Source organism: Lathyrus oleraceus, chromosome 1 (assembly GCF_024323335.1).
Source record: "Lathyrus oleraceus cultivar Zhongwan6 chromosome 1, CAAS_Psat_ZW6_1.0, whole genome shotgun sequence".
Lineage (NCBI taxonomy): Eukaryota > Viridiplantae > Streptophyta > Magnoliopsida > Fabales > Fabaceae > Lathyrus > Lathyrus oleraceus.
In genome coordinates, this window is record NC_066579.1 from 116990455 (window position 1) to 117062543 (window position 72089).

Consider the following 72089-nt stretch of genomic DNA (forward strand, 5'->3'; position numbering starts at 1 on the left):
AAAGTAAATAAAAATGAACAATAAAATAAATTGTAAGGAATTAAAGTGTAATAATATAAATGTTAGTAGTTATTAGTTAGTAACAATAAGCAAATGGATTAGCAAGTTAATGTAAAGACATGGTTTCATCTATGTATCAAATGACTTAAATATGGTTGAAATAGAGGCAATATATCAATGCCTCAAAGTATCATGAATGATCTATTGATCAACCATTAATAGGTTTGAAACATTGAAGATTTAATCAACTCTAAGCAACCATGGCCATGATATAATAGAACTCATCAACCAAATAAATGTAACAACAAGTCAACAATAAATATTAAATGATAACAAAAAAAAGCAACACTAAAGAAGGTGAACAAAAAGGTAGTAAGAGTAAGAAATCTAAAAAAAAAGTGTGTAAACCAAAGTTAATCATTTTTTACAAGCTTGAGTCTAAACCCTCTCAAAAGATCAACCAAGAACAAACAACCATTTTCAACACAAAAACAGAACCAAAAAATTAACAAAGTTTAAGCTAAAATCATTATCCAAAAATGTTGAAAAAGGGTATGTTAAAATGGTGTTGAGCTTGGATATGAAGCAAGGGGTTTGGGATGAAAGTGTTTATGGTGGAAGTTTAGTGAAAGGGCTGAGTTATGAGTGTTAGAGAATGAGAAGTTTTGAAAAAAAAAATGTGAAAGAGGACAAAAAAGTTGGTGGGGTGACTTTTTTGAGTGAGAAAGATTTTTTGTTTTGACCTAGGTTTGGAGAGGAAAGTGAATGGTACTTGGACACAACTTTTGGGAGCTAGGAAGCATGAAAAATGAGGGGAAATAGTACCTCTATTTATAGGGAAAGTAACTGGAAAAGGGGGTGAACCAAAAATGGCCTGGAAGCCTGATTTTTGCCCAATAGTCGATTATCCTGATTGGTGTAATCGATTATAGGAACCAAAATTGGCATGGAACCCTGATTATTGCCCAGTAATCGATTACCAAGGTTGGTGTAATCGATTACACTGTCCAAAAAATTGAATTTTTGCTGTTTTGGTGGTGTTTTCTCAAGTATGAACGCCATGCCTTGAACCCGTGCAACATGTCTTTGGTTTTGGATGCTAATGCAAGTATGGTGATGAAATGATGAATGTATGTATGGGTAATAGGGACACGGATCACCTGAAGGTTGTATGGGAGTAGGGTGATGGATCGAAAGAAAGTTGTATGGGGGTATGGTGAATTTTGGGGTATGACAATGTTTAATTAAAATAAAATAGAAAGAGGTAAAATTAGGAATAATTAAAATGAGAAAACCCTAATGTGAGGGTATAAATTGGAGCCAATTGGGACTAGAAGAAAAGGCAACCGCTACTCACTTCTCATTCTCATCACTTTGTTTTCACAAAAATCAAAAAAAGAAAATAGAGAGAGAGAGAGAGAGAGAGAGAGAGAGAGAGAGAGATCTTCTTGGTGATCTCACCTTGAACAACTCCCAATCTCAAAAAATATGAAAAAATAAAAGAAATAAACGAAAAAAAGAAGAAAAGTAATCTTCTTCTTCTCCGACTCACTTCATCGCATCGTCACCTCACCCTCCCTTTTCACTGTCTTCTTCACTGGCTCACTTCACCAATAATCGTAAGAATACCACTCCTTCTCACCCCTAAAACGAGCTCACAAACACCACCACATTTCCCAACCCCACTCTCCTTTCTCTAACCACCAACCATACACATCGACACTACCGCCAGATCCGATTTCTCCACCCTTATCACTTCATTTTCTTCCACCAATCAACAACAACACTGGTAAACCAATAATTTATTACTACTCATGCTCCCTCTCTTTCACCAGATCAATACCTTAAAACACCACAACCACTCACTTCCACTTCTTCTTCGTCGCCATCTCAAATCACCATCTTCAACACCTTACCCCTTCTTCACAACAACAACATGACCATCACCATTACACTCGACATGCATTTCCTTCAAATTTGCTGCTATCAAAGCCACACAAGAAAGCTTAAAGGATGAGTTCGTGAACTATTGCTCGACAAGGTGAATATTCCATTTTTTTAGTGTTTAGTAATGATACAACACAAACTTTCTTTTGCACTTTTTGTATATATGTTGTTTGTACTTTGACTCGAACATCCTCCCAGCCTTGGTTTTTTCTCTGTTCGCGTTTATAATCTATGCGACATGTATATTTTCTGTTGATTTATTAAATGCATGTGTGTTACACATTGTTTATATTTTGATTCGGTTATGACAAATTCATCGTTCATCAGTGTTGGATTATTTTTTTATTATTTAATAATGCTGTAATATTGTAAACATTTGCGTTGTATTGTGTTGCTAATTTTGGTTTCTTAATTTTAAAATCATGTTGTCTGTTGTTTGATTCGATTGTTATGAGCATATTTAGCATTCGCAGTTTGCTATTGATTTTTAGTTTGCGTGTAACATTATGATTCTGTTGTCGTCATGTTTAACTTAGATATGTATTTACATTATTAGTAGTTCGACATAATGTCAATTCGAGTTTGCTTTCGCTACTTTATGTTTCATCACCTGACATTACTTACATTATGATACAATACATTGCGTTTGATTTGACTGTGATGATCGCACTTCGTGCTAACAGCTTCTTGTTTGATTCGTGTTGGCATGCAACATTTCGATTTCATTGCATTTAAATCGAATTTAAATTTTGCGTTGCCAGCTTTGCATTGCATATCCTCGCGTTACAAGGACTCAATTCGTGTCCTCATGTTACGTTGATTTTACATGTGCACGTTACATGTTTGTTTACTTTTCGATTCCATTGTAATAAATGTGTGTTGTTTGTGATTATTGTATGCACGTTGTTTCTCTTGTCATTTTGTTGCATCTTGGTGTGCGACATTGCGTTTAGTACGATGTGTGGCTTTAAGTTACACCCCCGTGTTAGAATTCACATCCTCACGTTAGAATTCACACCTGCACATTACAGTTCGCTCCCTTGCGTTAGAATTTTCCCCCTCACATCAGAATGTGCACCCTCACACTAGAAAATGTGCCCTCGTGTTTCAGTTCGTGACCTTGCATTACAATTCGCGTCTTCATGTTTACCTTTGCGTACGTTAACCCATTTAGTGCATTACGTTACTTTTCGATGAATTTGCGTGACATTTCATCAAGCCTATTTTCATATTTTGTCAAAATATTTCTTAATAAAATAGATGAAAAAGGACTAGTTTGGCGTATGCTTATCTTTTCCCCAAATATTTGGATACAAGCCATATAGCTTGACCATTCAAATATTCGTCACCGGCTCAAAACTTAATAACTCAACCAGTTCAACTTGTCTCCTTCACAAGTGAAAAATGACTAATTGGGCGTATGCCTTTATTTCCCCCGGATATTCAGATACAAGTCGTATAGCTTGACCATTCGAGTGCTCGTCACCTTTGAGGAATCCTGACCCTATTCATATCAAACCTCTTTCACAATAAAAATCTTCAAAAATTTTATTTCACAAATAAATTGAATGAAAAAAGGATTAATTGGATGTATGCCTCTTTCTTTCATGATTATTTGGATAAAAGTCGTATAGCTTGACCATTCTGATGTTTGTCTTTCCATTCAAAATATAATAATTAACCAAATTTAGCTCACTCTTTGGTGGTTGAAAAAAACTAATTGGGTGTATGCTTTTTTTTCCCCAAGTACTCAGATACAAGTTGTATAGCTTGAGCATTCAGATGCTTGTCTCCCGTTAAGGAATTGTGACATAATTCTTCTTACAATTTTTATAATAAAATTAGATGAAAAACGATTAATTGGGCATATGCCTCTTTCCTCCCCAAGTATTTGGATACAAGTCGTATAACTTGACCATTTGGATACTTGTCATCCACCTAAAAACAATCCAACCAATCAAATTATCTTTTTCCACCTTAGCACAACCTATAAATTTTTTCATAAACAAAAGATGTTTCGTCCATTCTGAGACGATGCAAACAACGCTTCATTCCTACCATATGCTAGTAGTAAGGAACGTTTTCTGCTTGAATGCGATGAGAACATAAATATGTGAGAGTTCAGAATATGTTGTCCATTCTGACGCGACGTAGATGTTCACTTCTCCGTTTTTGGGTAGAAAGCAATATTTTTTGCTCAAATCCGACTAAATACCCTTCGCTAAAATCGACCTGCACATAAAAATTTGCTATCCAAAACTACGTAGAATTCCTCATCGCGCAAGAGGATACGTAGGAGCAAATTCAACGTCTCGTCAAGCACAATAATAAAAAAATCGAAAAATATATTTTTCTTGCTAAGAATTACATAACTTTGAATTCCTCATGTAACTTGGGCATACGTAGGAGCAAGAGTCGCAATCTTGTCAAGCACCCTAATAAAAAACTTGTTTTTATTTCTTTTCTTTTTCCTTTCAAATTTTTAATAACTAGAAGAAAACAAATAAACGAAAGCTAAAATTCATATTCTCAAAGCTAATTAAATAGTTTCCATTGGATACAACGGATGCGAGTGGTTTTATCGATATTTTGGTTGTGACGACCATTTTCTTTCTTTGATAGTTTTATCGATATTTTCACTTTCTTTTTGGAATAAATATACTTCGATGGACACTCTGTTATTATTTTGAGCTGCGAATGTCCGTGGTAGTTTTTGCGTTGTGAAACACCCCATTGTTTCATTCTTTTTGCTTTAATTACCATTTACTGCATTTTTGTTTAATGTCATTTATTGCATTTTTCATTTATTACATTGATTCATGTTTTTCCACTATTAAAGTTTGTGTGGACTTTGTCTTCTTAGAGACATTCGTATTCAATTCACACACACTTTATTTTGTACATTTGTTTTGCACATATTACTTCTGAGATTTTTCGAGTTAATTTTATAAGTGAACTAAATTCGTGATTCTTTGCTAAAAATACATGTGAACAACAATCAAATAATCACTTAAATATTTTTTGTGATTTATAAAAACATAGAGGCTTCAACAAGATTTTTGTGTTTATGTGTGTGTCAGATTTTCCTTAGAGCATCTCCAACTGTGAACCCATTTTTGGGTTTCTTGTGGGACCTATTAAGCCACGTCAGCTTGAAGCAACTCATTTAGTTTTTCACTCCAATGATGCAACTGTGAAGAACTCATATTGGGTCCCACAATTTTACTTTATATATTAATATATTATTCATATTAAATTTTATATTAATTAAAATAATAATTTTAATTATTTAAATTAAAATTGATATAAAATAAACAAAATTCAAATTAAACTTATAATCTAAAATGATAATTAAAATTAATCTCAAATACATGATATATAATTAAAAACAATAAAAATAAATAGCATCTCATAATTTGTGTTGGTGAAATTTTAGATATAAACTATATTTATAAAAAAATAAATTAAAAAAAAAGAAGCAACTAGCCGTTGAACGGCTAATTTTCATTAAAAAAAATGCATGGTTTCCGTTGCTCTCTCTTCACCGTTTGTCATACTGGCTGCAACATGTGATGTGCCAGACTGACGATCCAAGGGAAGAACGCCACAAAATCCAGCGCTAAAGCTGGTGTCTTAGTATCACAAGAGATACTATTATAGTTTTACAATACATTGATTGCTTAAACATTAATTTTACAAGTACAAAGTCACCTTTATAAACCAGTGACATGTCAACTCTCTTGTACCAACAACCCGATAGTTCTTTTAAGCATCTCAAAAATAGTTTTCAATAATAAAAAGAAAACAGAAGTATGGTGACATAAATCACACACATATAATAGAAAAGATTCGAAGACAAAATTTGAGAGAACAAACTTTTATGGAGATTATCCCCCTAATATAATTTTGTATATTTCTACTAATTAAATCCTTTAAAATAAGAGATATTATTAGTCCATTCATAAAAAAAAACTATTAACTTTTGAAAAATGTTATTTATACACCAAATTTTATATAAAATACTTACATCAAACACTGTTCATCAAAACGGTGAATAATATTTTTATTCTTTTAATAAATAAAAAATAATAGTTAAAAAAAATATTTTTATTTTTAGAATTATTTTATAATATAAATATAAAGTTTGTGATTAACCAATATTATTATTATATTAATCACAAAAATATAGAGTATTAACCATATATTTTACTTATAATTTCTTAACCAAATTTACTATTTCATTAACCAATAAAATATAGTATTAACCAAATTCTGACATTAAAATATGAAATGTAGAATTTGGTTAAAAATTAATTATTATATTTTATATTTTAATGTCAGAATTTGATTAATATTACGTATTTTATTGGTTAATGAAGTAGTAAATTTGATTAATAAATTATAAGTAAAATATGTGATTAATCACCTACATTTTTGTGATTAATACATTAATAAAATTGATTAATAACAAATTTTATATTTATATTATAAAAATAATCATAAAAATAAAAATATTTTTTTATTATTTTTTTTTATTTTTTTATTAAAAAATAAAAATACTATTCACCATTTAAATATAATGAATAGTATATGTATGAATAGCAATGCTCTTAACTTTTCTATAAATATGAGAAATTAAAGAATGATTAGTTAGGCTAAACAATACTTAAAATAGTGTGCACTCAAGTCAAAGATTAAAACATCTTTTATCATAAACAATCTCAATATTCTTTCTTCTCTTTGATTGACATGTTTATAGTTGTTGAGACGTCTCTTTGATTGGCTTTTTTCTATTGTTGTTAAGAAGTCTCTTTGTTTAGCTATTTATACTTGTCACAAACATTTTTGAAATCATCACTACCGCCCTCTTTCTCTAACTTCTTACTTTTCCTTCATAGTAAAACATAAATAGAAAACTTGAATATTAAAAATGACTATTGGAAGTGATAGGAAGAACAAGGCAATGATTGATGAGAATGCACCTTTGTTACCTAAGACTCAAGAAAGTGTTGCTAAGTTTGATGATTTTAATGGAGCTTCATTTTCTAGTGCTGTTTTCAATTTGTCAACAACAATTATTGGTGCTGGAATCATGAGTTTGCCTGCTTGTGTTAAAAAATTGGGAATGATACCTGGTCTTACTGCCGTAATCCTTTCATCATTATTTACAGAAAAATCAATTGATTTCATGATCAGATTTTCAAGAGCAGGGAATGTTTCTTCCTATGGAAGTCTCATGGGGGATAGCTTTGGAAAATATGGAAAAGCTTTGGTCCAGATGTGTATTACAGTCAATAATATTGGTTTTATGATTATTTACATGATTATTATTGGTAAGGAACATTTTTCTTATACTCGGTACTTAAAAATTTTCTTATAACTTTATTTAAATTTTTTTATTTCATATTTTAGGTGATATAATTTCTGGAACATCTTCAAGTGGAGGACACCATTATGGTGTCCTCGAAGGATGGTTCGGGGTTCATTGGTGGACCGGGCGTACATTTGTTCTTGTTATTACAACAGTTACCGTAGTTGTACCTTTGACAAGTTTTAAAAGAATTGGTACTTATTTTTAAAATAAAAATTAAGATTTAAATACAGTTTTGATCATTCTATTTTATTTGATTAACGTAATTGATTTTACAGATTCTTTGAGATACACATCTGCATTATCAATTGGACTGGCAGGTGTTTTTCTTGTCGTTGTTGCCGGAATCTCAATTGTCAAGATCATAAATGGAGACACAACAATTCCAAGACTATTTCCAATCATTACTGATGCAGCATCAGTTTTTGAATTGTTCACCACATTTCCTGTACTTCTAAGCGCCTATATTTGCCACACTGTTGGTATGAAATATTTTCAAGTCTCATAAATATTTTCTTTGGTCTCAAATATAAATAAAAGTTTGAGTACAATTTTTTTTTAATTTATTAAATAATTGACGTATCTGATATATTTGCAGTTCACAGTATAAATAATGAATTAAAGGATTCGAAACAGATGCAAGGAGTTGTGAGAGCTTCCATTGTTCTATGCTCCTCGGTGTACATACTCACAAGCTTCTTCGGATTCCTTCTATTTGGTGAAGAAATATTCGACGATGTTCTTGCCAATTTCGATACCGATCTTGGAATACCGTTCAGTCTTATTCTCAATGACGTTGTTCGGGCTAGCTATGCCGCGCATCTCGCGCTTATATTTCCAGTAATCTTCTACGCAGTTCGGGTCAACATCGATGGACTCTTGTTTTCTTCTTCATCAAGGCTTTTGGTAGATGATAACTTCAGATTTTTCTCTATTACTTTTTCTCTTGTTGGCATTATGTTCTTGGGAGCAAACTTCATACCTAGCATTTGGGATATTTTCCAATTCATTGGAGCAACTACTGCTCTTTGTGTAGGATTTATATTTCCAGCTGCAATCGCTCTCAGGTGAGTTTCATCATTAAGATATTATATTTATTTAAAAAAATTGTTGTTTTATTATTGTGTTGATAATTAATTAACTCAATATAATTTTTTTTATTGCAGTGATAAACACAATATAGCAACTAAATCAGACAAGATTCTATCAGTTTCTATGATCATCCTTTCAGTATTATCAAGCGTTGTGGCTATATACAGTAATGCTTATGCCTTGATCAACAAGAATAAAGTTTAATGATATAATCACAGGGTCATGGCCAAATGTATAAAAATAAAATCATGTTTTTCTTTCTTTCTTGCGGATTATGATATGTTTATAATAATATAAACATAGCTATAGCATGTATATAAATCATCAATTACTATTTAATCAAAAATTACGAGTCATCATTATGATAGAATTAAGTATTATTGTGTTATAAAATGCATAATAACTACAATAATTCATTGTCTCCATCTTTTTCTTCTAGTTTTAAGTATTAATCTTATCTATTATTATCGACAACTTATCAAGAAAGTGTATTGATGGATAAGATGGAAACGAAAGACAACAAGGTGAGAAGGTCAGCTTCAAATTTCACTATTCTCTTTTGGCTACATCCCTTGCACAAATGAATTTAGAAATTTCTCTTAACAGGGACTTAAAAAATAATATATATATATATATATATATATATATATATATATATATATATATATATATATATATATATATATATATATATATATATATATATATATATTATATTATATATATATATATATATATATATATATATATATTAACTAAGTATATAAATAAAACAAGATATCAATTTGTCCTTAGGAGATAATCTTAACACAATAAATATTATAAATTAGTTTAATATAAAAATGATTTAATTATATGTGTTATTATAAGTGATTAACTAATTTTGTAGGCAACTTGTTAAATAAGATCGTTTGACTTGTTTTGATATATTACGACTCTGGTTACAAAGTTTGATTCAGTTTTAGTTTATCTAGATTTTCACAAAAAATGGATTTTTAATTCGAATTAAATTGAATATGATTTTATTAAATCATATATCTAAATTAAGAATACTTTTATTTGATATGATTTAATCAAAAGATTTGAGTTAAGTTATTAAAGAAGATTTAATTTTCCATTTTCGAGTTAACTCGTTTTAGATTAAATTATATTGGACTTTTCTACTCGCTTTTGTTATTTAAGGAGATGCTTCTCCTTTTTTTTTAAGACTCTCTTGTTTTGAAGAATTACTATTTTAGCATTGCAATTTATATTTTTATTACTATAAAGTAGACCTTTTTTAAGACGTATTTTACAACGGCCTTCTTGTTAACTGTGATAATAATTCTTTTTGGGGTATTTTTTTATTTACTAAAATATGTTTCACTACGGTCATAGTTAACAACTATAGTAATACATACCTGGAGTGAAAGGGTTCGAATCCCAACACCAACAATTTTTCATTTATCATGACATAATGTATTTGACCTTGTATATCACAATGATTCTTATAATTAATCATGGTGTAAGGTGCAATCATTTCATCACGAATCGTATTATCAACCGTGATGAAAGATGTTACTTATTTATATATAAGCAAAATTATCTCCCGCTTCAGTATATAACAATTGTCTATCTCAAAACAAAGCCCTAACATCTCTTTCACTCATCTTTCTCAAAACAAAACTCTAACATCTCTGTCACTCATCTCTCTCATATAGGAACAAGTCATTATCCCCAATGTCTGAACCCATTACTCGCCTTTTTCACAACAATGACAACATATGATGCATGACATATAACAATACAATGAATACAACACAACATTGAATACATCCTCACATCTGATTATAAGCAATCATGTGATGACAACAACATAACAATGAATACAACCCCACATCTGACTATAAGCAATCATGTATCCAATACATCACCAGTAGTTCTCACTTTGAACTACTCATCTCATCAATTCCTCAACAAGTATGTAATAGTTCACATATTTAAACTTGCATTTCACCATGTATATTCACACATCGAACATACACCCATACATCATTCAAACATATCGGTCTATCACATAGAACACAACCAATAGTTGCTGGAATCAGAAAACAGACTGACAAATCGACATAAAAACAACAATATTGTGTTGTCATTCTCACCAGGTGAGCACAATAGCTCGTTGGGCGAAGCTTGCCGGGGCAACCCGTCTAGACCTGCAAAACCAAAAATGCAATTTTGCCACCGCAACAACTCTAAATTCCATTCCAAAAACATCCATATAACACAATATTGATACACACATATTCATCATATATTAGTATGTTATTTCCCATCAGTTTAACATCTTATTTCATCAATTAATCATCAAAAATCATATTTATGATTACACACAGATCCTTCAATTTCAACATAAATACTCAATTCATCAGCAATTTAACATGACCAATAAACTACACAATATCAATCACGCATTTCAATCAATTCATTGCATAAAAACATAATCATATTATTAACATTTATCATATTAACATCAATAATATAGAATATAGACACCTATTGGAGGTTAAGAGAAACCTCTCTACCCTTTTATGATTAAGACATCCTTAGATGAATTGTCCCCATATCTTGTAAATTCAGCAATAGCACAAGCAATCAATCTCTATGGGGTCTCCTTCCTCAAGCCCTAGCTCCATTCCAAAGCTCTCCAACTCTTCTCTTTTCACGTTAACATCAAAACTCCCCAAAACTCTTACTTTTCTATTTCTTTTAAAATATATAGTAACTTAATTAAATTTCTCATAAGTCAATTAAGACTCAACAAAAACATAAGCTTTCTCCACTAACTCACTACATTCCTATAATTACACTTTTTACCCCATCTCTTACTAACCTTCCAATTTCAAATTAATTAATTACTTAAATCCCACTAAAAACTAATTAATTAGCACAATTCCCTGAAAATTGCCACTAACTAGCCAAACCACCCCAAAATCACATGAAATAATAATTAAATGAAAAAATTAAATAAACTGAGAATAAATAATATAAACGACTAATTAAATCGAGACATACATTCATGGGATGTTTCCATCCTCTTATCACAGCTTTACATGCTTTGTTGGCCATGGATTTGAGAAATACCACCATCATTGCCTTCCAATGATCATAATTGGTGTCATTTAAGACAGATGGTTTGTTGACTAATCCTCCATCTTTCGTCGTCTTTATTTGAGCATAACTTAACTTCCTTAGAGCTCACCCAACGGGCTAGGGTGTCTGCTTTAATGTCAATTGAAATTTTATTCTTAGGGGACATATGTAGAACACGATGCTTTGACAACATGTTCACTAAGATTTACCAGAACCAACACAGTTATCACAATATGAGTTGAACAAGTTGATGGAGCTGAAAAAATAAAAACATAAATAACTAGTCCCCCAGTTCGGTGAAACCACGCCTACGTCTGGAAAATTCAATATTAGTAGCTTAGCATAATTAGTCTTACAAGATACAACAAGCACATGTTGTTCAATGCATTTTCCTAACACTACAAACGACTTTCTATTTAGAGCATCCCCATAAATATGAGAACCTACTCACTTTCTTCTATATCACACAACATGTGATAGCGGATAACAATCACTAAACCCTAGTGACCAACTTCAATCAACAATATGAATAATGTTAAATTTTACAACTTAACTAGACAAGCCTTATATGCCAATTTAATAAAACATAGAGGTGTACATAAAGACTCTACACTAATCCTATTTGGCATTAGCATGTAATACAAGACACAAACCTAGCACTCTAAAATATTCAATGAGAATTCATAAAGTCCAATGAGGTCTTGATCTCCTTATATAACATAATGATTCAGGGCTTTTCTCCTTAGATAATATCTTTAAATTTTTCCATAATTAATGCAGAATATGTTGAATATTTTATTTATTCCTTGAATATCTCCAACAAGATACGATTTTTTTCAATATAAACTTAAATTTAAATCTTCATTTAAATATGAATAATCTTCATCCAACTGTCTTACAAATCACCTAATCATATTGCTAAGTGAATTAGCAATAAAATAGAACTGAATCTTCTCTAAAGATTCATTCAAAATGCAATAATCTAGCACCTGCTGAGCAAGGCTCATATGTCGTAGAAACATGTTGGATCATCAAGTCCAACATGTGTCTTTTTACAACTTAAGTAAGATAGATCCATCTTGAGCACTCTGACACTTCAACATGTTTTTATTTTGCTAAATGCAGCCAATCCAAAGAGTCAATCCCCTAAGAACTACACATAATACATCAGTGGTTCAAAAATTTCTTCCGTGTTATTATTTTCAATTTCTTCTTATTCCTCATGTCCCTCTTCCTTGGTCGTAATTTTGTCAATAGAGGAAACCTTGCTTCTGCGCAATTAATTAATAATTTAGGGTGAAATATTCACACATTTTCCTCTATCATACACCTTTCTAAAATCCTTAACCAACTTTTCATAGAAGGTACCAACATCAAGAGCTTATTTTCCTAGCTCATACCATATGTAGTCCTTCTTAGATAAACATATTTCCACTTTTGAACTCTTGTTTCAAAATTGGATGACACATTATCCATGTGAGTAGAGCAGACATACACAAGAATTCTCTTCCTACCAAACTATCTCCTCATGGTGGCCACAATGTTTTGTACATTTTCTTCAACACAAGATTCACTTGTTTGAACAAGCTTTTAATTCACTATAGGTTTAACAAGGGAAACTTATTCATCCTTATTATGAGTTGGAAAATCAGTCACCAACATGTCATACATGTTGTCTGGAAGATCCTGGTTGACATCTTCATTCCCGAATTTGATGACATCTTTGAGAATTTGGTTACTCCATAACAGTTGAGTGCAACTACTTCCAGCATGTATACCTTGTGAATCAAAGGTGTAGTCCTTCATTTTCTCAACTTGAAAATCATGAAAGTATGTAACATCTCCTATCATGCTCAACTGCATTTGATGAATAACATGTTCCACCATCTTGTCTATCATGTCATCAACATACATGTTAACTCTTATAAGATTCTCATTGTCTTTCACAATGACATCCTCTAGAAACTGAACAACCTCTTCACATGTCAAATCTTCTTTTGATACAAATATTTTCGCTTCAACACACTTTCTTCATAATGGAAAGACAAGTTTTATAAGGAAGCAATACAAACATTTATGAGAATCTTATTTCCATCAACTATTTTATATGACTTCTTGTCAGACCTTTTACAAAGACATGCATCTTTACTAACACCTTCATTAACTAGTTTAGATACATCATGAACTTCATTACTCATAGGGATAGAACCCTCATAAGTACTGCCAAAATCATTAAAAACATCATCAATGTTGTCACTCACATTATTCACAACATGATTATTTTCTTGAGTAACCTTGTCATGAGACTTGGTTAAATTCTCCATGATTTCCTTCATCCTATTTGTAAAAGGAAAATCTTCAACTTTCACACTCAAGTACCTATTGAGATAGGCGCATTTCATATCCATCTGATAAAGTGTGAGCTTCATAATATATGAAAATCTTAGTAACTATATGATGTCTCCAAGATAAGAAAAAGCTTTAGAAGTATATAAACTTCCATCTTCTTCAACAGACAACAATATATTTTCTTTTTTGCCATCAAGACCAATGAGATCAAGATATTCATCTTCATGGGGAGTCACTCCAGTTTGAACATCGTTTAGAGAATGTGTGCTCTTGGAAGACAATTTATACATTTTTCTATAAATATCACAACACATAAATATGCTTTCATGCACATCTTCACTCAATGTGTAAACATTTTTCTCCATGTCTTCTACTGCATGATCCTTCTTTCCTTTTGAGGCATATTTTCTTTTATCATCATGGTTATTAACAACCCCAACATGTGTTACAACAATATTAACCTTAACATCTTCATGGACATGATTATCATCACTCACATGATTTTTCTCAAGGGTCACATCATCATTCTCCCTGTGAATTTGAGACTATATCAACATGTCAGACAGAATGTCTGGCACATCTTATCAACATCTGGATTTTCCAGATTGGTTTCCCAGGTCTCCTCATCAAAATACTTTTGAATGAGATGATGATTTCTCATAGGCCCATACATGAGTGCGACATCAATCACATTTCCACCAGAAGCTAGATCACGCTTATCCACATGTGAAATATTGTAGAAAGCAATATCTAGAACATATATCTTATGACAAAGGTTCAACCGACTCAGAGGAACACCAATATCAACTTCACCAAACACAATATCATGTTTTTGATTAATCGAAACTCAAGAAATATGAGATGAAACTTCAATAGGAAGAATTTTTCTATAATCACTGTTCTTCTATAGGTTCTGCTTCTGAACCACTATTGGTTGTTCGAAGTTAAGAGCACCTCCAGCCTGACCACCAGTCTTCCCTTCAATGACAACTCCTTGCTTTAGTTTCATAAAGTCCATAAGTGGTAATTCAGAAGCAAGAGAAGATGTTGAAGCATCTTTTATGACACCTTGGTTTGCTTCTCAAGATGAAAAACTTCATAACTATTTCCTTCTTCAATTTTGAGATCAATACATATATGACAACTTTTTTTGCAACAATCTCGAAGCTTTTTGTACCATAGCTTAGTTTCAGTTTCTAACATGTCTTCCATAATGTCTGAAACACGATATTCAACATTCTGCTCTACAGACGAAACTACCATCATTATCTTTACAATTATCTTTCTCTTGTGGTTATCACAAGGTATATCAAACTTTCTTTCTCATATCAATTGTCTAATGTAACTACTTTCAAGATACCAATCTTCACAAGACACAATCTCGTGGGAGTAACAAGCAATATAAACAAGAATGCTAAGCTTGTCAAGCCAAACTTGTTAATGATGCCTTTGAAAAAAGGATTTGTTTAGGTAGTTCCCCAATCGACCTCGCTATGGGTACATGTAAGACCCTAATTTTGACCCTAAGATCCCTCATGGCATCATATCATTGCTCATTGCATTTGCCTCAAGGATCATATCATCTTGGCTCCTTAACCCTAGGGTTGGGACTTGTGTGAGTTGGTTTGAGACCACCAAGCATGATTGAATTGTATATTATTTATTTTCTTATTTTGTTTACTAACCAAAAGCACAAAAATATGTCACTAACATCTTTTATTTTGAAGCTTAAGCATTCATGTGATCCAAGGCTCCTAGAAGGCCCCTATGCTCAATGAAGTGGCCAAATGAAGATGAAAGCAAGCATGAAAATGGTTACCAAAGCTCTAAATCATCATATATGTCTCCCAAGTATCTCAATTTGTCAATTTGATCAAGATAAACCAAAGGGCTTGAGGATTGTTTCCCAAGGAAACCCTAATTCAACTATGCATTGACTGTGCCTTGCTCATGAAGCAACCTCAACCTATGATCAAATTCAATCAAGTTAAGTTCTTTAATTCATCATTTTATACATATATGAGCCTATGTGAGTATTCTCAATCATTCATTCATCAAGATTTGAAGTTTGGCTTTGAAAAGTTTATCAGTCAAATCATCTGACTATTTTGAAATCCACTGAGACCTAACTTTTGATGTGTTTGTTAAATGAATATGACCTCAAGAGGAACAACGTTCTTAAGAACCATATGAACAACTTTCATGTTCACCAAAATTTCATTTAAAACTTGGAAGGTCATCATTCATTTCAAAACATTATAGGTCATTTTGACTGAAACCCTAATTTTGGGTCAACTTCCCAAGGACCTAACTCCTTCATTTTTTATGATTTTGAGGTGATACCAAGTGCATTGGAAATTTTAAGATGTCTAATTAAAATGTTATGTTGGACAAATTTTCATAATCCTAAAATAAACACATCTGATAATACAAAACATTATAGGTCACTTTGGACCAAATCCATTGAAATGTGAAAAAGTCCAACTTCAAGTGCCCATAACTTTCTCATCAAAAATAAAAATGATGCACAATTTAAGTCCAAATTGATTGTCTTGAAAATATCTACAACGTTTATGTTTGAGGTTTTTCCATTTAAGGCTTGTATCATTGAAACAAAAGGGCTTGAAGTTGGTCCTTTTTGGCAAATTTTTCACATACATATTTTGTACCTTGAACTTCATGACCAATTTTCATAAATTTCCAAACTCCAAATGGATTTTTGTTCAACATAACTTTTGTTCCTTATGTCAAGACCTTTCCAACCATTACCCACATGCTTATATTTGGATTTTCCAAATGGGATTTTTGAAGAGGAGAACAATTATGATCAATTATGCATTTCATGTTAAATCTTCATGCACAATCCATTGCCTTGCCATCTGCACGTCCAAACTTGCTTCATTTGAGTTCAGCATGCAAAACCAATTGATTTTGGGCCTCACATGCGCCTGTACAAGCCCATGCATGGAGGACCCAATTCACATGCACACGAGTTTTCCACCTCTTTGCATCAGTTGTCGCTATAAATAGAAGGCATTACCTCACTTGAATCTCAACCTGAAGGCGCCTGAATCTCTGCTGAATTGATTCCCCAACCTCTCATCAAAGGAATTTGCATTTTCACTTTTCATTTTCAAGTGTGATTTTCAACAACATCAGTTGATTATCATCACTAATTCCCAAGCCTAACTCTCATACCAAGCATCCAGATCAAGCTGCAAGCAAAGGATTGGTTGACTTGTGCTCTTGAAATCTGCTCTACAAAGGTTTATACCATAACTGTTTTGCTTCGAATCTCTCTGAATATTATGCATTGCTTGTGTTGGTTTGCATTTCTGAAGTCCTCATGTGAGAGGCAAGCCAATGGTGGCTTTAATTTTGTGAATTGGTGAACTTCAGATTGAACACCTAGTTTTTCAACCTCAGATTTCTTCTTCCATAAGAATCTTGAGCAAAAACTAAAGTCATAGGGGTGATGTATATCACCCCAGCTTTCATTTGGTGTATAGATCGCATGTTATAGTTGAGGTTGTAAAACCTGCAACTGGGGGCCGGACTGAGCCTTCTCACCGGAGAAGACGGTGGTTTCCACCACCGTCCCCACGCGTTCCAACCTTGGCCGTTGGATGATGATCTCCAGATCTAATCTTGGTTGTTGCTTTGTTTGACTTCATTTAAATCATGGTACCACGCGCTTGACTCATGTACATGGTAAGCGCGCGCTTGGGGGCCTTCTGATCAGCCACGTCAATTAATGAGCTCTGATCAGACGCCTGTGGTTTTATCCAATTTCTTAATTTCTGTTTTAATTTCTTTTAATCCATTTATTTTCAAAAATTCATAACTTCTTTATTTGGAATCACACAAATATGGGACCAATTGCAACAATTTTCTCTTAAAGTCTAGTTTCATAAAATGATTTTTAATTATTTTTGTGATTCCATTTAATATTTGTTGTGAATTTTTTCATTTCTGATTGTTTTTAATTCATTTAAAATACCGTTTGATATTCAAAAATGCCAAAAATATTTTCTTAACATCTTTGGATAATGATAAGTCTATGAAAAATATTCTCCTCAATTTCTTAATTGATTTGAGATTTATTTGAGATTTTAGTCCAATAATGTTATTTTTCTTCATTTTTAATTGTTTAAAATTAGTTTCTGTTTTCAAAAAATGTTGAGAAAATTTGTCAAACCTTGTTTGACCTTGTTAGACTTATGATGATCCAATTGGACTTATCCAAGTTGATTTGAATTGGATTTGAAGTTTGACCTTTATTTGATTCATTTTATTTTATGCATTATTTTAATTCCAAAAAATACCAAAAATATATTTGACCTTTCTTGACTTTTAATCTTCATTTTAGTTTTGTTTACCATTGATTGATGTTGATTCCATTCATGTTTGATCAATGTATTTTGGTTATGTCATTTGAATTTCCATTTTTGTACATTCCATTTCCATCTTCATCTTCTTCTTTTTCTTTTGACCAATGAGTTAATGATTTGTGGTTAGCCTTGACATATGAGAGACTTAACCTTCTTTGATCCAAATCAAATTCATCTTGATCGAAGATCAAGTGAATTGCTTTGTGTCCAAGATAGGTTGCTTCTTGATCAAGCAAAAAACCTAAAATCCATACAAGGTCATTCTTCTTTTCTTTTGGCATTGCAAGTTGTAGGAGTTTGGCTTACTAGTCACGATCTCTAACTTGTGTTTATTTGCCTATAGTTTTATTGACCGGCCTCAGATAGGTGTGACTACTACATTAGTCCACTTACGATTGCTTAACATTACGCTAAATTTCCTTATGGAACATTAACACTAACTACTAATTACTAACTTTTAATTCAAGCATTTAATTCTTGCAATTTACTTTAATGAAATTTAATTTCTTACTCATTTATTCATATTGTCTTTTTTCCCTTTGCTCATTTGAGCTCATGTTTATGTTTATGCCATTTGCCTTTTGCTCACTTGAGCACATTATTGTGTATATACTATTGCCTTGTGCTTGTTTTGTTTTTGTTTGTGGGAACCAATGCAAAAAGGAGAAAGGACTTAGAATTAGGACCTTACCTATGCTTAATGGAGTTTCAAGAGCAACTAGGCCTCATGCCTTTAGAATGCTAAAATTGTTGAAGAGCAACTAGGCCTCATGCCTTTAGAATGCTTGATCTTGAAAATGACTTGAAAGGACCCATTATTCTAAACTCACTCCTGTCCATTCTTTCTATTGCATTGTGAACCTTTTGATTGTTTGTTCTTGTGTGATAGGGATTCAAAACTTGAGCTAAGTAGAAGGACCATTGTCATGAGCATCTAAGTTGAAAGAGACAAGCCATTTGGAGATCCTAGGAGCTTGAATGAATATTTGTTTGATTGCTTGAGTTAATTGCTAAGTCCAAAGGAAAGGAGCATCTTGAATCATCTTTATGATCTCAAGAAAGGGAACTCCAAGGGTTTTATCTCTTCTCTCATCTTTGCATGTTTAGGACTAGCCCTTCTCTTATTCTCTCCACTCTAACCCAAGCCAAACTCATTTTGTGCAAACATTAACATTGTTTTCAAAAACTAGAAACCTAGGCCATATGCCTTTTACTTTTCAAACTCTTTTCATAATACTTATTTTGAATTGAATATTAAGTCAACTTTGACTTCATTTTTGTGAATACTTCTAATTGGTAAATACAACTCACTCAAGCTTGTTTTTGTGGTTTCAATGGCCACCTTTGCCAAAGCTTTTCATAAAAATTTGCTATTAGGTTTGAGTTATCATAGTGGTTGATGTAAACCTCACCTTATCCTTAGTGATTGGACTATAAGTCTTCCATACTTATTATAGGGTGGATCCCTCACTAGTATGTTGAAGCTCTCCTCACCTGGTGGATTATGGTCTAGGTTGAGTTTTCTCCCTTTGATAACAAAAGACCTTAAGGCTTTTGACCAATCAATTCACCAACTTATTTTGAGATTTTTACCCCGAACTACGAGGTTTTGATCCTACCTTTGTGATGGTACGTAGGCAATGGGTTTATCCATTCAAACAACAAAATTGTAAATAATTTGTATATTCTTTTCTCATCTCCCCAATCTTGTTTGCACAAATATTTTCACAAATACCAACCTACCATACAACATTTGTAAAAAGGGCTCCCTTAGAGTACTAAGGATGTTTTGGGTTCTTAAAACCTTCCCATTGCATAACCAACCCCCTTACCCAGATCTCTGACATTTTTATTAGTTTTTGATTTGATAAAACTTCTCGGTTTTTGTTCTCTTTCTAACCTTTCCTTCGGATAAATAGATGTGCGGTGGCAACTCGAATTGTATGATTTACTTTTGATTTAGTCAATAAATCTAAAGCTAACGAATACCCCGCTATAGAAAAGTGGCGACTCTGCTGGGGACCCAACACTCTTTCCTAGTGGGTTTAACCTACTTTTTACCTTTGTTGTATTGTATGTTTATATTTATTTGTGACATATTTTTGTGCAAATTTGGGATGACTGTATTGTTTGTAATGTATGAATTGCTTGATATATTCAATTGCTTGTGTGCTTGGTCGTCTCTTGTGAGATGAGTTCTATACCCGAACTCGAGTGCACTTATGATAGGAGAATGGCATAGTCTTGTTGACTTGTGTGGAGTTATTCCTTAGCAAGTTGACTTGCAAGCCCATTCACTTGGTGGAGGTTATGTTGGGATCAATAATGTCACACGAGTAATCGTGGTTAGGCATTACTCTTTCCAATATATGCCTTAGAAGCCAAGGACCTTAGATTACCTAGCCCATCTTGGCCTATTTTAGGATGTAGTGCGAAGGTCGTTCAAGTGTAAGATTTGATACGGTTGTTACGCGATACTACACTCATAAGAGTCTCTCTTGAGAATATTTTTGGATTACGAGTAGTCGTTTATCCGATAATATCCGAAAGATGGGATGATGACTATGGGAACCCCTTGTAGAACATGATTGTCAGGTTTAACCATAGTACACTCCCTTTGGGTGGTTCTTAACCGAGACTCCATGCTCGTGACTTGCAACAAACCCTTGATTCGCGGTTGATCCGTTCTCGTATATCCTTAATATCAATGGAACTTGGGTGTTGATAAGATGTAAACCATAATCCACCAAAATGGATGATTGATATTAAGAATGACTTGATCCATCCCGTGACCTTTGTGTGGTGTGATTTGCTTGATCCTTGAGTGTGATTTTTGCAACCATGTATTCATGCATCCATACACATCCATATTATCAACAATGAGAAAATTTTCAAGGAACTTAAGAGGTCTATTTGCAAATTTTCAGACATGGATAAGCAAAGAAGGAATACAAAGAAGTATGCATATCCAACTTCACTTTTCCGGATTTCCAGCTTTTGCCTACGCTTGAGGAGTATGCATATCTTGTGGGTATACCTATCTTAGATCAGTTGCCGTTCAGTGGCTTGGAGAGAGTTCCTTCTTCCCAAGAGATTGCTGATCTATTGCATATAGATGAATCTATTATTGGTGCTCATATGACTACCAAAGGTGGAATTCAAGGTCTCCCATCCGACTTCCTCATTGCTCAAGCTACTTTGTTTGGGAAGGCCATGAGTGAGGACGCCTTTGAGGCCATATTTGTACTTCTCATCTATGGGCTAGTGTTATTCCCCAACATCGACAACTTTGTGGATGTGAACGCTATTAGGATTTTCTCTACTTTTAATCCCGTTCCTACTCTGTTGGGTGACACTTATTTCTCTTTGCATATGAGGAATGCAAAGGGTGGTGGCACCATTGTGTGCTGTTTGCCTCTGTTGTACAAGTGATTTATTTCTCACTTGCCTCAGACGCTCGCCTTCAATGAGAACAAAGGATATCTACGGTGGTCCACGAGACTTATGTCTCTCACTAATGATGATATCTTTTGGTATAACTGTGTATATGATGGTGTGCAGATTATTGACTCTTGTGGTGAATTCTCCAATGTGCCTCTTCTTGGTACATGTGGTGGGATTAATTACAACCCTATTTTGCCACGCCGTCAGCTTGGGTCCCCTTAAAGGATAAACCTAATATCATTTTGTTAGAAGGTGTGTTCTTTCAAGAGGGTAAAGATCCCTAAAACTTGAAGGGCAGGATGGTCCGCGCTTGGCGCAAGATTCATAGGAAGGGAAGGAAAGAGCTTGGTCCGAAGAATTGTATTGCTTTGGAACCCTACACCTCGTGGGTAAGGAAGAGAGCTTCTGAGTACCGCATGCCCTATGACTATCCAAGACCTACACCTATGGCTATGGTTGGGCCTTCAACCCTCCCTAACCAAGGAGTAGAGGAGTTGAGAGATGAAGACTGTTCGCGTGCTTGGGTCTGTGAGCGAGAGGATCTACTTCAGCAACTCAGAGTTAAGGATGATTTGATAGAATTTCTGGAGCATCAGGTTATCGACAAGCCTGATGATGTGGTGACTTCTCTTCTTCCTCAGTCATCCAGGTTTTGGAAGAGGAAGTATGATCGACTCGCCAAGGAGAAGGCAGATATGGAGGCAGCCTATGAGAGAGAGGTGAAGAGGCTTCATGCAACTTATCTTCCGGTCTCGAGAGCTTTGGATGATTGTTTCTAGGGTTCCATAGTATGTTCATTTTCCTTCTCTCTTGTATTGTATTTGGTTACCAAGACTGTACTTCTTTGGTAAAATTTTCCAGATATTATTGATATGAATATTCCATTATATGTCTAAAAGATTAATATTTCCAAATATTTGCAAATGGATCTCTAAAAGTTCCTCTGATAATAAAAATAAATCATATGCACAAGCATTGCATGCATCATGTGCATAAGCAGGTTTTGTTCAGGGCTTCTTGATCAGTGGTCTAACTCTATGTTCTTTATTTATTTTGAAGACAAGATGACGCACCAGTACTACATCAGAGCCAATTCTTCAAAGCTAATGGATCACCTAGAGCAAGAGAACAGAGAACTTAAGGAGGAAGTGGCTAGGTTGACTGCCCTGATGGAGTCATTCCTGGCCGCCCAAAGTCAGTCTTCTCCAACGCCTGCAACTCCTCCCCAGAGGACGGTCATTTCAGAGGTAGCTTCCTCTACTGTGCCAGCCGCCACTGCTCATTTTGCTCCGTCTGCTATGCCATCCGGGTTTCCCTGGGGGATGCCCACTAATTTTGTGCCAGAGGGTCTCGCTCCGACCTTTTATTCTCTGGCGACATCTAGCCTGGTCCTTGCCGTTCCACCTCCCGTTGTGCACACTTTACCAAGATTTGACAACACCATTTATCATTCTGAGTCATCTGAGGGCCCAGATGTCTATGAAAAAATGGATTCTATGAATGATCAATTCCTTGAGATGCGCAAGGAACTGAAGACTCTAAGAGGGAAGGACCTCTTCGGTAAATCTGCTGCTGAGCTGTGCCTCGTGCCAAATGTCAAGATTCCTATCAAGTTCAAAGTGCCTGACTTTGAAAAGTACAAAGGAAACACTTGCCCGCTCAGCCATCTTGTGATGTACGCACGCAAGATGTCAACTCAGACTGACAACGATCAACTCCTCATCCACTATTTCCAGGACAGTCTGTCCGATGCTGCATTAAGATGGTATATGGGTATGGATAGTGCGAACATCCTCTCCTTCAACGACCTTGGCGAAGCTTTCGTCAAGCAGTACAAGTACAATGTTGATATGGCTCCCGATAGGGACCAACTGAGGGCTATGTCTCAGAAGGAGAAGGAAACGTTCAAGGAGTACACCCAGAGGTGGCGTGAATTGGCTGTACAGATTGTGCCCCCGCTCGAAGAGAAGGAAATGACCAAGATCTTTCTGAAGACCTTGAGTTCATTCTACTATGAGAGGATGATTGCTAGTGCTCCCTCGGACTTCACCGAGATGGTGAATATGGGGATGCGACTAGAGGAAGGAGTCAGGGAAGGACGACTGACCAGAGATGAAGGTTCTTCTGAAAAGAGCTATGGGGCTTTTGCAAAGAAGAAAGAGGGAGAGACACATGCCGTGTCTTCCCATATTAAGCAAAGAAGACCCTCTGTGAATAGGAAGTCTGTGTGCTCTGCCAGTAACCAGCACCAGGTGGCTCATATAGCGCCTGCCTTCAGGGAAAATCAACATTATCAGCATCAGCAACAACAACATCAATAATATCAACAACAACAGCATCGTCCGCCACAGCAGGCCTACCAGCCTCGAAACAACAACAATACCAGCACCAGCTATGATAGGAAGAGGGTCACTTTTGATCCAATTCCAATGACCTATGCAGAGCCCTATCCTTCGTTGATAGACCGCAAGCTGATTACTCTACGTGACCCACCTGCTGTGCCGACCAATCCTCAGTGGTGGTACAAGTCCGAGCTTCATTGTGTTTATCACTCCGGTGCTCCCGGACATGACGTGGAGAACTGTTATCCTCTAAAGACCAAGGTTTAAGACCTTGTTAGAATTGGGATATTGTTTTTCGAGGACGTAGGTCCAAATGTTAAGAAGAACCCATTGCCCGAGCATGGGAAATCTACTGTTAATATGGTTCAGGGTTGCCCTGGCAAGTACAAGGTCCGGTATGTTAGCCATATCAGAAAATCGTTAGTCGAGATGCATAGACTGTTATGTGGATACAGTCACTATGAGCATGACCATGACAGATGTCGTGTGTGCACTGTCAATAAGAGGGGATGTCGCCAAGTCAGAAAAGACATCCAAGAGATGCTGGATTAGGGTGTGATCGAGATACTTTAGAATCGTGATGAGGATGAAGTTAATGTTATAGCCCTTGTATTCAGAATACCCGAACCTGTTGTTGTCAGATATGATGGTAGCCAGAAGAAGGCCTCTCTATCTCTCATTATCAAGCCAACGGACCCTGTCCCGTACTCTTCAGATAGAGTTGCTCCCTATAGATATAACGCGGTTGCGTTGGAAGATGGGAAGGAGGTGCCTTTGCCCTCCACTTCTGTTACAAGCATATCTGACGTCAGTGGTGTGACCCGCAGTGGTCGTGTTTTTTCGGTGCCGCTGAAACCCCATGAAGACGTGTTGAAGAGAAGAACTAATGTTGTTGATAATTCTGCCAGTCCTATGGGGACTTCTTCTTCTTCTCCGAATTTGGCACTTGTTGTTGATAGACCTGCCGTTGTTGCTAAAGCTCCTGTCCCTGTTGGCCAGAATGGCATGTTGAAAGAGGATTGTGATGAGATGTTGAGGCTCATCAAGAGGAGCGAGTATAATGTTGTCGATCAGTTGCTTCAAACTCCATCAAAGATATCTGTATTGCCTTTGTTGATGAATTCAGAGTCACACCGTGAAGCTTTGTAGAGGGTGTTGGACGTGGCATACGTGGATCACGATGTCACAATTGAATAGTTTGATAGCATTGTTGCAAACATCACTGCTTGTAACAATTTGAGCTACTGCGATGCTGATCTTCCCGAGGAGGGAAAAGACACAATTTGGCCCTACACATTTCCATGAACTGCAAGGATGATGCCTTGTCTAATATGCTGGTAGACACAGGATCATCGCTAAATGTGTTGCTAAAATCCACTCTGGCAAAACTTTCTTACCAGGGGCCTCCCATGAGGCAGAGTGGAGTGGTAGTCAAGGCTTTTGATGGATCCAGGAAAACTGTGATTGGCGAGGTTGAGCTCCCAATCAAGATAGGACCTAGTGATTTCCAGATCACTTTCCAGGTCATGGATATCCACCCATCATATAGCTGCTTGCTTGGCAGACCATGGATTCACGAGGCAGGCGCCGTGACATCCACCCTACACCAGAAGTTGAAGTTCGTCAAGAACAAGAAGTTGGTGGTGGTAGGGGGAGAGAAGGCTCTCTTGGTAAGCCATTTGTCTTCCTTTTCTTACATAGATGCTGAGGATGAGGTTGGGACGCCGTTCCAAGCCTTATCTATTGTTGAGCCTGTAAGAAAAGAATCTTCTTCATTTGCATCCTACAATGATGCGAAGTTGGCCATTAGCATGACGTAACTACTAGTTTAGGACAAATGATTAAGCTAGAAGACAATAAATCCCGGGCTGGCATAGGGTACTCTTCAGGCACTTTCAATGAGCGCGGCTTGTTCCAGAGTGGTGATTTCATCCACACGGTCGAAGACCAAGAGGCTGCTGCTATAGTGGAAGATGATGCAGAGGAAGATTCTGGCAACTTTGTCATCCCTGGAGGAGTCTGCAATAATTGGGTCGTTGTTGATGTTCCAATAGTTGTCCATAAGTCCACGTAATATGTTCATTTTGTTTAAAAACCCTTCTCCCATGCCAAAAGGAGAAGTGATGACATTGTTGGCACATTAATACAATGTTATTCATTCAATAATTACATGTTAAATGTTTGTTTTTCCAAATTATTTTCACTTTTTTCTTTTTTCCATGAAATTGGTGATCACAAAAAAACCTAAAAAAAGAAGAAGAATAAAATCAATCTTTTCATCTGCATAATTATTTGCCTTGTTTGAATTCTAAAATCTTTTTTATATCCAAAATCATTATGCAGGTTGATCAAACCCATTGAACATAATGATCCAACACCATCTCCCAACTTTGAATTTCCTGTATTTGAGGCCGAGGAAGATGATGTTGAAGAGATTCCTGACGAGATTACCCGTCTGCTTGAGCACGAAGAGAAGATCATTCAGCCGCATCTTGAGAATCTGGAAACAGTCAACTTGGGGTCTGAAGATTGTGTTCGTGAGGTGAAGATTGGGGCACTCCTTGAAGAGTCTGTTAAGAAGGGATTGATTGAGTTGCTACGAGAATACGTCGACGTCTTTGCTGGTCATATGAAGACATGCCTGGTCTAGATACTGATATCGTGCAACATTTCCTGCCTTTGAAGCCTAAGTGTGTGCCTGTGAAGCAGAAGCTCAGAAGAACTCATCCTAATATGGCAGTGAAGATTAAAGAGGAAGTTCAAAAGCAAATTGATGTGGGGTTTCTGGTGACTTCTACATATCCTCAATGGGTGGCCAATATTGTGCCCGTGCCCAAGAAAGACGGAAAAGTCCGAATGTGTGTGGACTATAGAGACTTGAATAAAGCTAGTCCGAAAGATGATTTTCCTCTACCACACATTGATATGTTGGTAGATAATACAGCTAAATTCAATGTCTTCTCATTTATGGACGGATTTTCTGGTTATAACCAGATTAAAATGGCACCCGAGGATATGGAGAAGACAACATTCATCACACCTTGGGGAACATTCTGTTATCGAGTGATGCCATTCGGTTTGAAGAATGCCGGAGCCACGTATCAACGAGCTATGACTACCTTGTTTCATAATATGATGCATAAGGAGATTGAAGTGTATGTTGATGATATGATTGCGAAGTCGAGAACGGAAGTTGAACATGTAGAGCACTTGTTGAAGCTTTTTCAGCGTTTGAGGAAGTATAAGCTTCGTCTGAATCCTAACAAGTGTACATTTGGAGTCTGTTCCGGCAAGTTATTGGGCTTTATTGTCAGTGAAAGAGGTATTGAAGTTGATCCTGCCAAGGTCAAAGCAATACAAGAGATGCCTGCGCCCAAAACTGAGAAGCAAGTCTGAGGTTTTCTTGGCCGCTTGAATTACATTTCGAGATTTATATCCCACATGACTGCCACATGTGTGCCAATATTCAAGCTCCTCCAGAAAGATCAGCGTCATGATTGGACCGAGGATTGCCAGAAGGCCTTTGACAGTATCAAAGAGTATTTGTCTGAGCCTCCGATTCTATCTCCGCCTGTTGAAGGGAGACCCTTGATTATGTACTTGACAGTTCTTGAAGACTCTATGGGTTGTGTATTGGGTCAGCAAGATGAATCAGGTAAGACAGAATATGCTATATACTATCTGAGTAAGAAGTTCACTGATTATGAGTCTCGATACTCAATGCTTGAGAAGACATGTTGTGCTTTGGCTTGGGCTGCTAAGCGCTTACGCCAGTATATGTTAAATCATACGACTTGATTGATATCCAAAATGGATCCAATCAAGTATATCTTTGAGAAGCCTGCTTTAAATGGGAGGATTGTCCGTTGGCATATGCTATTGTCTGAGTATGATATTGAGTATCGAGCTCAGAAAGCCATTAAAGGTAGTATCTTGGCTGACCACTTGGCACATCAACCAATTAAGGATTATCAGTCTGTTCAGTACGACTTCCCAGATGAGGAGATTCTGTATTTGAAAATGAAAGATTGCGATGAGCCTACGCTCGATGAAGGGCCATAGCCTGGTTCCCGATGGCGCATGGTGTTCGATGGCGCTGTAAATCAATATGGAAATGGTATTGGGGCAGTGATTATTACTCCTCAGGGCACACATTTTCCTTTTATAGCAAGGCTAACTTTCAAATGCCCGAATAATATGGCGGAGTATGAGGCCTGTATTATGGGTTTAGAAGAGTATATTGATCTTAGGATCAAACATCTTGATGTTTATGGTGATTCGGCCCTTGTTGTTAATCAGATTAAGGGTGAATGGGAGACGAATCAGCCTGGCCTCATCCCATACAGAGATTATGCGAGGAGGATTTCCACTTTCTTTACTGAGGTGAACTTCCATCACATTCCTCAATATGAGAATCGGATGGCAGATTCTCTTGCTACACTTGCTTCTATGATTGTGGTGAAATTCTAGAATGAAGTCCCCAATATCACTGTGATGTGCTTGGATAGACCAGCTCATGTATTTGCAGTTGAAGAAGTGAAAGATGATAAGCCATGGTATTATGACATCAAGTGTTTTCTTCAGAGTCAGATTTACCCTCCTGGGGAATCTGTTAAAGATAAGAAGACTTTGAGGAGATTATCAAGAAGTTTCTACCTCAATGGTGATGTGCTTTATAAGAGGAATTTTGACATGGTTTTGCTCAGATGCGTGGATAGACACGAAGCAGACCTATTGATGACTGAAGTCCATGAGGGTTCATTTGGTACTCATTCCAATGGACATGCCATGGCAAAGAAGATGTTGAGAGCAGGCTACTATTGGTTGACAATGGAGTCTGACTGCTGCAAATATGTGAAGAAATGCCACAAGTGTCAGATTTATGCGGATAAGATTCATATTCCTCCCACACTTCTGAATGTGATTTCATCACCATGGCCTTTCTCTATGTGGGGAATTGACATGATTGGCATGATAGAGCCAAAGGCGTCCAACGGGCATCGTTTTATTCTCGTAGCAATTGATTACTTCACCAAGTGGGTTGAAGCGGCATCATATGCAAATGTGTCCGCACTTCAACAGGGGCAACCCCTTTCTCTCTTGTGTATGGCATGGAGGCCGTTCTCCCCGTGGAGGTTGAGATCCCATCAATGAGAGTCTTGATGGAAGCCAAGTTGACCGAGGCTGAATGGGTTCAGAGTCGTTATGACCAACTGAATTTGATTGAAGAGAAGAGATTGACTACCATGTGCCATGGTCAGTTGTATCAGCAAAGGATGAAGAAAGCCTTTGATAAGAAGGTCAAGCCTCGTGTGTTCCGAGAAGGTGACCTCGTGCTCAAGAAAGTTTTGTCTTTCACGCCCGATTCAAGGGGCAAGTGGACTCCAAACTATGAAGGTCCATACGTTGTTAAGAGAGCCTTTTCAGGCGGTGCTTTGATACTTACAACTATGGATGGGGAGGATTTCACTCGTCCTGTGAATTCAGATGCAGTCAAGAAATACTTCGCCTAAAATAAAAACAGAATAGCTCGCTAAGTTGAAAACCCGAAAGGGCGACTTAGGCAAAAATGAGCGTCTCGGTGGATTGAAAACCCGAAAGGGCGATCCAGGCAAAAGTTAGAGACATATAAAAAAATGAATATATATATCCCGCTAGATTGAGTACCTCACCTTGGGGAAATCTAGGCAAAAATTCGGGATCTGTCAAGTAACTGCATCCTGATAAGACTTTGTTCTACAACTGTCATCTGTCAAAGATTCTCGCTCAGTCATCGCCAATTGAAGCTTCGAATACATTGGATTCAGAGTTGGTGGAGAAATGGTCATTATGTTCAATGTAGCCTTTTTCCAATATATATCACAAATTTCAAATTTGTAAAGATCCATGGAGTCTTGTCATTTGTGGACTACCATTTCATCAAATAAATTTGAGCCTTTATCCAATTCTTTGCACTCTTATTTGTTTCTGTTTAACAAATGTTTGCATGTTTTAATTGATAAATATCGTTGTTTTAAATAAATAAAGCTTTTATAAACTGTTTTTAAACAAAGTGAACATTCACAATGACTGAAGGGATAATTGGAACGTCTTCAGTGCTCTCCCGAGGATAGTATGATCTCCAAAAGGGTAAGACATTTGTTCATATTCCTAGCATATTTGTATCCTCTTCATCACCTTTCAGGTTGTCTCCTCAACGAGCGCAGAGAGAGGTGATACATCACCAAATTCCCCAGAGAGTCTAGAATTTTGGTCCTGATTTGCTTAGAGATGTATACCTCTAACATCCTCAGATCCCTAGTGAGTCTGAGTCTAGCATCTGTGTTTTATCAAATATATGGTTGTCATCCCTTGTGTGGGTTGATCTAAAATCCCTTATAGATTGATAAAAATTTATATGCTATCTTTTCGAGGAAATTGGAAATACTCCCGCAGATTGAGCAGGAACTCCCAACATGAGTGGAAATTCTCAGCAGGTTGGTTTGTAGCTTATCCCCGGCGGATTCACATACATTTTTCCCCCAGCAAGTTTGCTTAGCACTTGTCCTCGGTAGGGTTGCTCACATCAGACTTCCCCCAGTTTGGGTCGCCAGCAGATTATCTCCAATATGATCGCCTTCAGTCTTTCCCTAGTGGAGCTGCCTGATCAGAGCCTTATATTTGTTTTCCTCCTTATTAGCAGAGCTGGTGTTGAAGATGTGTATTTCCTTCCCTAGTGGAGCAGTTGTTCTCTCTCATCCTAGCAGAGATGTTCTCCAGCAGATATAAGGAAATATGTTGATTTTTGGAACTTCTGTTTAGCGGTTGTGTCCCCACAGAGTTTCATATCTTTCCTTGATAAGTTCCCCAGTAGAGTTTCTTCTATGATGGATCCTATCCGTGTTGAGCCTCCGATAGAGTTTCCTCTACATCGGATCTTTTGTCTGTTCAGCAGCAAATCCCTGTTGATGACTCTGTAGCTTCCCCAGCTGAGACTTTATCTGATCCTAATTTGGCGTAGGAACTTCAAGGAAGATGTGTTGTTTCCTTCCCCAGCGGAGTGATTGGTCCTGTCTCCTCAGCAGAGATGTTCCTTCAGTGGTTAGAAGTGAATGCTTGATGATGTGCTTCTATTTGGTGGTTGTTCCCCATAGAATTCCACATCACCCCCTAATAAGATCCCCAGTAGAGTTCTTCTATGACTGATCTTATCCATATCTCTACGTGTTGTTGGTAGATTCCCAGCTTTTGGCATTTGTGGCTTGGGCTGACCCCCAACAGCGGTCTCTGATCCCCGACAACCCTGCTTGTTCCTCTAACAGTAGTCTTGGTCCCCGACAGCGACTCTGTTTGATCCTCAGCGGTGATTGGTGTTTCCTGGTATTTGCGGCACCCCACCAGATTGGATTTTCTCCTGTGGGCCTGGTGTTTCTCTTTTGAGATGTTGTACCGGATGTCTGTCCATAGATTCTTGGACCTGTTTGTGTTAGATATGTCTGTTTGTCAGCATTTATCATACATAAACCATGCATATACATGCATAATCATAGCATTCAGATATTCATGTAGCACCTTTTGCCATATACCTTTGCTTGTTATCTCCTGCTATTTGGTGATACATATTTCCCCAAGCAAATGTTTGTGTCTGATCTCTCCATCTAGAGTTAGCCCTGTAGGCATAAAGTGTCTACCTTTCCTTCTATATTTCCCACTGAGTTATGTCCTCGTGGATGATTATTATTTAAGTTTCCTCCCAAAACATGTATTGGGATGGAATTACTCCCCTGAGTTATATCCTCATTGGGTTGAGTCTTGTTTCATTGTGTCTCTCTAGTTTGTTCATAGATTGACCCCTTCTTGTTATTTCCCCTGCAAGTTCCCTGTGGTTCAGGTGACTAATTGCTCAGTAAATAGTAGTTGTTCATTCTCTCCCCAGTGGATGTTGTGGCCTTCTACCCAGTAACCGGTAGTTGTAAGTCCTATTTCTATGGTTTGCTACCCAGTAACCGGTAGTTGTAAACCCCATTTCATCCCATTGCAGAGTTAATAATTTATTTTGTTCGTCCTAACCGACGACGGGTATTCTCTTATGTGGTTTTCTACCCAGTAACCGGTAGTTATAAACCCCATTTCATCCCCTTGCAGAGTTAATCCCTGATTTTGTTCGTCCTAACCGACGACAGGTGTTCTCTTCTGTGGTTTTCTACCCAGTAACCGGTAGATGTAATCCCCTCTTTGTTGGTTATCTTTATCCAATATTCGATATTGATATTCCTTCATTTTTTAGTATCTCACCCAGTAACCGGTGATATATCTCCCGGATCATTGCTTTTGTCAATGTATTCCCAGCGAGTCATCTTTCATTTACCCTTGTTTGGTAATGATCGTTTCTCCTTTGGATTGGTCATCATTTTATACCCAGTATCCGGTATCCCGATGTCCTTTCTTTTCGGTCGATTTATCCTTCATTAACCCAGTAACTGGTTGTGGATAATCTTCCACGCGAGTATGTTATCAACATTCTGACGGTAATAGATAATATATCTCACGCGCTCTTCAGTCGAAGTCTTTTTCTTCCCCAGTTGAGTAAGATTCGTATTTCCTTATGGAATCGAATGTCCATCCTGTAATCGAGTTTGCTTTTTCAGCCCTCCTTTCGGATGATGAGTATTTTGGAAATATTCCCCAATTTACGCCTGGTTGATCACCTATTATATGCCCAGTAACGGTATCCCTGGTGTTCCTTCCTACTGCTCCCTATTATGACTTTTTTGTCCCTTGTGGAGTCAGATCTTTCCTGAGTTGAAATATACCTTTTAGGTCTTCCTCATATGTTTTGGATGATTGATATCTCTCACCCTTATACCGGTCTTAGATATTCTTTCTCCCTGAGCATGTTGCTCTCTCATCCTTATACCGGTGTTTTGATCACATGTCTCTTTGAGTTTATTACCCAGTAACCGGTAATATCTCATTGTTCTTTCTCAGTTGAATCCCTTAGTGGATATTTCCCATCCGAGTCCGGATTTTCATCCAAAGTATCCTTTGTGGATAGTTTTGCTGTATTGGCATATTCCCCAATACATTCATCTTTGCGTCAGCTCGATTCTTTCCATTGATTTATTTTCATGGAATCCCTTCGTGTCTCCCAGCAATTTTTAAGTCGTGACCTGCTCACGCATTTTTACCCTTATTCCCCCCAGAGTCTCTGTCTCCCTAGTGAGTGTATTACTCCTATGGATTTTCAGTTTCTCCTGATTTCTTTTTTCTTTGTGGAGACATATCCCCACAGAGTATTAATTTTTGCATGCATACATTTGCATCATGAGGTCTCTTAGGGACCAAAATTCGTCTCTTTGTTATTATTTAAGCCCATTCTACCTCGACGAGACGTAGATTTTAACCTTCATATCTCCGGCTAGAATGACCTCAAATAGGGACATCTGTAAGACCCTAATTTTGACCCTAAGATCCCTCATGGCATCATATCATTGCTCATTGCATTTGCCTCAAGGATCATAGCATTTTGGCTCCTTAACCCTAGGGTTGGGACTTGTGTGAGTTGGTTTGAAACCACCAAGCATGCTTGAATTGTATATTATTGCTTTTCTTATTTTGTTTACTAACCAAAAGCACAAAAATATGTCACTAACATCTTTTGTTTTGAAGCTTAAGCATTCATGTGATCCAAGGCTCCTAGGAGGCCCCTATGCTTAATGAAGTGGCCAAATGAAGATGAAAGCAAGCATGACAATGGTTCCCAAAGCTCTCAATCATCATATATGTCTCCCAAGTATCTTAATTTGTCAATTTGATCAAGATAAACCAAAGGGCTTGAGGATTGTTTCCCAAGGAAACCCTAATTCAATTGTGCATTGACTGTGCCTTGCTCATGAAGCAACCTCAACCTATGATCAAATTCAATCAAGGGAAGTTCTTTCATTCATCATTTTATGCATATATGAGCCTATGTGAGTATCCTCAATCATTCATTCATCTGACTATTTTGAAATCCACTGAGAACTAACTTTTGATGTGTTTGTCAAATGAAGATGATCTCAAGAGAAAACATGTTCTTAAGAACCATATGCACAACTTTCATGTTCATCAAAATTTCATTTGAAACTTGGAAGACCATCATTAATTTCAAAACATTATAGGTCATTTTGACTGAAACCCTAATTTTGGGTCAACTTCCCAAGGACCTAACTCCTTCATTTTTTATGATTTTTAGGTGAGACCAAGTGCATTGGAAAGTTTAAGATGTCTAATTCAAATGTTATGTTGGACAAATTTTCATAATCCTAAAAGAAACACATGTGATAATACAAAACATTATAGGTCACTTTGGACCAAATCCATTGAAATGTAAAAAAGTCCAACTTCAAGTGCCCATAACTTTCTCATAAAAAATCCAAATGATGCAAACGTTAAGTCCAAATTGATTTTCGTGAAAAGATCTACAACTTTGATGTTGAAGGTTTTTTCATTTGAGGCTTGCATCATTGAAACAGAAGGGCTTGAAGTTGGTCCATTTTGGAAAATTTTCCAAATACATGTTTTGTACCTTGAACTTCATGGCCTGTTTTAATAAATTTCCACACTGCAAATGGATTTTTGTTCAACATAGTTTTTGTTCCTTATGTCAAGACCTTTCCAACCATTACCCACATGCTTATGTTTGGATTTTCCAAATGGGATTTTCGAAGAGGAGAACAATTATGATCAATTACGCATTTTATGTTAAATCTTCATGCACAATCCATTGTCTTGCCATTTGCACGTCCAAACTTGCTTCATTTGAGTTCAGCGTGCAAAACCAATTGATTTTGGGCCTCACATGCATCTGTACAGGCCCATGCATGGAGGACCCAATTCACATGCACACGAGTTTTCCACCTCTTTGCATCAGCTGTGGCTATATATTGAAGGCATTACCTCACTTGAAACTCAACCCGAAGGCACCTGAATCTCTGCTGAGTTGATTCCCCAACCTCTCACCAAAGGAATTTGCATTTTCACTTTTCATTTTCAAGTGTGATTTTCAACAACATCAGTTGATTATCATCATTAATTCCTAAGCCTAGATCTCATACCAAGCATCCAGATCAAGCTGCAAGCAAAGGATTGGTTGAATTGTGCTCTTGAAAGCTGCTCTACAAAGGTTTATACCATAACTGTTTTGCTTCGAGTCTCTCTGAATATTGTGCATTGCTTGTGTTGGTTTGCATTTCTGAAGTCCTCATGTGAGAGGCAAGCCAATGGTGGCTTTAATTTTGTGAATTGGTGAACTTCAGATTGAACACCTAGTTTTTCAACCTCAAATTTCTTCTTCCATAAGAATCTTGAGCAAAAACTAAGGTCACAGGGGTGATGTACATCACCCCAGCTTTCATTTGGTGTATAGATCGCGTGTTATAGTTGAGGTTGTAAAACCTGCAACTGGTGGCCAGACCGAGCCTTCTCACCGGAGAAGATAGTGGTTTCCACCACCTTCCCCACGCGTTCAAACCTTGGTTGTTGGATGATGATCTCCAGATCTAATCTTGGCTGTTTCTTTGTTTGACTTCATTTAAATCATGGTACCATGCGCTTGACTCATGTACATGGTAAGCGCGCGCTTGAGGGCCTTCTGATCAGCCACATCAATTAATGAGCTCTGATCAGACGCCTGTGGTTTTTTCCAATTTCTTAATTTCTGTTTTAATTTCTTTTAATCCATTTATTTTCAAAAATTTATAACTTCTTTATTTGGAATCACACAAATATGGGACCAATTGCAACAATTTTCTCTTAAAGTCTAGTTTCATAAAATGATTTTTAATTATTTTTGTGATTCCATTTAATATTTTTTGTGAATTATTTCATTTATGATTGTTTTTAATTCATTTAAAATACCATTTGATATTCAAAAATGCCAAAAATATTTTCTTAACATCTTTGGATAATGATAAGTCTATGAAAAATATTCTCATTAATTTCTTGATTGATTTGAGATTTATTTGAGATTTTAGTCCAATTATGTTATTTTTCTTCATTTTTAATTGTTTAAAATTAGTTTCTGTTTTCAAAAAATGATGAGAAAATTTAACAAACCTTGTTTGACCTTGTTAGACTTATGATGATCCAATTGGAGTTATCCAAGTTGATTTGAATTGGATTTGAAGTTTGACCTTTATTTGATTCATTTTATTTTATGCATTATTTTAATTCCAAAAAATACCAAAAATATGTTTGACCTTTCTTGACTTTTAAACTTCATTTTACTTCTGTTTACCATTGATTGATATTGATTCCATTCATGTTTGATCAATGTGTTTTGGTTATGTCATTTGAATTTCCATCTTCATCTTTTTCTTTTTCTTTTGACCAATGAGTTAATGATTTGTGGTTATCCTTGACATATGAGAGGCTTAACCTTCTTTGATCCAAATCAAATTCATCTTGATCAAAGATCAAGTGAATTGCTTTGTGTCCAAGATAGGTTGCTTCTTGGTCAAGCAAAAAATCTAAAATCCATACAAGCTCATTCTTCTTTTATTTTGGCATTGCAAGGTGTAGGAGCTTGGCTTACTAGTCATGATCTCTAACTTGTGTTTATTTGTATATAGTTTTATTGACCGGCCTCAGATAGGTGTGACTACTACATTAGTCCACTTACGATTGCTTAACATAACGCTAAATTGCCTTATAGCACATTAACACTAACTACTAATTACTAACTTTTAATTCAAGCATTTAATTCTTGCAATTTAATTTCTTACTCATTTATTCATATTGTCTTTTTCCCTTTGCTCATTTGAGCTCATGTTTATGTTTATGCCATTTGCCTTTTGCTCACTTGAGCACATTATTGTGTATATACTATTGCCTTGTGCTTGTTTTGTTTTTGTTTGTGGGAACCAATGCAAAAAGGAGAAAGGACTTAGAATTAGGACCTTACCTATGCTTAATGGAGTTTAAAGAGCAACTAGGCCTCATGCCTTTAGAATGCTTGATCTTGAAAATGACTTGAAAGGACCCATTATTCTAAACTCACTCATGTCCATTCTTTCTATTGCATTGTGAACCTTTTGATTGTTTGTTCTTGTGTGACAGGGATTCAAAACTTGAGCTAAGTAGAAGGACCATTGTCATGAGCATCTAAGTTGAAAGAGACAAGCCATTTGGAGATCCTAGGAGCTTGAATGAATATTTTTTTGATTGCTTGAGTTAATTGCTAAGTCCAAAGGAAATGAGAATCTTGAATAATCTTTATGATCTCCAGAAAGGGAACTCCAAGGGTTTTCTCTCTTCTCTCATCTTTGCATGTTTAGGACTAACCATTCTCTTCTTCTCTCCACTCTAACCCAAGCCAAACTCATTTTGTGCAAACATTAACATTGTTTTCAAAAATTAGAAACCTAGGCCATATGCCTTTGACTTTTCAAACTTTTTTCATAATACTTATTTTGAATTGAATCTTAAGTCAACTTTGACTTCATTTTTGTGAATACTTCTAATTGGTAAATACAACTCACTCAAGCTTGTTTTTGTGGTTTCAATGGCCACCTTTGCCAAAGCTTTTCATAAACATTTGCTATTAGGTTTTAGTTATCATAGTGGTTGATGTAAACCTCACCTTATCCTTAGTGATTGGACTATAAGTCTTCCATACTTATTATAGGGTGGATCCCTCACTAGTATGTTGAAGCTCTCCTCACATGGTGGATTGTGGTCTAGGTTGAGTTTTCTCCCTTTGATAACAAAAGACCTTAAGGCTTTTGACCAATCAATTCACCAACTTATTTTAGATTTTTACCCCGAACTACGAGGTTTTGATCCTACCTTTGTGATGGTACGTAGGCAATGGGTTTATCCATTCAAACAACAAAATGAGTTTTGAGATTTTTACCCCGAACTACGAGGTTTTGTTCGCTTTCTAACCTTTGCTTCGGATAAATAGAGGTGCGGTGGCGACTCGAATTGTATGATTTACTTTTGATTTAGTCAATAAATCTAAAGGTAACGAATACCCCGCTACAGTACGTCTGGCCTCAATTCGAATTCGAATCGAGATGATATAATAAATCTTACTTTGCAAAATGTGTGTATACAAGAGTTGAATAAATCGAACTCTACAAACCCTAAGTTTGATATTGAGTATACCACCTCCAAAACCCTTGATCAAACTTGATCAAGTAACAAACCATGCCGCTTCAATTCACCTATTGTTGCTACTTCCTTGTAAGGCACCCCTTGTCCCAAGGCTTTCACCCGATTGAAATAATCCCAAGCGCATGATCTTGTAACCAACAATACCGATTTGATTCACCTGTTCTTGCTACTTCCTTGCAAGGCACTCCTTGTCCCAAGGATTTCACCCAGTTGAATTAATCTGAAGCGCACACTTGTTGAGACCAAAGGTTTTCCAACACGATCCAGCGTTTCACGCTACTCATTTGCAAGGCATCCTTTGTCCCAAGGGTTTCACTCGATTGAATTTGAATTACACAATCTTATCCAAAACCTTCAAACCCTAATCGATCTTGAAGGAAAACCCCAACTTAGTTTTATGATTTAAGTCCCTCAAAGTTCCCAACTGTTAATACCTTAGGATTGGCATTATTTTTGTAAAACAAATAATGTAATCATCTCTGTTGTTTTAATATGTTGGGTTGAAGAAGTTCAACATCTGGACCAACATGTCATGTACGATGTCACGACATCATGTCTGTGACATCGCACATGTGTAGAAAACTGAATTAATTAATTCAGTATATATGCTGGGATTAGTAAGGATATTTGGTGAATATCCTAACTCCCATGTGGAGGTCTTAAAGACTCAATCAGAATATATATAGGCTCAAAATAAGGAGATATATATGGAGAGATTTTAGGATTGAAGACCTTGATTGTAGCAGAAAGTTTCTGCTGTATTTGTAACAGCAAAGGAGAAGTTTGCTGTGATTTCTGAAGGCCCAAATCCAATTGGGTGATTAGGTTATAAATAGCATATTGTAACCTAGTGTTTGTAAGCCTCTTAGAATGAAAAATTAGGGGTGTGTGTGAGGTAAACCTCCCAACTTGTGGGAAGGTTACCATGTGTTTCTCAGTGGTCAAAGCTGAGAGTGTGTGTAACTCAAAGCCTGTAGGCAAGAGTGATTATGGTCTTGAATGAAGCTGTGAAGCAAGTTCAAGTTGTTTTGACATTACATTGTATTTGTAGTGATAGGAATGGAAACTGGAGGTTTCTATCTAGGAGTTCCTAGGTATAGATTGCATTGGGTAGGGATTAAGTGAAGAGTTGTAAACGGAGGAGTTTAACTCTGAATTAATACTGCTGATAGTGGATCTTCTTCCTGGCTTGGTAGCCCCCAGATGTAGGTCATGTTGGACCGAACTGGGTAAACAATTTTCTGTGTTTGTTTTCCTTCTGCGTGTTATAATCCTGTCTGCCATAACTCAGGTTGTAATTCAATCTGCTTATCAAGTTAATAACAGACCTGACACATAGCCTTCTGTTTGAATGTCAATCAGAATGTTTTGATCTCAGTTCAGTATTTAGTTAAGAGGATAACAGACCTGGCCAAAGGATCCTAGTGAAACTGTCAAACTGGAAGTCTTGACAGTTGTACGTGTAGACTGATACTGAAGTAGAGACTGATTAGTCTTTCACATTATAGTAATGTTAGCACAGTCTGTTTTCAGGAACATAACAGAATCAACATGAGGTATATGTTCTGAATGTCAAACTAAATGTTGTGACATTCACACCTGACAGTTGGTGCTAAATTGTAGGATAATTAGTTTTTCTGTTTCAGTATTTTTCTCAGGCTAATTTAAGGAATCCAACAACTGAGCTAAAATCCAGGAAAATAACAACTAACCTACAATTAATGAACCTAACAAATAACCTATTTGTCAGCTCCCTAATGTGTGGAGATTAGGTTACCTTGTTTGACTTTTTGTTTAGGAAACACGAGTACTAAGCCAGCAAATTGGAATACAGTAACAGGTGATGTGCAAATCAATATTGATATATCATGCTGACAACTGTCCAAACACAACAGAAGTAAGTGTGGTGTTTGATCTCTGCTATGTCTTTGTACAAGAAGGACAGAACTAGGTGTTCTTCCATTCCAAGGTAATACAGTAGCAGATGTCGTGACAACTGTGAAATCGTGCTTGAGTACAGGGTTTTAATTTGTATAATTGTCTTGCTGTATTAGTTACAATGTTGGATCAGATGTCATGACTTGGAGTAGAACATCTGAATTCTGACTACGCCAGAATTTCACCAACCTAATATTCTCGGTACAACAAATCTAATTGGACGTTATCAACTGTAATATAGATGGCACCCAATTAAAAAATGATTATGTGTAGTTTGACTGTGTGTGTCCATAGATGGAGTTGAAGATGATGCTAATGCTTTGAAATCCTGAATTCATGTAGGTTTTACTCACTCTAGAAACCTTGCTAGAGATGATGCATGTATGAATTATTTATATGCATGAATGATTGAAGGCAAAAAGGAATGCAAAAGAATGCAAAAATTCAAGATTTTAAGTCTATAGGTCGACCTATACGAGCTATGTGTCGACCTATACAGGTCATGTGTCGACCTGTTTGAAGCATAGGTCGCCCTGTAAAGGTCATGTGCTCCCTATAGGTCGACCTGACAAGGCGGCACATGGAACAAAGCCTACATGCTTTAATAAAGCCGTATGAGTGTCGACCTATACACTATATGTGCCGACCTGTTGTTTAAAAGCTCTCCTATAGGTCGACCTATAATCGTATGTGTCGACCTATAGTGAATATTTTTCACCCCAAAACCAAATTCTGCATGCACAACATAATATCTCGATGCACAAATCTTTTTCATACCATTTCCAATAATATTGACATGTTTCTTAATGAAAGAACACTAAAATGTACAACTAGACTTGGATGATATCGTCCAATTTACATAAACGTTATTTCCTAGTTTAAAAATCATACAAAACATATCTAAAAGGAAAGTTTCACTCATATACTCCACCCTTTTGATGATGGAAAAACTTGAGATAACGCATTTATTGTTCTTGAAAAACTCCCCCTGAATGTGTGCATAATAGCTTCATATATTTCTTCCCCTTTGACAACATCAAAAAGAGACAAAGTATATTATTAGCAGTATCAAATATTCAATATAAAATACATAGGCAATTGCGAAGATAAGAAGTTCTCTCATATATATTCATCAAATATGAAAACATACAAGAATATAAATACAACCATATAAAATAATAGCCATAATCATTCAATATAACAACCAAAATATCATCATTGTCTCAAATTCAAAATAGTAAAGTAATATTGGTCAATACATAAACCACAAGCAAAAATAAACCAGAAACACAATAAAGATGCATACTGACTCAAAGCATGATTCAAAAAAAGTGCATAGCGACACATGAGATCAAAAGACATAAACAAAAAAAATGCACAACACTTCATTCAAGAATCACTTTATCTTCTTCCACGCACTCTTGGAATAGATCTTTCTCCCCTATGCCAACCTTGTCCTTCATTGCGATATTGAGAATCCAAGAAGTCACGCATCTCTCGGTAGAACCTTTCATAATGACATGAACCTTCTTCTTGGACTGAGATCAAGTGATTAATCCTAGTTAGAACAACAACATGATTAGCATTCATATCAGTCCGTCAGGACACTAGAGACTTTGTCACATATGAAGCAAAAGCCTCAAAGTTGGAATCCTTAGTAGACATGTGTTGCTGCATCAGACGGAACTGCTCAATTTGTGCATCTTAAAAGGTCTCTCTCCATTTTTACTCCTCTGCATATCTCTCATCTTTTCTCATCTACATGTTTTGAAGCATAATCATTATAGAGGCAGTATCAGCAGAACTAGTACCAAAGCCAACATCATGATCATCTCCATGAGAAGCATCATGCATTACGGTATCTCCTTCAATAACATCATGATGAACTCATATAGGTTGCTCATCGTCCATGTGAGCTTCAGCTGCATCATCACCACACTCAACATGATCGTCAAAATTGTACACCTTCCTGCCATGCTTACTCAAGCGTAGATAGTACACCTGACGATTTACGTCCCAAAAGTAATTCATGTTAATCAGTGTATGGTGAGAAAATTCTTGAGACGAACTAGGAGATTTGAACGTGAGATTCGGCAAACCAATGTCAAAGTTTAGAAACTTAGCAATCATAGAGGGATAGCAGAATGATGTGCCTTTGTTGCATGTTTTGATAGATAACATACGAGATACAAAGTAGCGAGGCCAATTAATTTTGACTTTGTGCAGAATAATGTATACCAAATGATTCCCAACAAAGTCAATTCTCAAAAAACTGTCATTCTTTGGCCGCAATATATGAGAAACCACCCATAGCAAAATTTTGTACACTCTATCTGTCAACGTGTAGTTTAAAAAGGTCTCCTATAGGTCGACCTATAATCGTACGTCTCGAACTATAATGATTATTTTTCACCCAAAACGAAATTCTTCATGCACAACATAATATCTTGATACACAAATCTTTTCTAGACCATTTCCGACAATGTTGACATGCTTTCTAGTGCAAGAACACTAAAATTCACAACTAGACTTGGATGATATCGTCCAATGTGCATAAACGTATTTTCTAGTTTTGACATCATACAAAACATATCTAAACGAAAAGTTGCACTCACAAAATATATTAAAATCTCCATACATTCAGGTGTTGGGTATCAAACCTCTAACCTTAACCTTTTACTACGGTTGGTTTAAATGACCATTTTGGTATATTATGCGCTACTGTTTTTTTAAGACAGCCAGTAAACGGTGGTTACAAGTAACCTACTTACAACCACACATTACTTTACCACGGTTCATCAACCATGATTATATCTCTTTCTCAATTGTAGTTAAATGTGTTATTCGTAGTAGTGATGACTGAAAATTTGGGAATTGGAGTAACATCTAGGTTTAAGTGTTGTGCAATGCGAGGTTGCAATATATTATAAGTGTTGCTTGTGTCAACAAGAACCATCATAAGAATTCCTCCAATTAGGCTTTGGAATTTTAGTTTTTTTAGGGGAAATTAACCAATCGAAGCCCAAGAGAAGAGTTATAAATAGTATAAATAGGATACATTTCTACAATTTCTTCTGCATTACTTAACTCAACCAATTATTATGTGGACTTGTGTCATCCTCAACCAGAAGTAAGAGAAACCTAATAGAAACACGGTTCTATTAAGGAACAAAATTTCCTCACAATTATAACAAAGACTTTAAACACTTCGCTCTTGTAATTGAGTTTGTGAGAGGATTTATAATAGTAGTTTAGGTCTTTAGGATGTGGATCGAAATTTTGGGTTAGAAGTGTTTTGTGAAAATTTTGAGCTTTTGGTATTTTGAATGTGGGTGTTTTGTGAGACAGAGTTTGTGCGAATTAAAGGGGTAGGGAATGAATTTTGAAATTTGGATTTGACATCTCTTTATTTGGCTACAATAAGTTTAACAAGGTCAATTGCTTGAAAGACAGAAATAAGTCTTCAAATAGCCATTTTATTTATAATTTTTGGTGTTTCACCGGAAATAAAACATAATTTTTGGTAATCAATAATTAAACTCTCTTGTTTAAACTAAAATAATCCTGCCTAATGATTAACATAAGTTGAAGTGCCAAATCATAATTCTAAGGATTTTGTAAATGAAAACAAATATAGGCGCTACTGTACTTCTAAGCGACTATATTTGCCGCAAAAGTATGAAATATTTTCAAGTGTCATAAATATTTTCTTTGGTGTCAAATATAAATAAAAGTTTAAGTGCAATTTTTTTTTAATTTATTAAATAATTGACGTATCTGATATATTTGCAGTTCACAGTATAAATAATGAATTAAAGGATTCGAAACAGATGCAAGAAGTTGTGAGAGCTTCCATTGTTCTATACTCCTCGGTGTACATACTCACAAGCTTCTTCGGATTCCTTCTATTTAGTGAAGAAATATTCGACGATGTTCTTGCCAATTTCGATACCGATCTTGGAATACCGTTCAGTCTTATTCTCAATGAGGTTGTTCGGGCTAGCTATGCCACGCATTTCACGCTTATATTTCTAGTAATCTTCTACGCAATTCGGGTCAACATCGATGGACTCTTGTTTTCTTCTTCATCAAGGCTTTTGGTAGATGATAGCTTTAGATTTTTCTCTATTACTTTTTCTCTTGTTGGCATTATGTTCTTGGGAGCAAACTTCATACCTAGCATTTGGGATATTTTCCAATTCATTGGAGCAACTACTGCTCTTTGTGTAGGATTTATATTTCCAGCTGCAATCACTCTCAGGTGAGTTTCATCAATAAGATATTATATTTAGATTAAAAAATTGTTGTTTTATTATTGTGTTGATAATTACTTAACTCAATATAATTTTTTTTACTGCAGTGATAAACACAAGATAGCAACTAAATCAGACAAGATTATATCAGTTTTTATGATCATCCTTTCAGTATTATCAAGCGTTGTGGCTATATACAGTAGTGCTTATGCCTTGATCAAGAAGAATAAAGTTTAATGATATAATTTACAGGGTCATGGCCAAATGTATAAAAATAAAATCATGCTTTTTTGTTTCTTGTGGATTATGATATGTTTATAATAATATAAACATAGGTATAGCATGTATATAAATCATCAATTACTATTTAATCAAAAATTACGAGTCATCATGATAATAGAATTAAGTATTATTGTGTTATAAAATGCATAATAACTATAATAATTCATTGTCTCCATCTTTTTCTTCTAGTTTTAAGTATTAATCTTATCTATATTATCGACAACTTATCAAGAAAGTGTATTGATGGATAAGATGGAAACGAAAGACGACAAGGTGAGAAGGTCAGCTTCAAATTTCACTATTCTCTTTTGGCAACATCCCTTGCACAAATGAATTTAGAAATTTCTCTTAACAGGGACTTAAAAAATAATCTATATATATTAACTAAGTATATATATATAAAACAAGATATCAATTTGTCCTTAGGAGATAATCTTAACACAATAAATATTATAAATTAGTTTAATATAAAAATGATTTAATTATAGTGTTATTATAAGTGACTAACTAATTTTGTAGGCACCTTGTTAAATAAGATTGTTTGACTTGTTTTGATATATTACCTGGTTACAAAGTTTGATTCAGTATTAGTTTATCTAGATTTTCACAAAAAAAATGGATTTTTAATTCGAATTAAATTGAATATGATTTTATTAAATCATATATCTAAATTAAGAATACTTTTATTTGATATGATTTAATCAAAAGATTTGAGTTAGGTTATTAAAGAAGATTTAATTTTTCATTTTCGAGTTAATTTGTTTTAGATTAAATCATATTGGACTTTTCTACTCGCTTTTGTTATTTAAGGAGATGCTTCTCCTTTTTTGAAGACTCTCTTGTTTTGAATAATTACTATTTTAGCGTTGCAATTTAAATTTTTACTACTATAAAATAGACATTTTTTAAGATGTATTTTACAACGGCCTTCTTGTTAATTGTGATAATAATTCTTTTTGGGATATTTTTTTATTTACTAAAAGATGTTTCACTACGGTCATAGTTAACAACTATAGTAATACGTACCTGGAGTGAAAGGGTTCGAATCCCAACACCAACAATTTTCCATTTATCATGACATAATGTATTTGACCTTGTATATCACAATGATTCTTATAATTAATCATGGTGTAAGGTGCAATCATTTCATCACGAATCGTATTATCAACCGTGATGAAAGGTGTTACTTATTTATATATAAGCAAAATTATCTCTCGCTTTAGTACATAACAATTGTCTACCTTAAAACAAAGCCCTAACATCTCTTTCACTCGTCTTTTTCACAACAACGACAACATATGATGCATGACATATAACAATACAATGAATACACCACAACATTGAATACATCTCCACATCTGATTGTAAGCAATCATGTGATGACAACAACATAACAATGAATACAATCCCACATCTGACTGTAAGCAATCATGTATTCAATACATCACCAGTAGTTCTCACTCTGAACTACTCATCTCATCAATTCCTCAGCAAGTATGTAATAGTTCACATATTTAAACTTGCATTTCACCATGTATATTCACACATCGAACATACACCCATACATTATTCAAACATATCAGTTTATCACATAGAACACAACCAATAGTTGCTGGAATCAGAAAACAGACTGACAAATCGACATAAAAACAACAATTCTGTGTTGTCATTCTCGCCAGGTGAGCACAATAGCTCGTTGGGCGAAGCTTGCTAGGGCAACCCGTCTAGACCTGCAAAACCAAAAATGCAATTTTGCCACCGCAACAACTCTAAATTCCACTCCAAAAACATCCATATAACACAATATTGATACACACATATTCACCATATATTAGTATGTTATTTTCCATCAGTTTAACATCTTATTCCATCAATTAATCATCAAAAATCATATTTATAATTACACACAAATCCTTCAATTTCAACATAAATACTCAATTCATCAGCAATTTAACATGACCAACAAACTACACAATATCAATCACGCATTTCAATCAATTCATTGCATAAAAACATAATCATATTATTAACATTTATCATATTAACATCAACAATATAGAATATAGACACCTAGTGGAGGTTAAGAGAAACCTCTCTACCCTTTTATGATTAAGACATCCTTAGATGAGTTGTCCCCATATCTTGTAAATTCAGCAATAGCACAAGCAATCAATCTCTATGGGGTCTCCTTCCTCAAGCCCTATCTCCATTCCAAAGCTCTCCAACTCTTCTCTTTTCACGTTAACAACAAAACTCCCCAAAACTCTTACTTTTCTATTTCTTTTAAAATATATAGTAACTTAATTAAATTTCTCATAAGTCAATTATGGCTCAACAAAAACATAAGCTTTCTCCACTAACTCACTACATTCCTATAATTACACTTTTTACCCCATCTCTTACTAACCTTCCAATTTCAAATTAATTAATTACTTAAATTCCACTAAAAACTAATTAATTAGCACAATTCCCTGAAAATTGCCACTAACTAGCCAAACCACCCCAAAATCACATGAAATAATAATTAAATGAAAAAATTAAATAAACTGAGAATAAATAATATAAACGACTAATTAAATCGAGACATACATTCATGGGATGTTTCCATCCTCTTATCACAGCTTTACATGCTTTGTTGGCCATGGATTTGAGAAATACCACCATCATTGCCTTCCAATGATCATAATTGGTGTCATTTAAGACAGTTGGTTTGTTGACTAATCCTCCATCTTTCGTCGTCTTTATTTGAGCATAATTTAACTTCCTTAGAGCTCACCCAACAGGCTAGGGTTCCTGCTTTAATGTCAATTGAAATTTTATTCTTAGGGGACATATGTAGAACACGATGCTTTGACAACATGTTCAATAAGATTTACCAGAACCAACACATTATCACAGTATGAGTTGAACAAGTTGATGGAGCTGAAAAAATAAAAACATAAATAACTGGTCCCCCAGTTCGGTGAAACAACACCTACGTCTGGACAATTCAATATTAGTAGCTTAGCATAATTAGTCTTACAAGATACAACAAGCACATGTTGTTCAATGCATTTTCCTTACACTACAGAACGACTTTCTATTTAGAGCATCCCCATAAATATGAGAACCTACTCACTTTATTATATATTACACAACATGTGATAGCGGATAACAATCACTAAACCCTAGTGACTAACTTCAATCAACAATATGAATAATGTTAAATTTTACAACTTAACTAGACAAACCTTATATGCCAATTTAATAAAACATAGAGGTGTACATAAAGATTCTACGCTAATCCTATTTGGCATTAGCGTGTAATACAAGACATAAACCTAGCACTCTAAAATATTCAGTGAGAATTCATAAATTCCAATGAGGTCTTGATCTCCTTATATAACATAATGATTCTGGGCTTTTCTCCTTAGATAATATCTTTAAATTTTTCCATAATTAATGCAGAATATGTTGAATATTTTATTTATTCCTTGAATATCTCTAACAAGATATGATTTTTTTCAATATAAACTTAAATTTAAATCTTCATTTAAATATGATTAATCTTCATCCATCTGTCTGACAAATCACATAATCATATTGCTAAGTGAATTAGCAATAAAATAGAACTGAATCTTCTCTAAAGATTCATTCAAAATGCAATAATCTAGCACCTGTTGAGCAAGGCCCAGATGTCGTAGAAACATGTTGGATCATCAAGTCCAACATGTGTCTTTTTACAACTTAAGTAAGATAAACCCATCTTGAGTACTCTGACACTTCTCCATGTTTTTATTTTGCTAAATGCAGCCAATCCAAAGAGTCAATCCCCGAAGAACTACACATAATACATCAGTGCTTCAAAAATTTCTTCCGCGTCATTATTTTCAATTTCTTCTTATTCCTCATGTCCCTTTTCCTTGGTCGTAATTTTGTCAATAGAGGGAACCTTGCTTCTGCGCAATTAATTAATAATTTGGGGTGAAATATTCATACATTTTCCTCTATCATACACCTTTCTAAAATCCTTGACCAACTTTTCATAGAAGGTACCAACATCAAGAGCTTATTTTCCTAGCTCATACCATATGTAGTCCTTCTTAGATAAACATATTTCCACTTTTGAACTCTTGTTTCAAAATTGGATGACACATTATCCATGTGAGTAGAGCAGACATACACAAGAATTCTCTTCCTACCAAACTTTCTCCTCATGGTGGCCACAATGTTTTGGACATTTTCTTCAACATCAGATTCACTTGTTTGAACAAGCTTTCAATTCACTATAATTTTAACAAGGGAAACTTATTCATCCTTATTATGAGTTGGAAAATCAGTCACCAACATGTCATACATCTCCTATAATGCTCAACTGCATTTGATGAATAACATGTTCCACCATCTTGTCTGTCATGTCATCAACATACATGTTAACTCTTATAAGATTCTCATTGTCTTTTACAATGACATCCTCCAGAAACTGAACAACCTCTTCACATGTCAAATCTTCTTTTGATACAAATATTTTCGCTTCAACACACTTTCTTCATAATGGAAAGACAAGTTTTATAAGGAAGCAATACAAACATTTATGAGAATCTTATTTTCATCAACTATTTTATATGACTTCTTGTCAGACCTTTTACAAAGACATGCATCTTTAGTAACACCTTCATTAACTGGTATAGATCCATCATGAACTTCATTACTCATAGGGATAAAACCCTCATAAGTACTGCCAAAATCATTAACAACATCATCAATGTTGTCACTCACATTATTCATAACATGATTATTTTCTTGAGTAACCTTGTCATGAGACTTGATTAAATTCTCCATGATTTTCTTCATCCTATTTGTAAAAGGAAAATCTTCAAATTTCACATTCAAGTACCTATTGAGATAGGCGCATTTCATATCCATCTGATAAAGTGTGAGCTTCATAATATATGAAAATCTTAGTAACTATATGATGTCTCTAAGATAAGGAAAAGCTTTAGCATTATATAAACTTCCATCTTCTTCAACAGACAACAATATTTTTTTTTTGTCAGCAACATCAAGACCAATGAGATCAAGATATTCATCTTCATGGGGAGTCACTCCAGTTTGAACATCATCTAGAGAATGTGTGCTCTTGGAAGACAACTTATACATTTTTCTATAAATATCACAACACATAAATATGCTTTCATGCGTATCTTCACTCAATGTGTAAACATTTTTCTCCATGTCTTCTACTGCATGATCCTTCTTTCTTTTTGAGGCATATTTTCTTTTATCATCATGGTTATTAACAACACCAACATGTGTTACAACAATATTAACCTTAACATCTTCATGGACATGATTATCATCACTCACATGATTTTTCTCAAGGGTCACATCATCATTCTCCTTGTGAATTTGAGACTCTATCAACATGTCAGACAGGATGTCTGGCACATCTTATCAACATCTGGATTTCCCAGATTGGTTTTCCGGGTCTCCTCACCAAAAGACTTTTGAATGAGATGATGATTTTGTTGGTGTAAGCCCTAGAGGCCAATACATTTTGGTACTTGTATCGAATAATAAAAGGCATTCTCTTTATTATGGTTGATTAATAAAGTCCCTGGAATAGATAGTCCGTTTAATGTATTAAGTGTGACTTAATCATGAGAACACATTAAACATAAGGACACTATTGCTAAAGTATCCGTAGTCGAGCTTTAGTGTGAAGTGGGATAACATTAAAGCATTAAGACTATTATGTTTGTAGACTGATGATCACATCTCATGGATCATGGATAAAGAGTTATCAAGTCTTAAACATAGGTATGAATATTAGGAGTAATATTTATACCGGATTGACCCGCTATGAGAATACTATATAGAAAGTTATGCAAGGTGTCATAAGTTATTCTCATGGTGATAATAGTGTATTCCACTCTTCGACCTGAAACCACTATGGATCCTAGATGTAGAGTCGAGTGCTTTATTGCTGATCCAACGTTGTCCGTAACTGGATAACCATAAAGACAGTTGATGGGTACTCCACAAAGCATGCTGAGGGACATGAGTGTCCTAGATGGAATTTGCCCATCCTGCGTAACAGGATAAATGTCTATGGGCCCAATATTGAACTGGACAAGGATGACACGGTCTATGCCTTGTGTTCAATATAGACATAAGGGCAAAAGGGTAATTATACACATAATTATTATCACAGAAGGAATTGTCAGATCACATGACATTTTCGTGTCTTGGGTAGCAGTGATGTGTTGCTAGATACCGCTCACTGTTTATTATGTTAAATGCGTGATTTAATATAATTGCCAACGTCACGAAAACCTACAGGGTCACACACAAAGGACGGATTGATGAGAGATAGAGTAACTAAGGAATACCGTAAGGTACGGTACCCTTAAGTGAGTTATAGAGCATCGTAAGGTACGATGTACTTGAGTAGAATATGAAATATGGTAAGGTACCATGAGCTTAAGTGATTTTGGGCATATTATAAGATATGGGCCAAAATACACTTAAGTGGGCTTTTAGCTTGAAGCCCACACAAGTGGTTCTATAAATAGAACCCTTGTGCAGAAGCAAAAATTTGCGGTTGCATTATTTTCGTTTTCTCTCTCACTCTCTCTCTCACTCAAAGCCTTCATTCGTACCAGCTAGCACTGAGATTGAAGGAACCCGTTCGTGTGGACTGAGTAGAGACGTTGTCATCGTTCAACGTTCGTGATCGTTTCGTAGATCTGCATCAAAGGGTTTTGATCGTTACAAGAGATCTGCACCAAAGGTTTCAATCGTCACAAGAGGTAAATATTCTATCACTGATCATGACCATTCGTAAGGATCTCTAAAGGAGAAATTTTAATTTCCGCTGCGCTTTGGGTCGCAATTCTCCTTCAGATTTCTCATAGGCCCATGCATGAGTGCGACATCAATCACATTTCCACCAGAAGCTAGATCACGCTTATCCACATGTGAAATATTGTAAAGAGCAATATCTAGAACATACATCTTATGACAAAGGTTCAACTGACTCAGAGGAACACCAATATCAACTTCACCAAACACAATATCATGTTTTTGATTAATCGAAACTCAAGAAATATGAGATGGAACTCCAATAGGAAGAATTTTTCTATAATCACTATTCTTCTATAGGTTCTGCTTCTGAACCACTGTTGGTTGTTCAAAGTTAAGAGAACCTCCATCCCGACCACCAGTCTTCCCTTCAATGACAACTCCTTACTTTAGTTTCATAAAGTGCATAAGTGGTAATTCAGAAGCAAGAGAAGACGTTGAAGCATCTTTTATGACACCTTGGTTTGCTTCTCAAGATGAAAAACTTCATAACTATTTCCTTCTTCAATTTTGAGATCAATACATATATGACAACTTTTTTTGCAACAATCCCAAAGCTTTTTGTACCATAGCTTAGTTTCAGTTTCTAACATGTCTTCCATAATGCCTGAAACACGATATTCAACATTCTGCTCTATGTAACACCCTTCTAAAATACCCCAAATATTTAATTAAAATATAACAACACATCAATCAGAGTAATATGCAATCAAGGGTGTCACACAATATTTCGCAATAATTATTTAGTCATGCTCATTATTTAACTCAAAACATAGGGTATTGCACAATACGCAGCGGATAGAGATCAAATCGATCATTCAAACATGTAACATATTACATGTAAATTATTCAACAAAGTAAAAACATCCCGTCCCGATGTTACATCTATCAGAGCATGACCCACTTAGGAGACTACACTAGACTCCAAGCATTAGCTTCTACTCAATTCATTGCTCGTTACCTGAAAAATAGTGTAAGGGTGAGTTTCTCAATCGATATAATAAGCATTATAATTTATCATGTCATGTTAAGTAATTTAACACATTTCATCACCCTAATCATAACACACATTCAGTAACAACAATATCAACTCAATCATACTCAGCATCATCACAACACACAACACAAACACACGTATAATACTGGAATACATCCATTCATATTATACGCCATACATACATACATTATGCAATGAGACTCCACACATGCGGTACCGACTATTCGTGAACATATAGTTCACCTCACCGATCAAATCCAGATACGGCTACCAAGTCCACTAGTCCCACTCAATTGAGACCTAGTGACTCCCTCACTAATTCCTCACCACGGGAATTAGCTACCACCGACTCACTAATTCCTCACCACGGGAATTAGCTACCACCAACTCACTAACTCCTCACCACGGGAATTAGCTACCACCAAGGACTACAATATGCATGCTAAATCACCTAGCAATGCAAAATCATCAACAATGATCCACAATGGACTTATGCTCACACTCTAAGCCATAAAACAGTCCATTCACCAACACATGCATAAGATATACACTCATAGCATTATGCATACCATCATACATCATCAACACATTCATCAAAACATCCTATCATGCCAATTAATCAATCACAGTATTAGCACAGTCTACTAATACCTACACTGCTCAAAACAGCGGGAATTTATCCCTATTACATCATATGCCAACATAGGCCAACCCTCAAATAGGCACACAACATTTAAAACACCAATTTTCCACTCTGCAACAGTGTTAACCGGTTAACGCCCTGGGTTAACCGGTTAACGCAGCACAAACATACTTTCTGGCAAAACGCAACAGTGTTAACCGGTTAACGCCCTGGGTTAACCGGTTAACGCAGCACAAACAGCAATATCTCAGCAATCATAACAGTGTTAACCGGTTAACACCCTGGGTTAACCGGTTAACGCAGACAAAACAGCAATTTTTCACAAATCACAACAGTGTTAACCGGTTAACACCCTGGGTTAACCGGTTAACGCAAGACAGAAAGCTGTTCCTGCGCTAACACAAAGCAGAATGCAGAATTCTCCGCATTTTCCGCCGTTGGAGGACTTCCGGACCTCCGATTTCAATTCCGTAAAAAGCTACGTTTTCGGAAAATCACAACTAACCCAAACACAGATTCAATTACAGCCTAATCACAGTTTATCCAACATAATTTTCCAGCATTCATAATCCCAATTAGGGTCAATCCCATGGTTTATCACTACCCATTACATGCTAACACATAATACCCATTAAACGACGATAAATCCCCCTTACCTGAGTTAATCCGGCGAATCTTTAAGCTCCAAGCTTTTCTCTTCTCCAACCTTCTTTCTCTTGCTCTGCCTCTTTGCCCTTTTTCCTCTTTCACGATCGCTTCTCTGCTTTTCACGTAAAAACCTTTTTACTCCCAAATGGGCTCTTTTCCTTATTTCCAACTTATATATATTTTCCAATAATAATAATAATCCAATAATAATAATAATAAAAATTCCCAATTATTTAATTAAATTAATAAATATATTATTAACTCAATTTAAATAATCATTTTATTATTATCGGGGTGTTACAACTCTCCCCCACTAAAAGAGTTTTCGTCCTCGAAAACATACCTCAAGCGAATAACTCCGGATAAGACTCCTTCATCTGACTCTCCAGTTCCCAAGTCACATTGCCACCTGCTGGTCCTCCCCAAGCTACCTTCACCAAGGCAATCTCTTTACCCCGCAACTGCTTCAACTCTCGATCCTCAATCCTCATAGGTGATGTTTCAACAGTCAGGTTATCTCTCACCTGTACATCATCTACTTGGACTACATGCGACGGATCATGAATGTACCTCCTCAACTGAGACACATGAAAAACCTCATGCAAATTCGCAAGCGACGGCGGTAAAGCGATACGATAGGCTACCTCCCCTATCCTCTCCAAAATCTGATAAGGACCAATAAATCGAGGTGTCAACTTTTTCGACTTCAAAGCTCGACCAACACCAGTTATCGGAGTAACACGAAGAAACACATGATCTCCCTCTTGGAACTCAAGTGACTTCCTCCTCTTATCATGATAACTCTTCTGACGACTCTGAGCAATTCTCATCTTCTCCTGAATCATCTTAATCTTTTCCGTAGTTTGTTGAACAATCTCCGGTCCAACCACAGCACTCTCACCGGACTCATACCAACATAACGGTGTCCGACATCTCCTACCATACAAAGCTTCAAACGGTGCCATACCAATGCTCGAATGAAAACTATTGTTGTAGGTAAACTCAATCAAAGGTAAATAACAATCCCAAGCACCTCCCTTTTCCAAAACACAAGCTCTCAAAAGATCCTCTAATGACTGAATCGTCCTCTCAGTCTGACCATCAGTCTGCGGATGATATGCAGAACTCAATCTCAGCTTAGTTCCCAAAGCCTTCTGCAAACCTTCCCAGAACTTTGACGTAAATCTAGGATCTCTGTCTGAAACAATACTCGACGGAATACCATGCAAACTTACAATCCTCTCAATATACAACTCGGCTAATCTCTCTAACGGATAATCCATTCTGATCGGAATGAAATGAGCCGATTTTGTCAATCTGTCAACAATCACCCAAATAGCTTCAAAATTCTTACTTGTTCTCGGTAACCCAGAAACAAAATCCATACTGATACTATCCCACTTCCACTATGGAATAGCCAACGGTTGCATTAGCCCAGACGGCTTCTGATGCTCAATCTTTGACTTCTGACAAGTCAAACAGGAATAAACAAAACTCGCAATTTCTTTCTTCATTCCCGGCCACCAAAATAACTTTTTCAAATCATGATACATCTTCGTAGCTCCAGGATGAATACTCAGGCCACTACGATGTCCTTCCTCCAGAATACTCTTCTTAAGTTCGGTAACATCCGGAATACACACCCGATTACCAAATTTCAAAACACCATTCTCATCAACTTTGAATTCACCACCTTGGCCTTGATTCACTAAAGTCAACTTATCAACCAAAAACACATCGGATTTCTGACCCTCTCTGATCTCATCCAGAATACCACTTGTTAACTTCAGCATTCCCAATTTAACACTGGTGCGAGTACTCTCACACACCAAACTCAAGTCTCTAAACTGCTCAATTAAATCCAATTCCTTAACCATTAACATAGACATATGCAATGATTTCCGACTCAACGCATCAGCCACTACATTTGCTTTACCCGGATGGTAATTCAAACCAAAGTCATAATCCTTCAGAAACTCTAACCATCTCCTCTGTCTCATATTCAGTTCTTTCTGATCAAACAAATACTTTAAACTTTTATGGTCACTGAAAACCTCAAATCTTGACCCATACAAGTAATGTCTCCATAACTTCAGAACGAATACCACAGCTGCCAACTCTAAATCGTGCGTCGGATAGTTCCTCTCATGAACCCTCAGTTGTCTCGAAGCATAAGCTATAACCTGCTTATTCTGCATCAACACACCACCCAAACCCAACAATGAAGCATCACAGTAAACCTCAAATGATTCCGACGGACTCGGTAATATCAGAATAGGAGCAGTAGTCAACCTTTTCTTTAACTCTTGGAAACCTTCTTCACATTTTGAGCCCCAAACAAATGCTTGCCCCTTTCTAGTCAACATCGTCAACGGTAACGCCAACTTAGAAAATCCCTCAATGAATTTCCTATAGTAACCAGCCAATCCCAGGAAACTGCGAATCTCCGCGACAGACTTCGGAGCTTCCCACTTAGACACCGCTTCTATCTTAGAAGGATCAACAGCAACACCACCTCTTGAAATCACATGACCAAGAAAACTAACCTCTTCTAACCAAAATTCACACTTAGATAGTTTAGCGAATAACTTCTTTTCTCGGAGAACTTCTAAAACCACTCTCAAATGCTCAGCATGCTCTTCTTCAGATTTCGAATACACCAAAATGTCATCAATAAACACCACGACAAACTTGTCTAGGTACGGATGGAAAATCCTATTCATATACTCCATGAATACTCCAGGCGCATTAGTCACACCAAAAGGCATTACAGAATACTCATAATGTCCATACCTTGTTCTGAAAGCAGTCTTCTGAATATCCTCAGTTTTCACACGTATCTGATGATACCCAGATCTCAAATCTATCTTGCTGAACACACTCGCACCAACCAACTGATCCATCAAATCATCAATCCTCGGCAAAGGATACCGATTCTTGATCGTCACTTTATTCAGTTTCCTGTAGTCCACACACAACCTCATAGTACCTTCTTTCTTCTTAACCAATAACACTGGTGCACCCCACGGTGACACACTCGGACGAATAAATTTCTTATCCAACAGGTCTTCCAACTGACTCTTCAATTCAGTTAACTCAACAGCTGACATACGATACGGAGCCATCGATATCGGTCTAGTACCAGGTACCAAATCAATCGAGAACTCAACTTCACGCTCTGGCGGCAATTCATTCACTTCTTCCGGAAACACATCAGGAAAATCACACACCACGGCTAGATCACAAATCGCCAGTTTATCTTTAGCCTCCAAAGTCGCTAACAGCATAAACAACTCTGCCCCATCTGCTACTTCCTCATTCACCTGCCTCACTGATAGAAACAAATCCTTTCCTTCCTCAACCTCAGGAAATATCACAGTCTTATCAAAACAATTGATATAAACTCGGTTACACACCAACCAGTTCATACCCAGAATAACATCAACCTGCACTAGTGGAAGACACACAAGGTCTATCCCAAAATCTCTACCAAAAATACTCAAAGGACAACTCAAGCAAACTGAAGTAGTAGTCACTGAACCCTTCGCAGGAGTATCAATCACCATACTACCATACATCTCAGATATCTCTAACTTAAGTTTCACAGCACAATCCAAAGATATAAAGGAATGAGTAGCACCGGTGTCAATAATAGCTACAAGAGGAAAGCCATTAATATAACACGTACCTCGGATCAAACGGTCATCTGCAGAAGTCTCAGAACCCGATAAAGCAAAGACCTTGCCTCCTGACTGATTCTCCTTCTTTGGCTTAGGACATTGTGGACTGATATGACCCAACTCTCCACAGTTGAAACAAGTCACAGTCTTCGACCGGCACTCTGCAGCCAAATGACCACTTTTCCACACTTGAAACACTTCCTCACAGCACTGGTACACTCATGGACACGATGTCCAGCCTGACCACATCTGTAACACTTAGCAGGGGCACTGGAGTCTCCCCCACTAGGCCTCTTCATCCCACTCTGATTCTGGAAACCTCTGCCAGCTGCATACGGTTTCCCATGATCATTCTGATTCTTGCCTCTTCTATCAACCCTCTGTTGATAGCTTTCCGCCCTGGCTTTGGAATCCTGTTCAAAAATCCTGCAACAGTCAACCAAGTCAGAAAACACTCTGATCCGCTGATACCCAATAGCCTGCTTGATCTCGGGACGCAACCCGTTCTCAAACTTCACACATTTTGAAAATTCCCCATTAGCCTCATCATAGGGAGTGTAATACTTCGACAGCTCTGTGAACTTAGCAGCATACTCAGTAACAGACCGATTGCCCTGCTTCAATTCCAAGAACTCTATCTCTTTCTTTCCTCTGACATCCTCCGGAAAGTACTTCCTCAGGAATCTCTCTCTGAACACCGCCCACGTGATCTCAGCATTTCCAGCAGATTCCAACTCAGTGCGGGTAGCAACCCACCAGTCATCAGCTTCCTCTGACAGCATATGCGTACCGAACCTGACCTTCTGGTTATCGGCACACTCAGTTACTCGGAAGATTCTCTCGATCTCCTTCAACCACTTCTGAGCGCCATCTGGATCGTATGCTCCCTTGAACATTGGAGGATTGTTCTTCTGGAACTCACTCAGTTGACGAGCAGCTCCCATTCCCACAACATTCGGACTCCCTCCAAGTACTCCAGCTAGCATACCCAGAGCCTCAGCAATCGCAGCATCATCTCTACCTCTTCCAGCCATCTCTATTCTGAAAACCCAAACAACTAAAACAATGAGTACTGATAGGGTTACACAACACCTATACCGTACAGGGGAAACATAATAATTACGACTCGACTCGACCGACTATGCTCTGATACCACTAATGTAACACCCTTCTAAAATACCCCAAATATTTAATTAAAATATAACAACACATCAATCAGAGTAATATGCAATCAAGGGTGTCACACAATATTTCGCAATAATTATTTAGTCATGCTCATTATTTAACTCAAAACATAGGGTATTGCACAATACGCAGCGGATAGAGATCAAATCGATCATTCAAACATGTAACATATTACATGTAAATTATTCAACAAAGTAAAAACATCCCGTCCCGATGTTACATCTATCAGAGCATGACCCACTTAGGAGACTACACTAGACTCCAAGCATTAGCTTCTACTCAATTCATTGCTCGTTACCTGAAAAATAGTGTAAGGGTGAGTTTCTCAATCGATATAATAAGCATTATAATTTATCATGTCATGTTAAGTAATTTAACACATTTCATCACCCTAATCATAACACACATTCAGTAACAACAATATCAACTCAATCATACTCAGTATCATCACAACACACAACACAAACACACGTATAATACTGGAATACATCCATTCATATTATACGCCATACATACATACATTATGCAATGAGACTCCACACATGCGGTACCGACTATTCGTGAACATATAGTTCACCTCACCGATCAAATCCAGATACGGCTACCAAGTCCACTAGTCCCACTCAATTGAGACCTAGTGACTCCCTCACTAATTCCTCACCACAGGAATTAGCTACCACCGACTCACTAATTCCTCACCACGGGAATTAGCTACCACCAACTCACTAACTCCTCACCACGGGAATTAGCTACCACCAAGGACTACAATATGCATGCTAAATCACCTAGCAATGCAAAATCATCAACAATGATCCACAATGGACTTATGCTCACACTCTAAGCCATAAAACAGTCCATTCACCAACACATGCATAAGATATACACTCATAGCATTATGCATACCATCATACATCATCAACACATTCATCAAAACATCCTATCATGCCAATTAATCAATCACAGTATTAGCACACTCTACTAATACCTACACTGCTCAAAACAGCGGGAATTTATCCCTATTACATCATATGCCAACATAGGCCAACCCTCAAATAGGCACACAACATTTAAAACACCAATTTTCCACTCTGCAACAGTGTTAACCGGTTAACGCCCTGGGTTAACCGGTTAACGCAGCACAAACACACTTTCTGGCATAACGCAACAGTGTTAACCGGTTAACGCCCTGGGTTAACCGGTTAACGCAGCACAAACAGCAATATCTCAGCAATCATAACAGTGTTAACCGGTTAACACCCTGGGTTAACCGGTTAACGCAGACAAAACAACAATTTTTCACAAATCACAACAGTGTTAACCGGTTAACACCCTGGGTTAACCGGTTAACGCAAGACAGAAAGCTGTTCCTGCGCTAACACAAAGCAGAATGCAGAATTCTCCGCATTTTCCGCCGTTGGAGGACTTCCGGACCTCCGATTTCAATTCCGTAAAAAGCTACGTTTTCGGAAAATCACAACTAACCCAAACACAGATTCAATTACAGCCTAATCACAGTTTATCCAACATAATTTTCCAGCATTCATAATCCCAATTAGGGTCAATCCCATGGTTTATCACTACCCATTACATGCTAACACATAATACCCATTAAACGACGATAAATCCCCCTTACCTGAGTTAATCCGGCGAATCTTTAAGCTCCAAGCTTTTCTCTTCTCCAACCTTCTTTCTCTTGCTCTGCCTCTTTTCCCTTTTTCCTCTTTCACGATCGCTTCTCTGCTTTTCACGTAAAAACCTTTTTACTCCCAAATGGGCTCTTTTCCTTATTTCCAACTTATATATATTTTCCAATAATAATAATAATCCAATAATAATAATAATAAAAATTCCCAATTATTTAATTAAATTAATAAATATATTATTAACTCAATTTAAATAATCATTTTATTATTATCGGGGTGTTACACTCTACAGTGGAAACTACCATCATTATCTTTACAATTATCTTTCTCTTGTGGTTATCACAAGGTGTAGCAAAGTTTCTTTCTCATATCAATTGTCTAATGCAACTACTTTCAAGATACCAATCTTCACAAGACACAATCTCGTGGGAGTAACAAGCAATATAAACAAGAATACTAAGCTTGTCAAGCCAAACTTGTTAATGATGCCTTTGAAACAAGGATTTGTTTAGGTAGTTCCCCAATCGACCTCGCTATGGGTACGTCTGGCCTCAATTCGAATTCGAATCGAGATGATATAATAAATCTTACTTTGCAAAATGTGTGTATACAAGAGATGAATAAATTGAACTCTACAAACCCTAAGTTTGATATTGAGTCTACCACCTCCAAAACCCTTGATCAAACTTGATCAAGTAACAAACCATGCCGCTTCAATTCACCTATTGTTGATACTTCCTTGTAAGGCACCCCTTGTCCCAAGGCTTTCACCCGGCTGAAATAATCCCAAGCGCATGATCTTGTAACCAACAATACCGATTTGATTCACCTGTTCTCGCTACTTCCTTGCAAGGCACTCCTTGTCCCAAGGCTTTCACCCAGTTGAATTAATCTAAAGGGCACACTTGTTGAGACCAAAGGTTTTCCAACACGATCCACCGTCTCACGCTATTCCTTTGCAAGGCATCCTTTGTCCCAAGGGTTTCACTCGATTGAATTTGAATTGCACAATCTTATCCAAAACCTTCAAACCCTAATTGATCTTGAAGGAAAACCCCAACTTGGTTTTATGATTTAAGTCCCTTAAAGTTCCCAACCCAATATTCTCGGTACAACAAATCTAATTGGACGTTATCAACCGTAATATAGATGACACCCAATTAAAAAATGATTATGTGTAGTTTGATTGTGTGTGTCTATAGATGGAGTTGAAGATGATGATAATGCTTTGAAATCCTGAATTCATGTAGGTTTTACTCACTCTAGAAACCTTGCTAGAGAATGATGCATGTATGAATTATTTATATGCATGAATGATTGAAGGCAAAAAGGAATGCAAAAGAATGCAAAAATTCAAGATTTTAGGTCTATAGGTCCACCTATACGAGCTATATGTCGACCTATACAGGTCATGTTTCGACCTATTTGAAGCATAGGTCGCCCTGTAAAGGTCATGTGCTCCCTATAGGTCAACCTGACAAAGCGACACATGGAACAAAGCCTACATGCTTTAATAAAGCAATATGAGTGCCGACCTATACACTATATGTGCCGACTTGTAGTTTAAAAGGTCTCCTATAGGTCGACCTATAATCGTATGTGTCGACCTATAATGAGTATTTTTCATACCATTTCCAACAATGTTGACATGCTTCTTAATGAAAGAACACTAAAATGTACAACTAGACTTGGATGATACCGTCCAATTTACATAAACGCTATTTCCTAGTTTTGAAATCATACAAAACATATCTAAAAGGAAAGTTTCACTCATATACTCCACCCTTTTGATGAATGCAAAACTTGAGATAATGCATTTATTGTTCTTGAAAAGCTCCCTCTGAATGTGTGCATCATAGCTTCATATATTTCTCCCCCTTTGACAACATCAAAAAGAGACAAAGTATATTATTAACAGTATCAAATATTCAATATAAAATACATATGCAATTGCAAAGATAAGAAGTTCTCTCACATATATTCATCAAATATGAAAACATACAATAATAATAAATACAACCATATAAACCAATAGCCATAATCATTCAATACAACAACCAAAATATCATCATTGTCTCAAATTCAAAATAGTAAAGTAATATTGGTCAATACATAAACCATAAGCAAAAATAAACCAGAAACACAATAAAGATGCATACTGACTCAAAGCATGATTAAAAAAAAATGCATAGTGACACATGAGATCAAAAGACATAAACAAAAAAAAAGCATAACACTTCATTCAAGAATCACTTTATCTTCTTCCACGTACTCTTGGAATGGATCTTTCTCCCTTATGCTAACCCTGCCCTTCATTGCGATATTGAGAATCCAAGAAGTCACGCATCTCTCGGTAGAACCTTTCATAATGACCTGAACCTTCTTCTTGGACTGAGATTAAGTGATTAATCCTAGTTAGAACAACAACATGATTAGCATTCATATCAGTCCGTCAGGATACTGGAGACTTTGTCACATATGAAGCAAAAGCCTCAAAGTTGGAATCCTTAGTAGACATGTGTTGCTGCATCAGACGGAACTGCTCCATTTGTGCATCTTCAAAGGTCTCTCGCCATTTTCACTCCTCTGCATATCTCTCGTCTTTACTCATCTGCATGTTCTGAAGCATAATCATTATAGAGGCAGTATCAGCAGAACTAGTACCAAAGCCAACATCATGATCATCTTAATGAGAAGCATCATGCATTACGGTATCTCCTTCAATAACATCATGATGAACTCCCATAGGTTGCTCATTGTCCATGTGAGCTTCAGCTGCATCATCACCATACTCAACATGATCGTCAAAATTGTACACCTTCCTGTCATGCTTACTCAAGCGTAGATAGTACACTTGACGATTTACGTCCCAAAAGTAATTCATGTTAATCAATGTATGGTGAGAAAATTCTTGAGACGAACTAGGAGATTTGAACGTGAGATTCGGCAAACCAATTTCAAAGTTTAGAAACTTAGCAATCATAGAGGGATAGAAGAATGATGTGCCTTTGTTGCATGTTTTGATAGATAACATAGAGATACACAGTAGTGAGGCCAATTAATTTTGAATTTGTGCAGAATAATGTATACCAAATTATTCCAACAAAGTCAATTCTCAAAAAACCGCCATTCTTTGGCTGCAATATATGAGAAACCACCCATAGCAAAATTTTGTACACTCTATCTATCAATCTGTAGTTTAAAAAGGTCTCCTATAGGTCGACCTATAATCGTACGTCTCAAACTATAATGATTATTTTTCACCCAAAACCAAATTCTTCATGCACAACATAATATCTTGATACATAAATCTTTTCTAGACCATTTCCGACAATGTTGACATGCTTCCTAGTGCAAGAACACTAAAATTCACAACTAGACTTGGATGATATCATCCAATGTGCATAAACGTATTTTCTAGTTTTGACATCATACAAAACATATCTAAACGAAAAGTTGCACTCACAAATTATATTAAAATCTACATACATTCAGGTGTTGGGTATCGAACCTCTAACCTTAACCTTTTACTACGGTTGGTTTAAATGACCATTGTGGTATATTATGTGCTACTGTATTTTTAAGACAGCCAGTAAATGGTGGTTACAAGTAACCTACTTACAACCACACATTACTTTACCACGGTTCTTCAACCATGGTTATATCTCTTTCTCAATTGTAGTTAAATGTGTTATTCGTAGTAGTGATAACTGAAAATTTAGGAATTGGAGTGACATCTAGGTTTAAATGTTGTGCAATGCGAGGTTGCAATATATTATAAGTGTTGCTTGTGTCAACAAGAACCATCATAGGAGTTCCTCCAATTAGGCTTTGGAATTTTAGTTTTTTTTAGGGGAAACTAACCAATCGAAGCCCGAGAGAAGAGTTATAAATAGTATAAATGGGATCCATTTCTACAACTTCTTCTGCATTACTTAACTCAACCAATTATTATGTGGATTTGTGTCATCCTCAACCAGAAGTAAGAGAAACCTAATAGAAGCACTGTTCTATTAAGGAACAAATTTTCCTCACAATTATAACAAAGACTTTAAACACTTCGCTCTTGTAATTGAGTTTGTGAGAGGATTTATAATGGTAGTTTAGGTCTTTAGGATGTGGATCGAAATTTTGGGTTAGAAGTGTTTTGTGAAAATTTTGAGCTTTTGGTGTTTTGAATGTGGGTGTTTTGTGAGACAGAGTTTGTGCGAATTAAAGGGGTAGGGAATGAATTTTGAAATTTGGATTTGACATCTCTTTATTTGGCTACAATAAGTTTAACAAGGTCAATTGCTTGAAAGATAGAAATAAGTCTTCAAATAGCCATTTTATTTATAATTTTTGGTGTTTCACTAGAAATAAAACAATTAAAAATACCTTCTTGAGCCACTCCCACAATTTGATTTCCCAATTTCTCAAATTTACCTTGCTAATCAATAATTAAACTCTATTGTTTAAACTAAAATAATCCTGCCTAATGAATAACATAAGTTGAAGTGCCAAATCATAATTCTAAGGATTTTGTAAATGAAAACAAATCTAACAACGGATGGTGGATCCATTTAAACTAGCATAAAACATCGACCTTCATATAAAATATAGCTAATGGTAGAAAAAATTAGGTGGTAATTGATAAAAATAAAAATATTGTTGGGTATGTTAAAGAATCATGTTGAGAGGTATGGATGGAAAATGGGACAGAAGTTGGTTTTGAAAAGGCAGCTGGGGGATTGATGTAAGCGGGGCCCATAAATGGAGGTGGAGAAAATATTGAAGGTGATGGTTGGACAAGAGTGTTTTTCAGAATTTTCATTAAATAACCCAACTTCAGCCTTACATTGTAAATAGCTAGGATTTAAGAACATAAATGGATCATGAGCTTCTTTTAGAAACAACATAAAAGTACTAAAAGAGAATAATATTAATTGCACCCTTTTAATAAAAATAAATTTATTCAACAAGATTGATATTTTTTCTTATCTGGTTGAGTTTATTGGGCTTCAGCATCATCTTCTTATCATAATATGTATGTGTCTTTTTAGATTTTCCTTATTTAGAAGATTTTTGCTTGATTCCCTTTTTGTAATATTCTTTTCTTTAATATTTGCTAAACTTTCCTAATTTAAAAGGAGCACATACCTTTTTTTTAGCACATGTAGTGTCGGTGATACAATATTATGCTTGTTTGTTTCCTGTCTTTGAGTGACATGTTTATGCTTGTTGAGAGGAAACTTTGATTAGTTTTTTATAATCACCACCACCACCCCCTCTATATCTATCTATCTATCTTTTCCTTCATAATAAAAAGTAAATAGAAAACTAGAAAGCTGAAAAATTACTAATGGAAGTGTTAGGAAGAACAAGGCAATTGTTGAAGAGAACACACCTTTGTTACCTAAGACTCAAGAAAGTGATGTTAAGTTCCATGAAAATTTAATGGAGCTTCATTTTCTAGTGCTGTCTTCAATTTGTCCACCACAGTTGTTGGTGCCGGAATCATGAGTTTACCTACTTGTGTAAAAAAATAGGGATAATCCCTGGTCTTATTGCCATAATCCTTTCATTATTATTAACAGAAAAATCAGTTGATTTCATAATCAGATTTTCAACAGCAGGAAATATTTCTTCCTATGGAAGTCTCATGGGGGATAATATGGAGAAGCTTTGGTCAAGATATGTATTACAGTCAATAACATTGGCGTTTTGATTGTTTACATGATTATTATTTCGTATCTTATTATTCGTTTATGAAGCTCCGATACGCCAATCACACAGCATGTCACCGTCTCAGACACCGACACGCGTACGACACATATCAGACACGTTTTTAAAGTGTCCAATGAAAAAGAAAAACTTAATTGTTGCGGACACATATACGACACCTTATTTCAAATAAAGACACGGCCCAATTCAGAAAATTCAAGAAGTTTTTGTTTAAAAAAAAGTAGTTCTACTCAAAAAATTTCATAATTTCAAAATTTATAAAATAAATAGGTTTTTTAGCTTTCATATTCCACTTCTTTACTATAAAAACAATACAATTAGGATTCCTTATTTTTTTATATGTCATTGCATTTGTCTCCACAAAATTATTTTATTTTCTCCGATTATTTTCATCTTTACACACCATTGTTTCGATTTTCACAAGTTATCCATGAATATCAATTATCATGTCTAAAATTTGTTTGAAAGTGTGAAATTTTTTTTGATTGTTTTATCTTAAATAAACATAAATTTTACTTCTCATTTTAAACTCTTTATAAATTTTGCCCATAAATTACATTATTATATTAATAAAGAAAATATATATAGCCGAGTCCGTGTCCTATGAGTTTTACATTAACGGGTCCTTGTATCCGTGTCGTGTCCCGTGTCCGTGTCCGATTTTTCTGAATTTCTTTAAAACAGTTTTTATAAATCAATTTTCTGATGCATCATCAGTTTTTGAATTAGTTAAAAGAAATAAGGTGTCATCAGTATTACTGATGCATCATCAGTTTCTTTAATACTGATTTCAAATAAAAAATTAGTTAAAAGAAATTGAGTTTTACACAGAAATTAAAGTAATACTGATGCATCATTGGTTTTTGAATTGTTCGCTACATTTCCTGTACTAATAAGCGCTTATATTTGTCACACTGTTGGTATGATAAATTTTCAGGTATCGTCCATATTTTGTTCACTCTCAGATATGAATAATTGATGTATGCTGCTTAGTTTACTTAATCAGAAGCTTCTTTGGATTCCTTCTATTTGGAGAAGAAACTCTTGCTGCTTAGTTTTTTATTCTATGCCGTACATCTTGTGCTTATCATTCCAGTACTCTTCTATGTAGTGCTGATCAACATTGATGGACTCATGTTTTCTTCTTCATCAACTGAATCTTTGAATGTTGATAACTTCAGATTTTTCTCTATTACTTTTTCCCTTATTGGGAGAAAATTTCATACCTAGTATTTGGGATATATTCCAGTTCATTGGATCAACTACTGCTATTTGTATAGCATTTATATTTCCAGTTGCAATCACTCTCTGGTGAGTTTCTTCACTAAGAATATAATGATAATTAACTTAATATACAATTATCGTCAAGTAATTTCTTTTGCTGCAGGGATAAACACAACATAGCAACTAAAACATACAACATTCTATCGATCTTTATGATAGTCATTTCAGTAACGTCAAGTGCTGTGGCTATATACAACACAAGAAATGAAGCTTGTAGATATTTTTAGACCTGCCATTTTTAGGAAGGAACTTTACTTGATTCCAACCTAATGGAGAGCTGCTAGAAGGCTTGATCGAATTCTGGTAACTGAAGGGTGGTGGGATGTATGGGGCTGCGGTTCAGTGGCCTCTCTCTAGAGAAGTTTCTAATCATTGCTCTGTCATTCTTAAATATGTTAATCAGATGTGGGAAGCCAAATCTTTTCAATTCAATAAATATTTTCTCTCTTTATGAGATAGGTTTAACATCATGGATGAATTTGTTATGATTTGACAAGTTGTAACGTGGTCTATAGGAATAGGGTGTAAAATAAAACTTTTTCTTATTCTTTTTTGACGGTTTCAGAATTCTATCATTTGTCTCAATTTAATAGTAGATTAAGAGTGTACTTGCTTCAAAGGTTTTTTTTTAGTTTATTAGATTTTTGTTCTGGGCTGTTTTTCCATTTTAGATAGACACTTCTTGTATCAGTTTAACTGTCTCTACTTTATTTATATACATTATTTTGCTTTTAAAAAAGGTTATATATTATGTGTGGTAATGATATAATTTTAGAATAGGTTTTTTTTTATAAATAATATATTTTTATAATTTCCACAGTTACTTTTTAACGGTTGTTTTTGAATAAAAATTTTATTTTTTTTATTTGTCATTTTAAAGTTCAAGTAATATTAATTTTTATTTTGTCAAAATTATCTTTAATTATTTATTGAAAAGAGAGAAAAGGTCAAATAAATTAATAAATAATTAAGAATATTACGGGTAAAAAGATCATCATTACTTAAAAAGTAGTAAAAATTATTTATGGAAAAGTAATAAAAATTATTAAATTTATTGCGTATGCAGAAAAAAGTAAAAAAGAAAATTTTAAATGGAGGGAGTAATATTTTATTCATGGAAAAATATTCATATCGACAAAACAACATTAGCTTTATCAGGATGGTAACTCAAGACAAAATTATAATCTTTTAGAAATTTGAGCCATTTCCTCTATCTCATATTCAATTCCTTCTGATCGAACAAATACTTCAAACTCCTATGATCACTGAACACCTCTAGTCTGGAGCCAAACAGATAATGTCTCCAAATCTTCAACACATATACCGCTGCTGCCATTCTAGAATATGCATAGAATAATTCCTTTCATGAACTCTCAACTGTCTACAAGCATAAACCACAACCTGACCATTATGCATCAACACACCACCTAAACCCATTTTTGAAGCATCACAATACACAACAAAGGACTCACTTGGAATCGAAAAAAGCAAAATTGGAGTAGATGTCAACTTCCTCTTGACCTATTGAAAACTCTCTTCGCAATGCACATCCTAAACATGGGCATGACCTTTTTGAGTCAACTGAGCCAAAGGTAATTCCAACTTCGAAAATCCTTCAATAAACTTTCTGTAGTAACCAGTCAAACCAAGAAAACTTCTAATATCTGTAACAGGCCTCAGAGTCTCCCACTACAACACAACATCTATCTTCGATGGATCAATAACAATACCACCTCTAGAAATCAAGTGACCAAGGAAACTCACTTCTCGTAACCAGAATTCACACTTGGACAGTCTCGCAAGTGTTCCACATGTTATTCGTCAAATTTCGAATATATCAAGATTTCGTCGATGAAAACCACCACAAACTGATCTAAGTACGTATGGAATACTTTATTCATGCACTCCATGAACACTCAGACATATTAGATACCTCAAACAACACCACTGAATACTCGTAATAACCATACCTCATTTTGAATGCAGCCTTCAGAATATCCTTTGGCTTTACACGAATCTGATGATAACCTGACTGCAAATCAATCTTTCTAAACACACAAGCACCAACCAACTAATCCATCAAATTATCAATCCTCGAAAGTGAATACTTGTTATTGATCGTAACCTTGTTCAGTTGTCGATAATCAACACACAACCTCATGTTACCATTTTTCTTCTTCACCAACAACATTGGCACTCCCCGTGGTGAAATACTCAGTCAAACAAACTTCTTCTCAAGCAACTCGTTCAATTGTTTCTTCGGTTTACTCAACTTTAAAGCATACATCCTATAAGGACCCGTCGACATATGACTAGTACTAGGTACTGAGTCTATAGCACACTCAACCTCACGCTCCAGCAGAAAATCACTGATATCATCTAGAAACACTTTTGGAAATTCACACATCATTGTTAATTCACCAATCACAACTTTGCTTTCGATCTTCATAGAAGCTAATATCATAAACACCTCAGCTTCCTCCTTAATGAACCCATCTACTTGCTTAGCAGACACAAATATCTCATCACTTGCATCAAACTCTTGAAATGACACTAACTTGTCCAAAAACCTGCACTCTTGCAATCAGTGACATGTTGAACCAATTCTCCACACCTGAAGCACCTCAGAGAAGCATAAGATTCTCTGTCACTTGTTTCAATCCCGATCCTTCAAATAAGTGATTAGAAGAACAAACGAGCATCGACGGTGTTTCACAAACATGTCACGTACTATGGAACAATAACATTACAAAAATCTAGCTGAATGGACCGACCTGCTCTGATACCACTATGTAACACCTTAAACCCTGAAACGCGAAATAATGTGAATACAAAATGACTACACGCACAGGGTTTCACTCAAACCTAATGGAGAGCTGCTAGTAGGCATGATCGAATTCTGGTTACTGAAGGGTGGTGGGACGTCTGGGGTTGCGGTTCAGTGGACTCTCTCTAGAGACATTTCTAATCATTGCTCTATCATTATTAAATATGCTAATCAGATGTGGGACACCAAATCTTTTCAGTTTAATAAATATTTTATCTTTAGGAGATAGGGTTAAGATCAGGGGTGAATTTGTTAGGATTTGACGAGTTCTAATGTGGTTTATATGAATAGGGTGTAACATAAAACATTTTCTTATTCTTTTTTGCTTGGATTCAGAATTCTATCATATACCTCAATTAATAGCATATTAAGAGTGGATTTGCTTCAAAGGTTTTTTTTAGTTTATTAGATTTTTGTTTTTGACTGTTTTTCCATTATGATAGACACTTCTTGTACCAGTTTAACTATCTCTATTTTATTTATATACATTATTTTGCTTTTAAAAAAGGATATGTATTATGTGTGTTAATGATATCTTAATTAGAATAGTTTTTTTTATAAATAATTTTATAATTCCCTCCATTCCTTTAACGGTTGTTTTTTAGTAAAACTTTTGTTTTTTTTTTTACTTATCGTTTTTAAAATTTAAGATAACATTAATTTTGTTTTGCTAAAATTACCTTTTAATTATTTATTAAAAAGAGAAAAAAGGGTAAATAAATTAATAAATAATTAGAGATAATATAAATAAAAAGATAATTAAAGATTATTCATGAAAAAAGTAATAAAAATTATTAAATTTATTGGTATACTTTAACAATTAAAAAAACGGAGGAATTAATATTTTTTTCATGGAAAAATATTCCTATCGACAAAACAACTAATCATTAGTAAGAAGATATTTAATCAAATGAATCCAAAATACAAGTCATGAGAATAATATAATCCAGTATTCAATGTTACATACGAGCCATCTTTATCTTCCACATGTAAGTATTAATCTTGTCTTTATTAGGACAAACTTATCATGAACATGTGGCTGTGGACGATATCAAAAAGGCAGATGACAAAGGTCAGTATGCTGGGATAATTTTGCAGGAACATGCAGAGACATGCCAACCAGCTGGCTTTAGATTTCACTATCATGATATCAATTATTTTGTTGTATGTGGTACGAGTTGTTTTTCAGGATATTCAGGGATGGGATCTCAGGATGATAGACTTGTTTTCGGTAATATCTATTAGAGTGGCGAATTTAGAAATTTCTGAAAGATGGGACTTCAAAATAATCCAAATGTTTGATTAAAATTATTTGTAAAACATGATAACAATTTGTCCTTAAGACATAATCTTAACACAATAATTGTTTTTATAAATATTAAAAATTAGTTTATGTTAATTATTTTTTATAGAATAGTAAACTAAAATGATTTAATTATATGATTCTATAAAACAATACAAGTATGTGTATATAAGTGTTGTGGCTAGTGAAACGGCCTAAGACGGAAGACCGATTTAATTCCAAGCCCACTTAAGTGGATAAATGGGGGCTCTCTCATGAGAGAGTTCTACATTGGAGCAAGATATTGCTTCATCTCAAATGTTAGGACTCAACTAATGTCTCTGCGTATGATGCGACATTCAATCAAGAATGTTTTAATTATTGTTCTTATATAAGTTTGACTCTGTATCACACCAATATATGATTCATTACATGCTTACAAGTTTCACCTCTCTATCTTCGGTGATTTGAACATTGAAGTGTTAACCTTGTCGGTACACCTCTCTCTTGATCACTATAAACTTCAATTGTCGTGTCGGAGACCTTCCACCAAGGACTACACCAATTCATCACATATATTATGTTTGATGTCGTATATGAGAAACGTCTTTTGATTTTTTCAAAATTTCACACCTGATTTATGTGATCCTTTTTTT

The 72089-nt window shown here is 35.8% G+C and overlaps 2 protein-coding genes and 2 long non-coding RNA genes across 4 annotated transcripts; 3 read left to right on the forward strand and 1 right to left on the reverse strand.

The window, feature by feature from the left end:
- The first annotated feature begins 6745 nt into the window (after positions 1–6745).
- On the forward strand, positions 6746–8787 carry LOC127120760 (amino acid transporter AVT6A). The gene is made up of 5 exons (XM_051051302.1): positions 6746–7280; positions 7360–7512; positions 7597–7800; positions 7917–8385; positions 8485–8787. The coding sequence occupies exons 1-5, from the start codon at positions 6878–6880 to the stop codon at positions 8612–8614; spliced, it is 1359 nt and encodes a 452-aa protein (XP_050907259.1). The 5' UTR covers positions 6746–6877; the 3' UTR covers positions 8615–8787.
- A 15507-nt stretch (positions 8788–24294) lies between these two features.
- On the forward strand, positions 24295–44847 carry LOC127094825 (amino acid transporter AVT6A). Its single transcript, XM_051033603.1, has 5 exons — positions 24295–24309; positions 24438–24463; positions 24686–25062; positions 43935–44403; positions 44503–44847. Exons 1-5 carry the CDS (start codon positions 24295–24297, stop codon positions 44630–44632), a joined length of 1017 nt encoding a protein of 338 aa, XP_050889560.1. The 3' UTR covers positions 44633–44847.
- A 17100-nt stretch (positions 44848–61947) lies between these two features.
- Positions 61948–66001, reverse strand: LOC127120776 (uncharacterized). The gene is made up of 2 exons (XR_007803253.1): positions 65703–66001; positions 61948–62193 (listed from the first exon to the last, which is right to left on the reverse strand). It is a non-coding gene; the product is annotated as an uncharacterized LOC127120776 (long non-coding RNA).
- Positions 66002–66674: 673 nt separating this feature from the next.
- Positions 66675–68011, forward strand: LOC127120770 (uncharacterized). Its single transcript, XR_007803249.1, has 2 exons — positions 66675–67351; positions 67428–68011. It is a non-coding gene; the product is annotated as an uncharacterized LOC127120770 (long non-coding RNA).
- The last annotated feature ends 4078 nt before the right edge of the window (positions 68012–72089 follow it).

What these genes read in the sequence shown, in the direction of transcription:
- LOC127094825 (XM_051033603.1), top strand. An exon ending in CCTGGCAAGTACAAGGTCCG is followed by an intron (nt 24,464 to 24,685) that starts GTATGTTAGCCA and finishes CCTTGTATTCAG; the next exon opens with AATACCCGAACCTGTTGTTG. An exon ending in CCAGCTGCAATCACTCTCAG is followed by an intron (nt 44,404 to 44,502) that starts GTGAGTTTCATC and finishes TTTTTACTGCAG; the next exon opens with TGATAAACACAAGATAGCAA.
- LOC127120760 (XM_051051302.1), top strand. Translation starts at nt 6,878, where the DNA reads ATGACTATTGGAAGTGATAGGAAGAACAAGGCAATGATTGATGAGAAT. An exon ending in TATTTACATGATTATTATTG is followed by an intron (nt 7,281 to 7,359) that starts GTAAGGAACATT and finishes TTCATATTTTAG; the next exon opens with GTGATATAATTTCTGGAACA. An exon ending in CCAGCTGCAATCGCTCTCAG is followed by an intron (nt 8,386 to 8,484) that starts GTGAGTTTCATC and finishes TTTTTATTGCAG; the next exon opens with TGATAAACACAATATAGCAA.